Genomic DNA, 71,291 nt, shown 5'->3' with positions numbered 1-71,291 from the left:
GATTTGGAGCAGTTATCAACTATGAGCGACAGCTGGTGACTATACGAGACCCAAGTGGGGGAGTTCTTACTGTGTACGGCGAGGGTACCCGACCCGATTCAGCGTTTTGTTCGGCTGCTAGAGCGAGGAAAAGTCTACAGCAGGGCTGTAGTGGTTTTGTAGCGTATGTGACGGATATGAGGGTTGGTGTAGGGAGACCGAGTGCGGTTGAGGAGGTCCCGATAGTGTGTGAATTCCCGGATGTTTTCCCTGAGGAGTTATCGGGTGTGCCTCCCGAGAGGCAGGTGGAGTTTCGCATTGATTTGATTCCGGGGGCAGCACCTATCGCCAAGGCGCCCTATCGCCTTGCACCTCCAGAGATGCAGGAGTTATCCTCGTAGCTTCAGGAGCTGTTGGGGAAAGGGTTTATACGGCCGAGCAGCTCGCCGTGGGGAGCATCAATCCTGTTTGTGAAGAAAAAGGATGGTTCGCACCGAATGTGCATAGATTATCGAGAGCTGAATAAGTTAACGATCAAGAACCGTTATCCTTTGCCGAGGATCGATGACTTGTTCGATCAGCTACAGGGAGCATTTTGGTTTTCCAAGATTGATCTGAGATCTGAATATCATTAGATGTGGGTGCACGAGGAGGATATCCAGAAGACTGTGTTCAGAACTCGTTATGGGTATTACGAGTTTGTGGTGAAACCATTCGGGCTCACCAATGCGCCTGCAGCATTCATGGATCTTATGAACAGGGTATGCAGACCGATGCTGGATCGATCAGTGATTGTGTTCATTGACGAAATTTTGGTGTATTCAAAGTCCAGGGAGCAGCATGAGGAGCATTTGCGGGAGATCCTCAGCGTGCTGAGATCGGAGAGGCTTTACGCCAAATTCTCCAAGTGCGATTTTTGGTTACGAGAGGTACAATCCTTGGTCACCTCGTTAACCAAGAGGGGATTTTGGTCGATTCGGCCAAGATCGAGGCAGTAATGAATTGGGAGGTGCCGAAATCTCCTTCTGAGATCAGGAGTTTTCTAGGGTTGGCCGGCTATTATCGGAGGTTCATCAGGGATTTCTCCAAGATTGCTGTTCCTTTCACCAGGTTGACCCGGAAGGGTGTGGTGTTCATCTGGGGCCTAGAGCAGTAGGCCTCGTTTGAGACTCTTCGCCAGAGATTATTCAAAGCCCCGGTGTTGACTCTTCCAGAGGGGTTGGAGGACTTTGTGGTGTATTGTGACATATCGATATTTGGGTTGGGCGCGGTGTTGATGCAGAGGGGGCATGTGATCGTATACGCATCGAGGCAGCTGAAGCCCCATGAGGCAAGATATCCCACCCACGATATAGAGTTGGGGGATGTGGTGTTCGCCCTCAAGATTTGGCGCCATTACCTGTATGGGGTTCGGTGTACGATGTACACGGATCACAAGAGTTTGAAGTATTTGATGGATCAGCAGAATCTGAACATGCGTCAGAGGAGATGGTTGGACGTAGTAAAGGATTATGATTGCGAGATCCTATACCACCCGGGCAAGGCTAATGTGGTGGCCGAAGCCCTGAGTTGTAGAGCAGAGAGCGCACCGATTCGGGATATATGTATGAGATTGAAAGTGATGACTCCGGTATTGGACACCATCAGAGGGGCTCAAGTTAAGGCAGTGAGACCGGAGAACCGAAAGAGAGAACGAGTTATCGGGCAGGTGACAGAGTTCGTGACCGATAGCAGAGGGCTTATGACCTTCCAGGGTCAGATTTGGGTACTGTTTGTTGGAGGAACGCGTACCATCTTGATGGAGGAGGCACATAAATCGAGATTCTCGATCCATCCCGGAGCCACTAAGATGTATTTAGATATGAAGAGAGAGTATTGGTAGCCTTGTATGAAGAGAGATGTCGCGTGGTTTGTTGAGAGGTGCTTGACCTGTCGTAGGGTTAAGGCCGAGCACCAGAGGCCGCATGGTAAGTTGCAGCGATTGGAGGTTCCCGAATGGAAATGGGAACAGATTACCATGGATTTTATCACCAAATTGCCAAGGATTGCTAGGGGAGTCGATGCAATTTGGGTGATTGTGGACAGGTTGACAAAGAGCGCCCACTTCCTTGCTATCAGCGAGAACTCTTCCGCAGAGAAGTTGGCCGAGGTGTACGTGAAGGAGGCGGTATCGCAACATGGGGTGCCGATCTCGATTATCTCAGATCGAGATGTGCATTTCACTTCCAGATTCTGGAAGAAATTTCATGAGGAATTGGGTACTAGGCTGCATTTTAGTACCGCATACCACCCCAGACTGACGGACAGAGTGAGCAGATGATTCAGACGCTCGAGGATATGCTCTGGGCATGTGTGTTAGATTTCGGTGGGAGTTGGGACACGTATTTGCCCTTGGCAGAGTTTTCTTACAACAACAGCCATCATTCGAGCATTGGCATGCCGCCCTTTGAGCTGTTGTATGGGAGGAGGTGTCGGACCCCTATCTATTGGGGAGAAGTAGGGCAACGTGTGATGGGTAGTACTGAGATCGTGCTTCAGACGACAGAGCAGATCCAGCAGGTCAGACAGAGGTTGTTGAATGCTCAGAGTTGTCAGAAGAGTTATGCGGACAGACGCCGGTCCGAGCTTGAGTTTCAGGTCGGCGACGTTGTGCTCCTGAAGGTCTCTCCTTGGAAAGGAGTGATTCGATTCAGGAAGAGGGGCAAGTTGGGGCCCCGATATATTGGTCCCTTCAGGGTGGTCGCGAAGGTAGGCATGGTAGCCTATTGTTTGGAGTTGCTAGCAGAGTTGGGTCAGATTCACGACACTTTCCACGTGTCGCAATTGCGGAAGTGCGTAGCCGACGAGTCAGCAGTAGTGCCACTAGAGGATATTCAGGTGGATGCGAGTCTGAATTATGCTGAGAGACCAGTGGCGATCAGAGATCGAAAGATTAAGGTCCTGAGGAATAAAGAGGTGCCACTGGTGCAAGTCCAGTGGCAACATCGGAAAGGGTCAGAGTTAACTTGGGAGCCGTAGCGTGAGATGCATGAGCAGCATCCGGAGTTATTTGCGGAGTGAGACTTCGAGGGCGAAGTCTAATTCTAGTGGGGGAGAATTGTAAAACCCAAAATTCCCAGGTATTATTTCTATTCTTTTATTTTTGGGTGATTGTGAGGAGACTCGGCGAGTTGGAGTCTAAACTCGCCGACTAGGATCACGGTTTTGTAAGCAGGTTCGCGTCTGGACTCGGCGAGTCCAAAAGTGGACTCGGCGAGTCCATGCTGTTGAAGAAACCCTAATTTCCAGGGTTTGAGACCTATTTAAAGGGGCTTATGGCCGTCATTTGCGGCCACCAACCCTAGAGAGAAACCCTAAAGAGCTTTTGAGCGTTTTGGGAGAGAGAAAAGGCCATTGTTGACTTTTGAAGCTTTGTTTGGCAAGGCAAAGGAGATTCTAGCTAAGAGGAGGCAAGGGAGGTGGACATCCTTCGATTTTGGAGCTTAGAGCATCATTTTGGAGGTATATTTTGGCTCCCTTTTCTGTTGTTATGATGAACATGGGGGTTTAGGGTTTCTTGACCCCTTTGTTGGTTAGATTTGATGTCCATTTCGTCCCTATTTGTGATGACGCTTGAGATGGGATCCATAGAGGTCGAGAGAAGCTTTATCCTTAAGCTTTATGAGGATTCATGGGAATTTTGACCTAGAGTTATGAGATATTGTCACACCCCCAAACCAAGGATGGCGGAAACGTCCGGGGGTGGAGGACTTCATGTATAGTATCGTAACCACAATTTCAATAGTAATTTAAGCAAACACAACCAACATATATATATATATATATATATATATATATATATATATATATATAATTGAAAAAGTTACATCACTTGTATGAATTACATGTTTCAAAATCAATTACAATATGTTGACAAAATATGAAAAGTTTGATGCCTTAACGTCCCATCCTCAAAAGCACTTGATTACCTGTTTAGTGTTTTCCTGAGAATACAAGTTGTTTGAAAAGTGTCAACACAAAGGTTGGTGAGTTCATAAGCTTTTATTAATAAACTTAGTAGAAGTCTTCCACATGTAAATGTCGCGTTTGTTTCAGAAAAATCCGATATTTTCCTTGAAATCCGAAAAATGTAGCCTTATAACCAAAGACTAAAATGTATAAGAAATCATCATTACTTAGTAGAAATGTCGTGAGTTTAAAATGATATGGAAAGTAAATTTCTTTATCAACCTAAAACCTACTTCGGTTTTATGAAACCCCGTAAACTTTATGAATTGTTATCTCCCTAGGTGAGTCGCTATAATCATACTGTGACTATGTGAACCTGCCACAACGTTTCTCAGGCGTCGCGAAAATGAAATGACATTTGTCACCCGTAGACCTGCAGGTCCCACTGTAGCTAGCAGCAAGGTGTGGGGTGTCAAACCCAATATAGATCTATATACAAGTATCACGTTCTCCCTCAAGGAGATTCTGATTATAACTACCAGGAATTATAACCCGCACTCGGACGTACGGGGAGAGAGAGAGTCTCACAACATAGGTTAACAAGTTTACGTGAAATGTGTGTGGATATAAATCTTTCTTGTATGAATGTACCCTTTTTGTACGAGTGTGTTGAGTGATGTATCATAAACTATACCTATTATAGTTTATCTAAAATGTATATATTATGTATGAATTCTTTTATGGAAATGTATTAGTGTCGTGAATTTATCGAACTATACTTTTTATAGTTACATAATACGTGTTCTAAATGAATGAATAATATTGAATATGAATGACTTAGTTTCAGTTCATAATAATAAACTAACAAGGAAACACATTCAAAAATTAGAACTTATGATTATACACTTTGCTCAACATAATACAAAGTGTTATGATATTTACATGCTGTTGGCTAACTTTAGCAATTCTGCCCTGTTTTGGAAAAATTATAGAAAAATCATACGAAGTCGAAAACTAGATCCGTAAATTCTGAGAGTTCACAAAATGTGTCTAGTTTACTCATAATTTTTATCACGATTTTTAATGACCTCCAACTTGGGTGAAAAAGTCCATAATCACAGACTGGTCCGGATTGTTGTTTGAAATGATAGGCAGTTTTGTAAAAATCACCATAAATTGTGGAAAAATCGTATGGAGATGTGCAAGGAGTCATTTTAAAGCTACAAACTTGAACTATTTGCACCTTGTACAGTTTTGAAAACAAAAATGTTTAAGATACCCAAAACAGTCCGTGAATGGAGTTGAACTTTTCTGATGAAGGCTGTTAGAAATATTTAGTTATGTTCTTGATGTTTTAACTTGTATCCCCCCCCTGAAAACTTGAGAAAACATGAAAATGTAGGGTTATGAACTCACCTTAAGTGATTTCAGTAGATGATTGTTGAAGAAATGGAAGTGTTTAATTCAAGAACACTTGGAGATGCCTTGAAGGTTTTCGAGAATCTAACATTATAGTTATGGAGTTTGTGTAAGCAATCAAAGATTTGGGTAGAATGAAGTGAAATAATAATAGGGAGGATGAATTTTTACTTACTAAGTGTCGAAGAACACTTGAAATCAGCCTTGAATCTCGAAAATTTGTGTAGAAAAGTTTGAGAGAAAAGTGGTGTTTGTTACTTAGTGGAATGAGAGAAATGAGAGAAAATGAGGAGTGTGGTTGTTTGTTCCAGCTCAAAAACGTGGGATTGAGTGAAATTTGAGTGTAAGGGAACATTGAAGTGACATAGGTAAGGTGGGGAGGTATGGCTGGTCATAGAGTGGGTGTGGGGTGGTTGCTTGTGTCATAAGTTAAGGCAAAGTCAACACTCCACCTTAAATAAATCCCCCATTAGATCTTTATTATTTAGATAATGATTTTCATAAAAATATGTTTAAATTATGAATATTTAGAGTTTATTATGTTAAAATATAATTTATGGAGAAAATCCCGCTTTAAAATCACGAAAAACGGGCTTAAAATGTTAAAAATATCAAAAATGGGCTAAAAGTGACAATTTCCCGAAGTCTGGCCGAGGTTCGGCCTTCTGGTGCTGAACCGAGAGAGAGGGAGGCAGAAACCGAGAGGGGAGAAGAGAGAGAGAGAGAAGGAACCGAGAGGGGGAAGGAGAGAACAGAGGGCGCGAAGAGACAGAGGGGCGGAGTAGAGACCGAGCGAGAAGAGATAGAGCGGCGGGTAGAGACCGAGCGAGAAGTGACAGAGCGGCGGGTAGAGACCGAGAGGAGCAGAGCGACCAGAAGAGAGACCGAGAGAGGTAGAGACCGAGGCTCGGTCTCGCATGCCTCAGCCACCAGAGGCTCGGTTCTGGTCCTAAGAGGCCTCTCATTCCGGTTTCGGTTCCTAAAGCCTATTTTTCTCGTTTTCGCCCCGTTTTAAGCCGTTTTTGACCCGGTTAAGGTCCGGAATGACCCGAATGATTCTAAGGTCAGCGAATCTTGGCTATAGATCGTCACATCAGTTGTGAGATCAGAGTAGCAGTGGACCGTTGAGGTTCGGGTATGTTAAGTGCTACCGTCAGTCAGGGAGCCATCATGTTATTAGTCATAGAATGGATGATGTCAGGATGTGAAGTATGGACCCGATCGGTTGGATCGGAAGGCTGTTAGAGCCACAGTGACAGGATAACTAGTGGAAACTAGTCCTTGAGGAAGATTTCATTCGGAAGTCGTGGAAGCGACTAAGGGAGGAGTCCTTTGACTCCACAGTTGGATTTGAGTTTAGTGTTTCAGGCAGCTCAGTGTTTCAGCCAGTTTAGTGTCTCAGGCAGCTCAGTGATTCAGGCAGATCAGCGTTTCAGGCAGTTTAGTGTTTCAGGCGGGTTCGGTATTGCAGACAATTCAGTGTTTGAAAGGTTTCGGAGTTTTGGGATCAGTTGAGCCTTCGGCCGAGTATAAGTGACATGTAAAGATAGCTAGGCAAGTAGCTTTTCTTCGGGATGAAAGACTCGAGTTAGTAGGAGTTGAGAAATCAGATGGGATATAAGCAAGCTATTCCCAGCAAAATCGTTTCAGTATGAGCGGAAGAATAGATAGAACAGTTATAGATAGTCAAAGTATTTTCAGGAGTTGCGGGAAGCGACTAGGAGATTGCGAAGGGGTGTAGTAACCGGTAGGGTTCGGTAACCCAAATATGGAGGCGTCAGTAAGGACCGGGGGTGCTCAACACCAAGTTATGTCAGATAGGGGCGTCGGTGGTTGTTGGCGGTATTGACGCGTACTGGAATTGGCGGGGGTGATGGAGTTGGTGAAGTATAGGACCTTCACAGTTACAGAGAAATAGTTGGTTATAGAACCTTGCCTTGGGAGGGCAAGGGGTTTGCGCAAGGACAGGAAGGGGCGAACCCCTATAGGATTGCCGGTTGAGTAAGTTGGGTCTCCAGGATGTTCAGGGTCAGGGTTGACCGGAGATGTTATATGCAGGGATTAAGGTTAGTCGGAAGGATCGAGCTAAAGCCAGCAAGGGTAGGCAGCTGGTGTTGGAATAGTTGGTTGGGTTTAGAGGCAGCTCGCAGGCAGTGGGCCATAGCAGACTTCGAGGACGAAGTTTAGTTTAAGTGGGGGAGAGTTGTAACACCCAAGGTTTCGAAGACCAAGAAAGGAAAGAAAACCCTAAGTTTAGGGGTCGACTCGGCGAGTCTAAGGAGGGACTCGGCGAGTCCGAGCGGGATCCGGGTCGGGGAGTAAGTGACCGACTCGACGAGTCAACCAGGGTGACTCGGCGAGTCTGGTCTGTGCGTGGAAAACCCTAAATTCGGGACTTGGGGCCTATATAAATGTCTTAATCTTCTTCCCAGGGTTCCTTACTGCCTCTTTAGCCCTGGATATCAAACCCTAGCCGTCATATCTCCTAGTTGAGCCTTGGAAGGTGCTTTAAAGCTTGGAAAAGGAAGAAGGAACTTAGAGGAGCAAGAAGGAGCTATAGATCTGGGATTGTGAGTTCATTTTGAGCACTTGGAGGTAATAAACTAGTTCCTGGACCCTTTTTGCACCTAGATCTATGTGTGGTTGTTGGGGCTCTTTTGCCATAATGTTATTATTTTGGGTTAGAAGCCGGATCTGGAGTTGCTACTTCAGATTCAAGTGTTTTAGGGCCTGGAGAAGCATAAAGTATCAGTCATTGTGTTGATTTTGAAGTCCCTTGGCCTTACACCCTAGTTAATGGCGTATCTTGCCTAGATCTCCTTCTCTACACGTAAAGTTTGCAACTTTACGTAAGGAATAGACCTTAAAAGAGTGGATCTACAGTTTGGAGTCCATGCATGACTCAAAGGTCCTCTGCATGTATGTAGAACCATATGGACTCGGCGAGTAGCTTGAAGATGAGGAGGAACTCGACGAGTAGGATGAACAACTCGTCGAGTCGGATGAAGTTAGGCATGGACTCGGCGAGTTGGATGAGCAACTCGGCGAGTTGGTTGAAGATTGTCTAGGACTCGGCGAGTCTGTTCTTGGACTCGGCGAGTCAGATTGCGAAAACCCTGAACCCTTCGAGTCGAGGCCCGAATCAGTGAGTCGGGTGGTGACTTAGCGAGTTGGACAGGACAGGACTTGGAACTGGTTGGACTCGGCGAGTCATGGACTGACTCGGCGAGTCGGGTCGCGAATAAGAAAGACCCTGAGCTTATGAACTCGGCGAGTCTTTAGGAAGACTCGGCGAGTAGGGTTGACCTGGAAGGTTGACTTTGACCAGAGTTGACTTAGTTGACTGTCAGACTAAGTGTTATATGTATATTGATAGCTCGGAGAGCTGGAGGAGCAGCGGATCAGGGGATTGTCGAGTAGCAGCCAGAGATTTATCAGTAGGGCTCAGCAGTTCAGGTGAGTTACCTTCCAGTAGTGGTGGGCCTAAGGCCACAATGTCGGCCCACCAGTAGGGGACGTATGATAGATGATTGTCTTTGTGATATCATCTAGGTTTGCTATTACCTGTTATGTTATATGCTCTCATGATACGTTATATGCAATAGTAGTAGAGTTCGGTTGTTAGGACCGCAGGGTGGTCAGACACCCCAGAAACATCTGACTGTATGTGATGGTATGCTTGTATGTTGGCCTGTTATGTTATGCGATAGAGGTAGCGGGAGGGGACCAGTCCCCGAGGATCGGTTGTTAGGACCGATGGGTAGTCAGCACCCCAGAATGGCTTGACATGGGTAGTCAGCACCCCAGAATGGCTTGACATGGGTAGTCAGCACCCCAGAATGGCTTGACACGGGTAGGACGGCACCCCAGAATGGCCGTATGGGTAGGTCGGCACCCCAGAATGGCCGTACCGGGTAGTCAGGCACCCCAGAATAGCCTGGCAGTATTTATGTTATGTGTTTGTATGGTATATGGTACGTTGGGGGAACTCACTAAGCTTTGTGCTTACGTTTACAGTTTTGTTTTCAGGTACCTCTGCACCGAAGAGGAAGGAGCCGGCACGGTAGCGGCACGTCATGCACACACTCTGTCTTCCGCATTTACGAGAGTCTCTGGGATTGTACTCTGATATTTTGATGGGATGTATGGTTTGACCTTTTAAAACATGGTAGCGATGTGTTATGGTGTGATCAACAATGTTTTTATTTATTAATGTTTTCTAAAGTAATATTTTAAAATGAAATTTTCGGACGTAAAAATTGGGTCGTTACAAGTTGGTATCAGAGCCCTGGTTTGAGGGATTCGGACACGCCTTCGGGGGTGTCCGAACTCAAATCGAGGGATTGAAAGATTTTTTGAAAGAAAATGTTCTCTAAAACTTGGAAAAGAGTCATAATAAAGAGCGAAGTGTGTGACGTGCGCGACCGGCCGAGCTCAAGTAAGTACTCCCAATTTACCCATACAAGTTATGTGATTATTTTCAATATCAGTTTCCGTATCAGTTTCAGTTCAGTTTCAGTTCCAGCTTCAGTAGAACAGCATGCTAGAATAGGACTAAGGATCTAGGATGATGCCTTATGTGCTTGCTTTATGTGTTCCAGCTTGATGAGTATTGCATGCTAGTAATGAGTAGACAGTAGTAGGATAGCCTGTGTAGGCTATGCCTGAAAGTATAAGCTTAGCTTTATATGCTAGTGCAGTTTCTTGTTATGAGAATTGTTTTGCCTGAGTATGTTTCCCTTATCCGAATGCTGCTTGCTTTGTGCTTTGTGGGACTCTGAGTGATGAGAGTTAGCCATTAGGTGAATACGTTTCATCACATGTGATTAGGGTTGAATAATCTCAGAGTGCTGGATTTGGCCCTACTGCGCAGCTCTCGTTTGAGTCCAACCGTTGTAGGGACGGGTCCTTTACTTGAAGGATTATCTGAGCCTCGTCACATGTGATGGTATTCAGGTGGTGACTAATTGGAATTACAAGGAGGCCTTCAGCAGCTGAGGATTGTTTGGGTAGAGTTAGAGGTTCCTTAGGGCAAGCCTAGGATGAGATTCAGGAGCAGCAGCCGTTAGCTTCCCGAGCCACACACTCAGCAGCCAGCTTACGAGGTGAGTTTCCTTCCAGTAGGGACGGGTCTAAGGCCACAATGCCGGCCCGTTCGGTTAGCAGAAGTTTCCGGACTTCGGTCCGATGCAGTAGTTAGTATGTTTGATGCCTTCGTGGCTCAGACAGGATTTATGTGCCGTGTGTTATGTGTTATGTGTTATGTGTTCCGGGCTACGGCCTGATGTAGTATGTAGTATATGTGTTCATGCTAGTTGATATGTTATGCTATGCTATGATTCAGTCAGTTCCGGACTTTGGTCCGATGCAGTTAGTTCCGGACTTCGGTCTGATGCAGGGGACAAGGTCCCAGTTAGTTCCGGACTTTGGTCCGATGCAGTTAGTTCCGGACTTCGGTCCGATGCAGGGGACAAGATCCCAGTCAGTTCCGGACTTCGGTCCGATGCAGTTTCCGGACTTCGGTCCGATGCAGGGGACAAGGTCCCAGTCAGTCCCGGACTTCGGTCCGATGCAGTTTCCGGGCTTCGGCCCGATGCAGTGGGCTTCGGCCCAATATGTGTTTATATGTTATTGTATGGTATGTGGTAGTTTGGGGGAGCTCACTAAGCTTCGTGCTTACAGTTTCAGTTTTGATTTCAGGTACTTCCGCAAGCAAAGGGAAGAGCTCGGGGTGATAGCATCGCACACACCACAGCTTAGCTTTTGTCCTGGGGATGGTTTTAGTTGTTTTGGATTTGATATAGTATGATACAGTTTTCCGCACAGTATTTTATTATGATTTGGGATACATCGCGTATGTTTTCTTCGTGTTATGATACTCATATTATGGTTTTGATTATATTGAAAAACGAAATTTTTGGGTCGTTTCAAGTTGGTATCAGAGCCCTGGTTTGAGGGATTCGGATACACTTCCGGGTGTGTCTGAACTCAAACTAAGGGAAATAAAAGATTTTAGTAAAATAAAAAAAAATGTTTTACCAAAAAGAATTTTGAAAGCACTTAGAAAGAAAGAATTGTTTTTAACAAGATAGAGGTGTGTGCATGCGGTCAGCCGAGCTCAAGTAAGTACTCCCAAATTACCCATACAAGTTAACTGTTCAGTTTCAGTTTCAGTAGAACAGCATGCTAGTATAGGACTAAGGATCTAGGAGAATGCCTTATGTGCCTGCTTATGTGTTACAACTTTATGAGTATTGCATGCTAGTACTGAGTAGACAGCAGTAGGATAGCCTGATTAGGTTATGCCTGTTAGTGGAAGCTTAGCATCCTATGCTAGTGCAGTTTCTTGTTATGAGAATAGTTTGGCCTGAGTCTGTTTCCCTTGTCCGAATGCTGCTTGCTTCGTGCTTGGTGGGGTTCTGAGTAGTGGGAGTTAGCCATTAGGTGAACACGTCACACCACATGTGATCAGGTTTGAATAATCCCAGAGTGCTGGAACTGGCCCTATTGCGCAACTCTTGTTTGAGTCCAACCGTTGTAGGGACGGATCTTTTACTTGAAGGATTATCTGATCCTCATCATATGTGATGGTGTTTAGGTGGTGGCTAACTGGCGTTATGAGGAAACCTACAGCAGCTGAGGACCAGTCGTGTTAAGCTTGAGGTTTCCCTAGGGCAAGCCTAGGATGAGAGTAGCAGAGAATAGCAGTAGTAGAAGTGACTTGGTGGAGTCAAGGCAGTTTTTGAGGAAAGTACGGATAGATGTGGAAGGTAGTATGGGCCCGTACTACTGAAAGCAGAGGATCCGTACTCGAATCAAGGAAGGCCAAGACAAGACTAGGAAGCTAGTAGCAGTGTCATGATCCCTTGAGATATTTCAGTGTTCTGATGTTGTTATGATATGTTTCAGAATGGTAGTTTTGCGTCCGAGACCAGCAGTCGGCAGCTCAGATGCCGGAGGGGGATCAGGATCGGGATCAGGCCCGGAGGTCGGGCAGATGGATGAGCAGACTAGAGAGTTCCTTTCTTCTGAGGTTATCCGCATCATACTGGAGCAGACTCCTGTGATCTTCGGTTCGATCAAGGAGGGTATTTTAGAGCTGATGGATGAGAGATTGAGTACTTTCCGTGCTGAGATGGCGGCCGTGATGGGGACACGCACACTTACATTCAGGGAGTTTAGGGCATGCGGGGCTCCAGACTATCATGGGGCGCGGGACCCCATAGCGAGTACTAGATGGTTGGCGGATGTGGCCAACGCTTTCCGCACTAGCAGGTCTCCCGAGGGGGACAAGGTCAGATTGGCGTCCTGTCTTCTGAAGGACAGGGCACGGGATTGGTGGGAGGAGGTCGGACATGCCATCGGGGATGATGCGGCATTGGATGCCATGACCTGGGCTGATTTCTCTACCAGGTTCAGGGCGGAGTTTGCACCGGTCATTGAGGTGCAGCAGTTAGCTAGGGAGTTTCAGGACCTTACCCAGACTACAGAGACAGTGGCGGAGATCACCGCCAAGTTCAGGGAGAGGGCCCTTCTTGTTCCTCAGTATGCAGCCGATGAGGAGATGAAGAAGGCCCGTTATCATGAGATGTTGCGGAGTGACATCCGCATGTTTGTGAGCCGGTCCAGTTGTAAAACGCTGGACGACATGATTGCCAGAGCTAGAGAGAGGGAGATTGATCTCGAGATGGAGAAGAAGAGGAAACCGGAGGCGGTTTCGGGTTCAGGCAGTGTGGGCAAAAAGCCCAAGGTTTCAGATCACAGGTCTAGGAGTCAGCAGAGCCACGGTCGGTGTGGCAAGTGTGGGAGATTGCACGAGGGGGCGTGCAAGGCAGGGAGTTCCGGCTGCTACAAGTGCGGTCGGACTGGGCATTTGAGTAGGGATTGTACGGCCCCTGCTACTACGGTTACAGCATCAGATCTGATTTGCTTTCAGTGCAATTAGAGGGGACATAAAAGGTCCCAGTGTTCCAGTTTAGCTGCAGCAGGGAAGGTGGTTGCACCTGCCCCTGCCACCTTGAGGATTACGGATGGCCGGCAGGGCCGATCTGATGCGCCAGTGGCGAAGAGCACGGCATTTCAGATGACAGCAGAGGAGGCGCGAGCTCCTGATGTGGTGACGGGGTCATTCTCGGTGAACGGCATCCCTGCTTTGGTATTGTTCGATTCGGGGGCTACCTGATCATTTGTATCGCTTGCGCTTAGCAAGAGATTTAGCAGAGCTCCAGGGGAGCTGGATCGTCCATTAGAGGTTGAGATAGCAGATGATAGGACCGTGAGGGTCGACAGAGTACATAGAGGGTGTTCCCTTCAGATATTTGATGAGCAGTTTTCAGTGGACCTGGTTCCTATTCCCCTGCGTGGGAATAAAGTTATTGTGGGCACGGATTGGCTCAGCCCCAATAGGGCGGTGATTGATTGTGAGCTTCAGCTAGTGAGGGTTCGCACTCCCAGTGGGGGAGAGATAGTGATTCAGGGCGAGAGGCCCCAGCGAGGACCAACCTTTTGTTCCGCCGCAAGGGCGAGGCGCTACGTTCAGCAGGGTTGTGCCGGTTTTGTAGCTTACGTCTTGGATGCCCGGGAGAAGGGCAAGACGATGATTGATGATGTTCCTATTGTTCGTGACTACCCGGATGTGTTTCCCGAGGATTGGCCGGGGATACCTCCAGAGAGGCAGGTTGAGTTCAGGATCGACCTAGTTCCTGGTGCGGCTCCGATAGCCAAAGCACCGTATCGACTTGCTCCCCCTGAGATGCAGGAGTTGTCTACACAGCTTCAGGAGCTGTTAGACAAGGGTTTCATTCGGCCGAGCAGTTCGCCTTGGGGAGCGCCGATCTTATTTGTGAGGAAGAAGGATGGGTCGCATCGCATGTGCATTGATTATCGGGAGTTGAACAAAGTAACGGTGAAGAACCGTTACCCACTTCCGAGGATAGATGACTTGTTTGATCAGCTTCAGGGAGCGTCTTGGTTCTCCAAGATCGATCTACGCTCCGGTTATCATCAGATGAGGGTTAGAGATGAGGATGTACAGAAGACTGCTTTTAGGACCCGGTATGGTCATTATGAGTTCGTGGTGATGCCATTTGGGCTCACCAATGCCCCAGCCGCGTTCATGGATCTCATGAACCGCGTGTGCAGACCGATGCTGGATCGGTCGGTGATAGTATTCATAGATGATATCTTGGTATATTCCAAGACACAGGGGCAGCACGAGGAGCACCTGCGGGAGGTGTTGGAGACTTTGAGGAGGGAGAGACTTTTCGCAAAGTTCTCCAAGTGTGAGTTCTGGTTGCGCGAGGTGCAGTTTCTTGGTCATCTCGTTAACCAGAAGGGTATTTTGGTAGATCCGGCCAAGATTGAGGCCGTGATGCAGTGGGAGGTCCCGAGGTCTCCATCTGAGATTCGGAGCTTCCTAGGGCTGGCAGGGTATTATTGGAGATTTATTCAGGACTTCTCCAAGATAGCAGTGCCGCTCACCCGACTAACCAAGAAGTCGGTGGTTTTTCGTTGGGGGCCTGAGCAGCAGGCGGCGTTCGATACTCTCAGACAGAGATTGTGCGAGGCTCCGATCCTTACCTTGCCAGAGGGAGTAGAGGACTTCGTAGTCTATTGTGATGCTTCGATCACAGGTATGGGAGCAGTATTGATGCAGCGAGGACACGTAGTAGCTTATGCCTCGAGACAGTTGAAGCCTCACGAGGCTAATTATCCTACCCACGACTTGGAGTTGGGGGCAGTTGTATTTGCCCTCAAGATTTGGAGACATTACCTTTATGGGGTCCGCTGTACTATTTACACGGATCACAAGAGTTTGTGATATCTTATGGATCAGCCGAGTTTGAACATGAGGCAGAGGAGATGGTTGGACGTGCTGAAGGACTATGACTGTGAGATCCTTTATCATCCAGGAAAGGCCAATGTGGTGGCTGACGCCCTGAGCCGCAAGGTGTCGACGGCCCCTATCAGAGATCTGTGTATGAGGATGACAGTGATCACTCCGTTGTTGGAGCGGATCAAGGAGGCTCAGATGGAGGGCCTCAAGGAGGAGAGACAGAAGTGTGAGAGGATAGTGGGCCGGGTAGCTTCATTTGATTACGACAGTCGGGGTTTGTTGACGCTTCATGGTAGGGTGTGGGTACCGTACTGGGGTGGGGTACGACAAGTATTGATGGACGAAGCTCATAAGTCTCGATTTTCTATCCACCCAGGAGCGACGAAGATGTATCGAGATCTTCGACCTGATTATTGGTGGCCCTGCATGAAGCGGGACGTCGCTTGGTATGTTGAGAGATGTTTGACCTGCCGGAAGGTCAAGGCGGAGCACCAGAGACCTCACGGCAAGATGCAGCCGTTAGACATTCTCGTGTGGAAATGGGAGGATATCACCATGGATTTTGTCACCAAACTCCCCAGGACCGCACGTGGAGTGGACTCGATATAGGTAGTAGTGGATCGGTTGACGAAGAGTGCTCATTTTATTCCGATTCAAGAGAGTATATCGGCGGAAAAGTTAGCCGATATCTATGTGCGGGAGATTGTGGCACGTCATGGAGTGCCGGTATCGGTGGTGTCGGACCGAGATGTGCGTTTCACGTCTAGATTCTGGAAGTGGTTCCACGACGAGATGGGTACTCGTCTCCATTTCAGCACCGCTTTCCACCCTCATACTGACGGGCAGAGCGAGAGGACGATTCAGACTCTTGAGGACATGCTTAGGGCATGTGTTCTAGATTTTGGGGGCAGTTGGGATACGTATCTTCCGTTAGCGGAATTCTCGTATAACAACAGTTATCATGCGAGCATTGATCGACCTCCTTTTGAGATGTTATATGGCAGGAAGTGCAGGACCCCGATTTGTTGGGGCGAGGTCGGTCAGCGAGTCATAGGGAGCACCGAAGTGGTGCTCAAGACGACTGAGTTGATCCAGCAGGTCCGTAGTAGGCTGCAGACTGCGCAGAGTCGGCAGAAGAGCTACGCCGACAGGAGGCATTCGGACTTGGAGTTCCAGGTGGGAGATATGGTTCTTCTGAAAGTCTCACCGTGGAAAGGTGTCATTCGATTCAGGAAGCGGGGCAAGTTGGGCCCAAGATTCATCGGGTCGTTCAGGGTTGTAGCCCGGGTGGGCAAGGTGGCGTATAGGCTGGATCTGCCAGCCGAGCTCAGTCAGATCCACAACACTTTCCATGTTTCGCAGCTGCGGAAGTGCCTGGTGGACGATTCAGCGGTAGTACCGTTGGAGGATATTCAGGTTGATGACAGCTTGAATTACATTGAGCGCCCAGTCACAATACTTGACAGGAAGTCAAAGGCTTTGAGAAACAAGAGGGTAGAACTAGTAAAGGTGTAATGGCAGCACCGCAAGGGTTCGGAATGGACTTGGGAACCGATGGACGAGATGATGGAGCATTACCCCGAGCTGTTTCAGGATCGAGCAGCAGACTTCGAGGACGAAGTCTAAAATAAGTGGGGGAGATTTGTAGCACCTGGTTTCCGGTATGTGAATTTTATTTGAGCATTTCCCTATTTTAGCCTTGGACTCGGCGAGTCATAAGGTCCGACTTGCCGAGTAGGGACGAGACTCAGGACACGTTTAAGTTGGCGACTCGGCGAGTCCATATCCCGGACTCGGCGAGTCACCGCTGTTGGATGAAACCCTAAATTTCAAGGGTTTGCACCCTATTTAAACCCTCATTCCGCCCAACCTCGTCCCCATTCACCCCCCAGAACTCCCAACCTCGCTTTTCCCTTATTTCCTTGAGAGATTGAAGTGTTTTTGGAGTGTTCTTGAAGATTTTGAGGAGAAAGAAGAGTAGATCAAGAAGAGGAGAAGGAGACCAGGCATCTTTGTGTCATCCCAACGTTTTCCTTGAGGTATAGCTCGTTTCCCCCCTGTTTTCAAGCTTGTAATCTCTTTTAGCTTCATAGGAGTCCTTCTTGGGCTCTTCCCCAAGCTTGTTTGTGCTTTGTGGGTTGTAATAAGTTGTTAGCCTTTAGATCTAGGCATGATTTAGTCCCTGGAACTTGGATCTAATGCCTTTATGAGGTTATATTGCATGAAAGCCCTAGATCTACTTCTTTTGGTGCACTTTGAGCCTTAAAATCCATATTGGTGAATATCTACACGTAAAGTTGGAAACTTTACGTGTGATTTGTGTCCTAGAAGCCCAGATCTGTGAATGGCATGGACTGGAATTGAGTAAATCGGCGTATTTGATGGATGCATGGCTGCGACTCGGCGAGTCGTATATGTGACTCGACGAGTCTGGTCGCGAGTCACTGGACTGGTCCCTTCATGATGTGTCGAGTTGAGCCGTGAGCCACAGGGGGTGACTCGGTGAGTTGGGAGCTAAATTCACCCATGTTAGGACTCGGCGAGTCCAAGGCAATCTTCTTAAAGATCAAGAACAACTCGTCGAGTTTGTTCATACGGCTCGACGAGTCGGATGAAGATTGTCTGAGTTCTTGGATCAAGAGGGTACTCGTCGAGTCGATGCCGCACTCGATGAGTAGCAGTGTGCAGAACTGAGAAGTGAGAGTAGGACTCGGCGAGTTGGGCGGCCCAACTCGGCGAGTCAGCCCAAAAGAGAGTTGACTTTGACCAAGGGTAAAAGAGTCATTTTACCCCAAGCGCAGTGTTTAGTATTTGATTGAGTGTGTTTATGGACTTGTAGCCGAGGAGATTCAGGAGCAGCAGCCGTTAGCTTCCCGAGCCACACACTCAGCAGCCAGCTTACGAGGTGAGTTTCCTTCCAGTAGGGACGGGTCTAAGGCCACAATGCCGGCCCGTTCGGTTAGCAGAAGTTTCCAGACTTCGGTCCGATGCAGTAGTTAGTATGTTTGATGCCTTCGTGGCTCAGACAGGATTTATGTGCCGTGTGTTATGTGTTATGTGTTATGTGTTCCGGGCTACGGCCCGATGTAGTATGCAGTATATGTGTTCATGCTAGTTGATATGTTATGCTATGCTATGATTCAGTCAGTTCCGGACTTTGGTCCGATGCAGTTAGTCCCGGACTATGGTCCGATGCAGGGGACAAGGTCCCAGTCAGTTCTGGACTTTGGTCCGATGCAGTTAGTTCCGGACTTCGGTCCGATGCAGGGGACAAGGTCCCAGTCAGTTCCGGACTTCGGTCCGATGCAGTTTCCGGACTTCGGTCCGATGCAGGGGACAAGGTCCCAGTCAGTCCCGGACATCGGTCCGATGCAGTTTCCGGGCTTCGGCCCGATGCAGTGGGCGAGGCCCAATATGTGTTTATATGTTATTGTATGGTATGTGGTAGTTTGGGGGAGCTCACTAAGCTTCGTGCTTACAGTTTCAGTTTTGGTTTCAGGTACTTCTGCAAGCAAAGGGAAGAGCTCGGGGTGATAGCATCGCACACACCACAGCTTAGCTTTTGTCCTGGGGATGGTTTTAGTTGTTTTGGATTTGATATAGTATGATACAGTTTTCCGCACAGTATTTTATTATGATTTGGGATACATCGCGTATGTTTTCTTCGTGTTATGATACTCATATTATGGTTTTGATTATATTGAAAAACGAAATTTTTGGGTCGTTTCAATATTTGAGAGAGATTTCAAGTGTGGCATTTGTGGGTGTTTGGCTCCGCAATGCAAGTTTCTTGAGCCCCGTTAAGTCATGATTAAGGATCCCACACCCTCCCAATGAGTATGCAACATGGTTTTCATCAGTTTAGTTCATTGATTAGCACTAGGGCTTAGGAAATTTTTAACACAAGACTTTTCTCAAGTGATGTTTTCCCATTAATATAGCAAGTTATACAGTATGAACATAACACAAACCCTAATACACAAGGTTTAATAGAGTTGACCGGCTTGACTTGATGACTTGACTTGACTCAAGATTGACGATTGTCACAGATATGGGGCTAAAACATCATTTAGGAGAAAATAGTTGTTGTTTGAGCACCAAGGTTTGGACTTTACGTGATTATCATGCTTGGGGAGGCCAGATCTAAGATTGTATGGAACAGATCTGACCTCAGAAGTGAGTTTGAATTTATGCATGGCATGGACTCGCGCGAGTCTGAAGAACAGACTCGTCGAGTAGCATGAAGTTTGCCCGTAACCACTCAGCGAGTGGTCTTGTCGAGTTGAGGGGTCGACTCAGTGAGTCAGGGAGAGTCAGGGGGGACTGAGTCAAGCCGGAACTCGCCGAGTTGTTCTTGAGACTCGGCGAGTTGAGTCGTGGTGGCCCCACGATTTATACCAGGTGAAACTCGTCGAGTTAGAGAAGTACTCGGCGTGTCAAGAGAGGATCCAAGGGAGTCAGCGGACACATATAGACTCACCGAGTCCGGTCAAAGTTGACCGTTGACCTTGTTGACCTTTAGGGTTGAGTTCAGTTGTATTTATGAGTGTATTACTTTGTGTGATTAGGCGGAGGCTAGATCACATTTATTCCGAGACAGATATTTACCGAGATACGCGAGGTGAGTCTTCTCACTATACTTTACCTTGAGTAGGTAAATAGAGTTATGTGATACAGTGTTTTATATATATTGTTTGTTGCACTGCATTTTTCTATGTGATTTATGTTGTGAATGCTTGTCGAGTTAGAACCTGAGGGTTTACAGAGTTTGGGTGCACGGACCCACAAAGTTATAGCCTTGAGTGGCTAATATGTGTTATATGTGGTATTTTGGGGAGCTCACTAAGCTTTGTGCTTACAGTGTTTTGTGTTATGTGTTTCAGGTACTAGTAAGAATCGCGGGAAGGCGCCAGCTTGATCAGTACACACACGGGATTTTTATACTATGAGATCTTGGGAATTTTTATATGTTATAAATTGAGTTTCAAACAATGATGTTTTTATGATTTACATATGAATTATGTTTTTATAAATGTGAAATTTGTTTTGGAAATTTACGATGTTACAATGGACCATGCTACTCTTGGGTCGAATACATACCAATAACAGTTATGGGGTTAGACATCTAATCCAACAACACCGACTCTCTTTCCAAGTCACAACTATTACAAATATTAGATGGTACCTGTATACCCCAATCCTTTAATGAGGAGTACACCGGAATCCTGCCTTGAATCGCCCTCCATACAAAACACGATATGTTTAGCGGAACTGTTTTCCACCAGATCATGCTAACTTTATTTGGGATAGTGAGTCTTGCATCCATAAAACATCTCATAGAATCAACCGAATAATGTTAACCACCATCAATTTTAAAAATGAGTTTGTATGGAGTCGAATTAAACCTCATAGATCCAAGAAGAAGAGATAATTGACTAAGTTCTGTTATCGCTGCCTGGTTAAGATCCTTCAACTTCCACCTCCAGGAATAACCTGTATTTGACAGACTCTTTGAAACCCTGCAACATTTTTTTTGATTCACGGGAGTATAAAGCAGGAAACCTTGTTTGTAACTTGAAATTTCCCAGCCATTCATCTTTCCAGAACAAGATTTCATTACTAGACTCCAGTTTGAATCCAAACACCTTTGAAATATTAATTTTAAGTGCCCTTAGGTCATACGCAATTTTGATGATATTATGCCACACCCTTTACCAGTTTTATTGGACATACAGTTGAAAGGTTTGGTTGAGACTTTGTGGATGTATCCCACCACATCCTTCCATATCGTCTTTTCTCTGGATTTCATTTTCCACCACCATTTCAGTAGAAGAGCATTATTCTGAGCTTTTAAGGATCACACGCCTAACCCTCCATTTCTTTTACTTGCAAGTACATTTGCCCATGAGACCCAATGAATTTTGGAGGATGAATCGGTGCCACCCCACAAAAACCGCCTTCTAGTTTTTTCAAGATGATCTAAAATACAACTTGGGGCTTTAAATAACGAGAAGTAGTATGAAGGTAGACTACTAAGAATTGATTTGATCAGTGTGAGGCGACCTCCAAAGGAAAGTGTCTTTGATTTTCAATTCGAAAGCTTAGCTTGAAATCGATCGATAATTGGCTTCCAATGCTTCTTTAGAGCCATATTAGCTCCTACCGGGACCCCTAAATAAATGAAGGGGAGAGTTCCAATTGCACAACCAAGAAGATTAGCCCAAGTGTTAATTTCACTTTTAAGGCCCCCAATACCAAAGACCTTAGACTTTTGAAAGTTGACTTTGAGTCCCGATGAAACATTAAAACATTTCAAAATTCTAGTAAGATCTCGAATATTCTCATAACACCACTCACCAATGAACATGACATCGTCTGCATAGAAAAGATGTGAGATTGTTGGCCCCGACTTGGATATTTTGATTCCACGGAATAATTGATTGTTACAGGCACTTTTCATCACAACGTTTAGACCCTCCATTGCAATAATGAAGATGAAAGGGGACAATGGGTTGCCTTGGCGAACGCCCCTCAAGATTGGAAATTCGTCAGTGGGGGGAGCCATTAACAAGCACAGATGCACAAGCTGTTTTAAGGCATCTATTAATCCAACTTCTCCATTTAATCCCAAAACCCATTTGCTGCATAGTAGAATCGAGGAACCCCCAATTTACTGAATCAAATGCTTTTTCAAAATCTACCTTAAACATTAACAAAGCTCTTTTAGATCTCTTAGCCCATGAACAAAGTTCATTAATAATAAGAGGACCCTCCAGAATATTCCGCCTGTAAGCGGATTGAACATCACCTATTATAGACCCCATAACCGTTTTTATCCGCAACGCCAAAGCCTTAGAGATGATTTTACTCATACATCCAATGAGATTAATGGGTCTATAATCGCTAAGGGAGATGAGATCTTTACATTTTGGGATAAGGGTTATAAATGACGAATTACAACCTGTTACAATGGTTTCGTCTCTAAAAATTGACAGTTGAAGTGATTGTTTCACAACTTGTTGTATACTTTGGCAATATCGAAATTTCATGTTTTTTGTTTTTAAAAAACAACCGAAAATGATTAACAGATCCTTATCTTTATTAGTACCTTCTCGATATTAAGCATTAGCCGTTCCAAGTCGGACTATATTTGCCAACATTAAGTTTTGCTGATGAAAGTATACTCTTACAATAATAATAAAAAATACGAAGACTTTTAATTTGCTTCATTTACAACAATATTGGAATCAACGATTTGACTTTTTGATTACCAACACAAAGTATCTAAAAGAAATAATTATGAAATAAAAGAAGGCTAAACAATATTAAGTATAATATTATATATGTCTCTGTTCATATTTAATATAATAAAGATACAAAAATTACAAGAAAAAGAGAAAGTTGATAAAAATGTTAGATTTAATATATTACTAGGTGTGAGATCCATGTATTACATGGTTTAATTAAAAAAAACAAATATAAAATTTTAACAATTTGAAAAGTTTAAATTTATAAAAAAAAATGAAAAAAATTTGAATTATTAAAATTAATGATACTTTAATGTATTGAATACATTACATATATAAACTCTTTCTAAAAAATACTTTACATATATATATTACCTTACACATTAAATATGGAATTTTAATTTAATAAAATAATAAAAAATACAAGTGGAAAATATAAATTTTAAAAATTTTAGAAAATATCATATATCCAAATGAATGAGAAGAGGACATGTGAAAAAAAACGAGATAATAATAATATTTAGAGAAAATTACAATTTTGGTTCGTGTGGCTTGCTTCAGTATGTATTTTTAGTTAAATTTTTGAAAATTGTTATTCGGAGGTTTCTAAGGCTAATTTGTTACATCCCATATGTTAAATACATGTGAGCTGACTGATTTACCATTATTTTTGCTTTTATATTATTTTGTAATCGCTAACAAGTCTAGGGACCATTTGTGTAAAATATTAAAAGAAAGTATTGAGATGAGCGAACCTTTTTAAAGAGTTTAATATGTATTTTTAGTTTAATTTTTGAAAATTGAGAATCGGAGGTTTCTAAGGTTAATTTGTTATAATCCCATATGTTAAATACATGTGAGCTGTTATTTTTGCTTTTATATTATTTTGTAATCGCTAACAAGTCTAGGGACCATTTGTGTAAAATATTAAAAGAAAGTTTTGAGATGAGCGAACCTTTTTAAAGGGTTTAATAAAATTTAACTGTCACTAAACTTTGGCATGGGTTACTTACAATGAAAGTATGAGATGATCGACCTGATAAAAGGAATTTTATGTCAATATCACTTATTTATAAAGCTAATAATAAAAATATAATTAATAATATATAAATTTAAAAGGTATATTATGGCCATTTATATCCAACTTAACAGACCATAACTATTTGTCATTAGTTTTAAAGATCAAATCTACAATTAAAAATTCCCAAATACTCATTTATTACACTTAACCATCAACCAAATATTAAAGTGTCAAATCGTTTGTCGTTATTAAAAATTACATTGTTGTTTTGATATTAATTTTGAATATAAATAATAATATTACAATTTATTGCAATATCATAAAAGTTATATTTATAATACAAAACGTTTATATTTTTATAAAGAAGGAGAAAATAAAATTACACAATGAGATATATAGTCTTAGCCAATTTGTAATAACGGTTACATATCACATATGATATATTTGTAATAATGGTTGCATGTTACATGTGATACAGTTTGTTCAATGTCATTTCTTGTTATTTTGAGTTTATGGAAGATGTGGGATCACATTTGGGTTTGACTAAACGGTTAATCTCGAACCATCTTACCCCAGCCATTTGGGTTTTACTAACCACATCGATCATCCAGGACAAATTTTCAAGAATATGATCACAAGTGCAGAAATGTGCCAACTATAAGGACTAAAAGTGTAATTTACTTAAAAATGGCGAGTTTTCATGCCTTATTATTTATTTGCTTCATTTTTTTTTCTTTCATTTTTTTGTGACCCGGGAATATATGGCTAAAATGGTTTTTACATAAGTATGGTGGTGAGGTGGTCTAATTTAGACAATTAGACTTATATCTATTTATCTATTTATAAAATTTCTTGACTACACTCATAAAAAGTGTCAATTTCCTCCCATATAAAAACACAGAGAGAGGTAAAGAGCGAGATAGTTTTCTCCACTCCTGTACATCGAAGCGTCGTCTCTTGCTAGCTATGAAGACGACGAGATACGGAGGAGTATCGGCTTACGTGGCGACGGCGACGGCAACGGCGATTTTCCTGACGACCGTCGTAGCAGTTCTGATTATATCCTTCGGCGCTGTATTCTCTTGTTTCCTCAGCAGCACTGATTCGCAACCGGAGTTCGTCATTCCGATTGTTCAATTGCAAAGTCAGATGAACTTGACTCATCAGCATTCTGACGATTACAAATTCCGAGCCGTCATATCACCGGATCATTACCGATCATCAACGTCTTTTCCTCTCATTCTCAATCGTAATCGAACTTTCATCGTAAGCACCATTTTTTCTAAAAATCATTGTTATTGATATTAATTCTGATATGTAAAGCTCTACATTTACGATTTACAGGACAATCATGAAATTAAGCTGTTCATTTTACTTAATTGTATAATTGTGCATGCATTTCATGTGTGAGTGTGTTAAGTGTTTACCTTCTTCCGAAAGTTTTTCCGATTTTCACTGAATCTAGACGACTGAATTCCGATAGTCAAATCTGTTACATTACGATTTATATGTGTATAAATTGGAAATATACAATTAAAGTAGCATCGCCTTGAATTTGTTGATTGCGTGCGTTCATATGCATTTGAAGCTACAAACTGATCAAACGCAAATTTTGATATAGAGTAAAACACGATTGCTTCAAAATTGTATCGATCCCGATTTGTATCCAACTTACTCTTAGGGTGACGTTAATCAGGCAGAATTCAGGTGTGTATGTGTGTGTGAGAGTGACTGTGTGCATTGATCATGATTCTATGAAAAAATCACCTGATTTCGAATTCTATACTCGACGAATTCTGGTTCACCTAATTTTGATTTATATTCATCGTTTTTAGATTAACATTTGCGATTCGTGATGCGTTATCGTTGAAACATTGCAGGCAAGACGGCGGCGGCGGCGGCCGGAGATAGAACTTGCAAGAGCAAGAGCTGCGATCCGGCGAGCTGCTTCTGTTCATAACCTATCTCAAGTTCTTCGAAGCGGCGACGTTTTGTCCAGTGATATCTATCATAACCCAAGCGCGTTTTATCAGTAAGCTTCTTCGTCCCTCAGCTTACTCCATAGAATGCTTCTCAAAATTTCACTTTCAGTCCCTACTGAATTACGAAAGAACATTTTGAGTTTTGACGTGTGGAAAAAATTAACTAATTATTTATTTAATCATTAAACTTTACATAATTACAGATATGACATAATTCACATTTTCTTCTCAAAATCAAACCATGTTCCAAAAAAAATGATATTTTCAATGATAACATTAGCAATAGTCATAGATAAATGGTGTAGACGCTATTCCTCCATTAAAATAAGAAGAATAAACAAAAATGAAGATTATGTTATAGTAAAAAAAGCATAGAAACTTATAATTTAATCAAGGTTAAACATAGATAGATGATATAAGTGTATCTAGTTTATATTTCTAAAGATAATTTTGTATTATGTCTTTCAGTTCGTTTTTAGTAGTAAAAAACTAACAATAAACAAACGTCGATGAAATTAAGATGCAAAATTTCTATAGAAAGATTTAAAACTAATTATAAGCTAAATACAATTTATTTGGTTTATTAGTTTATTATAATTATAATTATAAATAAATAATAGGGAAAGCCTGGATTGCCTTTCAGAACTACTTTCCTTCTAAGTCACTACCAGAATGATAACCACAACATTCCATTCATCAAAAAAAGGGAATGTCGCTATTGTTTTTGGGTTATAATCATTAAAAGGAAATCAAAGGCCTTACTTCTAATAGACGCATTCAAGAAAATAAAAAATAAAAATCCAGTGGGTTTTTTCTTTTGTGGCAATGTCTTGTTAATTACTATCCTCTTTTTCTAGCAAAACAATTTTAGTGGAAAAGTTATAAGTATTTTGTAACTTTTCTTTATTTAGGCAACAAAACTAGCTATTACACACACATATATATATAGTGAAATCTTATATATAAGAAAATGATTAATTAAATTAAATAGGAGTTATATGGAGATGGAGAAGAGATTTAAAGTATATGTATATGAAGAGGGTGAGCTTCCAATGGTGCATGATGGACCATGCAAAAACATATACACAACAGAAGGAAGATTCATAATGGAGATGGAACGTGGAGGACAAAATTTCAGAACTAAACATGCGCACCAGGCGCATGTTTACTTCATGCCTTTCAGTGTGACGTGGATGGTCAAGTATCTGTACAAGCCTGACACGTATGACCTGACCCCACTTCGACATTTTGTATCTGATTACGTCAGACTCATCTCCACCAAACACCCTTTCTGGAATAGAACTCATGCTGCTGATCACTTCATGCTCTCTTGTCATGATTGGGTAATTACTTTTCTCCTTAAACTCTATTATCTTTAATCATATTATTATTATTATTATTATTATTATTATTCCAGCTTTACCCAAAATTAATTTACATCAACGGTCCCTGTGCTTTCAAAAATATACCACAAATGGTTCTCATGAACAATTTCAATCATCAATGCACACTTGTTATTACTCATGCCTACTAGCGTACCACCATACATTCTTTGTGGTCCTTATAATCATTTCAAATTTATCTAGTGCACAAAAATGTGACTAATATACGCATTAGTATTATTATTTCTTTTCCCATTTTCAAAACTAAGCACTTGGAATTTCTTTTGCACAAAAATATTATTATTTTATGGGCATCATACCAAAGTATTCTACCTTTTTACTTCACCATATTCTTTCTAATCATTACACGACTCTACAATAACGTGTATTTGTTATGGTCGACGTATATTTTCCAATTTTCTCAAATTAAATCATTTAAAATAAGTGACCATTCCACTAATTAAACAAGTAAATGTGAGTATAGAAGCAAAATAAACCAAATTTACTTAAGTAATTCAATTGAAGAATTATGCAACTCAAATGATAACTCTCTTTATAACCATGGCAATTTCCAATCATCTTATATATGTTCCAAAAAAAAACATTTCAGGGCCCACATGCCTCAAAAGCACACCCCAATCTTTACACAAATTCAATTCGAGTCCTATGCAACGCCAACTCATCCGAAGGATTCGACCCACAAAAAGACGTCAGTCTCCCTGAAATAAATCTCCACAGCGGAAACATCCCTTCAAAACTTGTCTTCCCTCCACCAGCCACCACCTTCAGACCCCACCTGGCATTTTTTGCAGGTGGAGTCCACGGTCCAATCAGACCCATCCTCCTTCACCATTGGATGGGTCGGGACCCAGATCTCCAAATCTTTGAGTACCTCCCAGAACACCTAGACTACTACTCTCTCATGTTAGCCTCCAAATACTGTCTTTGCCCTAGCGGCTACGAGGTCGCTAGTCCTAGGATTGTAGAATCCATTTACTCAGAGTGTGTGCCAGTGATAATATCTGAAAACTATGTTTTACCTTTTAGCGACGTGTTGAAATGGGATGCTTTTTCGGTTAATGTTAAGGTGTCGGAGGTTTCACGGTTGAAGGAGATTTTGATGGGGGTGAGGGAAGATGAGTACTTGAGGTTAAAGGAGAATTTGAGACAAGTTAGAAGACATTTTGTTTTGAATCAACCTTCCCAAAGATTTGATGTGTTTCATATGATATTGCATTCTGTTTGGCTTAGGAGATTGAACCTCAAACTAGAAGAATGAAATTTGTAGAGTTGTTATATATAGTCTATATTTTGGTTACGTATAACATACAAAAATTGTTATTGTATATTCTTAATTTATTAATACATAATTTATGATAATCGTTTTGGTATACAGGAGTGTTCAAATTTGGATGTATGAAAATCTTGAATGATGCCAAATTTTAATATTTAAATATTTATACCAACTTTAACCTATAACTCTATAGTTTGGGGACATAATCATCATCTGACACCAAAACATCAACAGTTCCTCTATTTCTCGTGTTTTCTTAGTTAGCAAGAGACGATTCTTTGTGTTGCTATGTAAATTTGTAACGCAAAATGATTTTTCTTTCCTTGAATTTCTATATAGTTTATAGGAGTTTGATTAAAATGGTAGAAAGGTTGGTTCTAACATCCAATTGGTTATTATGTGTTTTTTTTTTCACAAACGATTGTTATATTCCTTAATAACAGTTAAGTGAAAGCTGTGCGAAACGTAAAAAATGTGGGCCCTGAAAATTTAAATTTGAATGAGATAAGGAAGAATGAACCTTTCAATCTCATTTTTTAATGGATGGAAAGAACTATTTAACAAAAGAGAGGATCTAATGGAACGACGCAAAGAAACTAAGACCAAGTAATAATAAAACAAGTTTCGAACCCGGATGGAATAGAATACAACCACTAAATTTCGGGCCCTATTTTTTTGGGCCCTGTGCGGATGCACTTCTTGCTCCCTTAGGCCTCTCTGAAGCCTACATGTGTTCAGGTTAAAAAGGAGATACTTAAAATAAAATCAACGGTACATTTACATAAATCAACAAAAGATTTTTTTTTAAGTTACCAATATAACATTACCAAAATGTTAAATATATATGTTTCGTAAAGTCAAAATCATATACAATACATTTTTTTTGGTGAATTCGGTCCATGTGTGAGAAGAAATATAGAAATGCTACATGTGTTTCAAATATACAAAATGACATAAATGATCACCGGAGGAAAGAAAATTACAAAAGTGGTTCATGTGTGAGAAAAATCATAGAAATTGTTCCTATGTAAATTTTTTATAGAAATGGTCCCTCTATAAGATATACATGAAATTACAGAATTGACCATATGTAAGAGACACAGTAACAACAACAACAACAAATTCCATAAATCTCATTTTGAATGGAGCCGAGGAGATAAATGTAGTCGGTGAAATCTTCATATAATAAAAATGACATCCGACATGAACTGAAACGAGAACTTACAAAAGAGGAAATAACACTGACATATGTAAGAAAAAGTTACATAAATGATTCTTGTGTAACAAAGTTAAAGAAATGGTGTTTATTTAAGCCAAAATTAACAAAAAAAAAAAAATGGTATTTGTGTATAAGAAAAAAGTAATTAAAAATTTGGTCTCTATATTAAAAAAGATTATAAAAATAGTCAATATTGTTGCAACATGCCGGAAAATTATCATTCTTTATAATAAATGAAAGTTTTTTTTTTGCCGTTGTCATAATCTCATTTAATTTGCCAAATATCATTTTGTGGTTAATTGAAATAATTTTTTTTTTCTATATGTCATTTTATGAGTTTTTATTTTATTTTATTAAATTCCACATTATATTTTAATGTAATAATTGCAATAAATATAATAATAAATATATATCAATTTTATTCATAAACTTACCTTTTAATTTTAAAATTTTTAAAATTAAAGCTCATTAGTTTTTTTTTATTTATTTAAATGTAAAAGATAAAAAACCTTTTTATTATAACAATTCATTATTTTTCTTATTTTCTTATAAATTCCAATTTTTAAATATTTTGATATATATATATATATATATATATATATATATATATATATATATATATAAATTAACTCATATAATATATGAACCTCACAACTAGTTTAACATATATAATTAAACATACGTATTATCTATTTGGGCTAATTAACGATTTGTGTGATAGCCTTGCATATTATCTTAATTTATGCATATTATGGTGTTTTATGCAAAATATACAACAATTTTCCCTATTATTTTCAAAATGCATTCAATATCTACGTGCTACTCTTTTTCCTTGTATTATAAGTGGACAATTTATGTGTACAAAAGGTCCATCTTATCTTTTTTTTGAGCAACTGAATTTTATAAGCTATTAATAAGCTAGAAAAATGAAGAAACAAACAATTACAAAGTGACTAATAAAGAGTTTTTTAACCAAATGAGAGATCTCTAAAGCAATGCAAATGTTTCTCTTCACAGACCCAATATTAGTTTTGAGGTCTAATCTCACAATGGTTGTTTACATGGACTCATGCATGGTAGAAAATTATATGTGGTTAAATAAAAAGTTGTTTGATCTCCGATTGAATAAACTTTGTTAATAATCCAACCACATTGTTGAACTGAAATTAGAAAAAACCCTTGAGAAGGGTGTTAAGGGTGTGGAAAATTAGGAATTTGAGGCTCTTTCAGTCCTTTTCTAAATGAATAAACATGCTCAAATGTAGACGATTCATGCTCAAATGTAGGCTCTTTCAGTCTTTCTCAATTCGATATTTCCGTGAAAAAATTGACTTAATATATAGCGTTTCTAATCCTATGGAATTTTTGTGGAATGGTTGGCTTCCCATCAAGGTAAACTCTTTTACTTTACACCTTTTACTAATGAAAAATTCTAGAGTTATAAAAAGAAGTAAACAAACAAAAAATAAATAAGAAAATCCTAATCAATGACCTACCCACCCCAACGGCCCAATCCCTTATAGTTTCATCAAGGGTAAATTGGTCACGTTAGACCAAAGGCCCACTAGTTTAAAAAAAAAAAAAAATGAACCACGATGATCCCTCATGCCAATTTTTTTGAAACTTGGGCTGAAATTGCCACGTTGTGTCAACAATATGGACGATCTTTGCAATTTAAAAAGTAATTATACTTAGAAACAGAAAATAATAAAATCCTGATCAATGGCCTATCCAAATACTTACGTGTAGGTCCCTAAGTAGCAAAAAACAGAAAATATTATGACCATTTTTATAATTTACAATAAATAATTTTCTTATTTTTTTAAATCGCAGGTTGTTAAATCAATGGAGAAATTCATTTCACAGTCTCTAACCCTAATCATTCCAAATGATCCAAGAAAGCACGAACTCAAAGAACTTGAGACAAAAAAGGGCTTTATCGATCAAAAGGCCATATCGAAGGTTCGTGGTGAACTTTATTGTGGGTTGGGCTATAAAATTGGCCTGATGTGCTATATAAAATTGGGCCTAGCATGGGTCTTATTGGAATCATTAACACACTAACAAGTAACATCCATGCCGTTGTCCGAAATAAATTGGACCATGAAATAAAAATAATAAAAACCTTTTGGTAAATATATGGGCATAAAACAAATTTGAAAACCCAAAATTGAGAATAAAGTTTGATAGGATTAATCTATTAATCATTATAGAACAATGTTATAAAAAAAAAAGATGCTATGATTGTTATCTACATCAACATTGTCAATGTTACGTTACAAGTGTACATGATATAGGAGTATTATTGTGAACTGAAAAAAAGTAGAATTGATATATTTTTTTCTTTTTATTTTCAATATTTCATGGCTCCAAAAATCACAAAATCAATTTTCCATGAAAATCCCGACCTCTATTTTTCACTCAAACAAAAAGGTGGCGGGGTGCCAATCGCTATATTTCCTCCGATTCTACGGTGAATAATCCTTCCACCCTCTTCAACTTCCTAAAATTCTCATAATATTTGATTAACATCGCGTTATGTTGTTAATCAATGTAATCAACATCCAATTTTGATTGTGATTGCATTTAGGTTGTCCAAAAATTTCATCATTTTCCCTTCTTGTTTCTGATTGCGTTATGTTAATTTGAAATCAACGATAGCATTGGAATTCATTGCGTATGAACCCGTAGAAGATCTTGCTATCGATGCATCATCACTAATTTCACGTTTCTTATAATTGATTAATCAATCATGCTTTCTCAAATTGATCTGATTATGTGTATTGCTGGATTTTGATAGTTTTACTTTCTGATTCATGATCGAAGAAGAGATTATAAATTTGTTCATTTTCGCTCTGGAAATTATTTGTTCATGATCTTAATTGGATTTCTGTTGGCTGTCTGTTTTGAATTGACAGTAGTACTTGTGGTAGGAGATGTCCGGTGGGTTTGGGGAAGAGGCAAGCAGGCCAACAACCCAAAGCTCATCGTTCTCAAACAACAATGGCGATGGTGGAAACTTCGAGTGCAGCATATGCTTGGATTTAGCTCAAGATCCGGTGGTTACTTTATGTGGTCATCTCTTTTGCTGGCCTTGCATCTACAAATGGCTTCACATGCCTTCTCGTTCACAAGAATGCCCGATGTGTAAGGCCTCCATTGAAGAACAGAAATTGGTCCCTTTATACGGAAGAGGGAAGAATCCAGACGCGAGGTCTGAATCTGAATCAGTTCCAAATCGTCCCGCCGGTCAACGGCCGGAGACTTCCCGTCAACGAAATCGGAATGCGTATCATCATCATGTGCAACATCAACATGGATCTGGAATAATCGGTGGTTTTGGACCTGCGTTTACTGCGACTTATGGGAATTTTACGTTTTCATTTGGGGGTTTTATTCCGTCGATTTTCAGTCTTCATATGCATGCATTCAATGGGCCGCATATGTACGGAAATGGAGCTCATGAACTCCGGCACCACAGAGATCATCATCATGAAGTATCGCCACTTATTGTAATTGGTCTCCTGTTTCTATTTGCTCTACTTTGGGAACCCAATATCTGATTTTACATTTTTGTCCTTGAAAATATCTTCGATTGTCACTAGCTCAGCTACAAGGGTATATATGTAACTTCACTCTCGTAGCTGTGTTCCCTTTGATCATTCAAGAATTGTTTATATATATATATATAGGAAAACATCAAATTGCTTTTCTTCCTCTTAATTATGAACCTTCTCTTCTCACTTCTGATTTATCTTTTGGGTTTTTACATATTCAAATCTTGTGTGTTACAGCTGAAAAGCTAGGATACCGCTCTTTTGACTATTTTATTATGGTTAACAGAATCAGTCCTTGCAGTTTCCGATTTAGCTCCTAAGTCCTTGTAACAACCAAAGTTACACCCCACTACTTCAACTATTAGTAACGTTATACATTCTTCCTTTTCTACTTATTCTTTACAAATTAACCATGTTTCGACAAAAATTGACAAACTACCTGTTTAGGTTGCAATTATGTGGACAATAACTTTTGACATCTGAAAATCAAGCAGCTACCCGATAAAAAAACATTTGGTAAAAAAAATTAATATTTTTACATCTTTAATTATAGAATTGATAAATAAATTATTAATAACTTTACCAATTATTAGATTTTAGTTTGATTAATATTTAAAGTATATAAACATCGATCGTTAAATAATTAACTATCTTTGTATAATTATCTTATTATCAGTTTCTAATTCTACAAAAATATTTGAAATTTAATTGAATTTTACGAACATGATTAATATGAGATGTTGACTTAATTAGAGAGAACGGCGGGTTTGGCCGTTGGGGAATGAATGTGAGGAATGAGTTTTTTTTTTTTTTTTTTTTTTTTTTAAATAGATAATGAAGTGTACATTTTGATTTTTTTTTTTTTTCTTAACTTGTTGGGACGCTAGTTTGAGTATCTAAAAAAAACTATTTTATAAGTTATATTTCACTTGTCATGACAACTTAAAAAAAACTTGGGTCATAAACTAACCACAATTTATCAATTTATCAAGCATAACTAAGCATAAAGTTTTTTTATTCGTGCTAATTACAAAATGTGTTTCCAAATAAAATATGAACTCCATAAAGTTGACACATTTTTACACTAAGAACTTTTTGCTTGGACTGCGATCTCCCACGGCTATATTCTATTCTTGTCGAGGGAAATTGGTAAAAGAAGAGAAGAGATAAATATGTTAAGTTTGTTTCCATCAAACAAGAGATTCTCGATGTGGATGATATGTTCAATAAGGTTTAAATTTTATTTACTCCAAACCAATATATAAATTGAAACAATTTTTCAAACACCTGAAGTATGTTCTTCATTATAGTGATCGAACATTTCATTCCGTTTTTGGAACTGTAATTGTCGTTATCATTTCATCAACGATTCTCTTGAATCCGATTGTTTTGAATATTTAGTACACTATCTTATAAAAAATTTCAAACACTCTTTACTACGATCCTCTTGGGACCAACACATTTGATGTTTCTTGAACATGTGTTAACAAGCTCAAGTTTGTTGAAAGAATACATTTTTTGCATGACATTTTGAGGGTCAAGCAAGTTTAGGAAAGCCATTGACAAGATGCTAGTATTTTCGTTTTTTAGGAATTAATGAATAGTACAATACATGTTCCAAAAGTTTCTATGAAATCTTTTGACATCTAAGGTACATCTCAATTAACATTAGTGGTGGACATCTCCCAAGAACGTTAGTACCAACACACCTCCAAATGTGTGTTTTTGATGTTTTACTTCTATTATTAAAGATTTTTTTTATGTGAGAAGTACCTAAGCTACATTATCAAATCAAATTTGTGACTTTGACCTCTTTTGTTTGTTATAGCTCTTTCATCCGTGATACTTTGAAGAATGTACAAAGTACATTGGTTGCTATCTATGCTGGTTTCATGGAAGTGATTATATACTATGTGTAGTGTTTGTTTGTTTGTGAAAGTAATTCACAATTTTCCATCAAAGGGATAAGTATAATGTTTTTTTTTATTTCTTATTTTTGGAAATTATCATCCTACCTTAATCTAATGAGAGGCTGGATTATTGTGAATGTGTTGGGCAAAACTAGTTGTAGTTGTAGTCGGTAGAGTAGCTTTTATATATATGTAAGCCATCAACAAAAGAATTGAAGTTTTTTAAAGGTGGAAAATAACATAAAATATACAAGCTTCTAAAATTTCTCAAAAGCTATTTAAAGTAGTTTTTTTTTAATCTTTTTGTTTAAACTAAAAGATTAAGCTCGTACACCCAAAGAAACTTTTTGTTTAATTCGATTTTATTTTCTTCAAAGCTAAAGATAAAAGTTTCTATAAGCTCTCAAAAGTTATTTGACAAATAATTGATGGTATTTGCATGTTAGTCTTCATCTTAATGGCCATTTCTTTGTGTAGATTCTTGTGGCATTTGGACACATTATGATGCATTTGTCTTTGTTCCCTTTCAGGTACACAATCATCCCAGAGACTGTTCATGTTCATGTTCATGTTTCCTGAACCCATAACCTTTAATTTGTTTACAAAATCGATGCAAAGTTGGCTAAGGTAAAGAGTTCCCTGATGATTAGTAACTATTTGAATACAAGTTGAACTTGAAGGGTTTACCACTTTACCTTATCATATGTACCCCACCCCACACTTCACCCCTCGACTTTTTATAATTTGGGCACTGCCACATGGGGATAGTGCTGATGATATCTGGCTGTCCAAGAGTAATCCAAGCTTGTGTTGTCTTTATTTCCCATCAATAAAGTGTTCTCAAGTGGAAGAATGAATACAAATTTATGAGAAAATGACTACATACCTAATAGAAATATAAAATAAAGTGTTAATCATAAAAATGATAAAAAAAAAATAGAAAACTTAATCTCAATACAATCACAATTCTACTATTTTCATTAAATAACCATTTATTTCATGTAGTCGTATGCACCACCGTATTATTCGTGAAAAAGACATTGTTTTGTGAAATTTATATTTTCGGTATTTTTTTTTTTTTTTTTTGCAAATCATAGAATTTGTGAAATTGGGTAAAATTAGTAGTTTTATAGAGCCATGAGAATGGTCCTTACTTACGTACCTTGCGTAAGGATGATGTGGCCGTGCCATGTAGTAATAGGCGTTAATGTTGGTATGGAGTGAAGCCACTTAACAAAGCTTCACGGAAGCATTTTTTTCTCTCTTTTTCTTATATTTTTTTTTCCTATATTAATAGTTTTATAAATAATGTTTCACTGTTCATTACTTGAATAACAAGCAAATTAATGAGTTTTTGAGATTTACACTCTATGTAGTTATTACGTCCTGTGCTACTACGAGAACAAATGTTGATTTAACCTATAGGTTGCCCTCTTGTAAACTACACACAACACATGCATGCACATAAGCGACTGTTGTAATTTTTTTTTACTATAAATCTCGTTCTTTTATTAAGTGTTTGAAGCATATAATATTTATCACATATTAATTATATGTGGTTTTTAGTTGTTGCATTAACAATGTATCTTATATTGGTAGGTGAAGAACTTTTGGACGTTCAAATCTCATTCAAAATATTTGAAAGTAATTTTAAGGGAACTAAAAGATAGCTAGACTAGTGTACTTTTTTGGCAATTATTATATAGTTAAAGTACTATATACGAGTATTAATTATCAAAGACTAGCACATACAAATCCTTAAATTTTGGTCCTCACATTTCTTTGAACCATTGCACCATTTCATAAAGGTTGCAAATGTTGAGATTTAGTGTTATAAATACCAACCATTGCACCAATTTATGATAGGTTGCAACTAATACTTTTCAATATATGATGTTGGTGATTTTAGTATCACTAGGATATTTTGCGTAGTTGGAAGAAGAATATTGTTATGTTTGTTCTAGGCATCATTTATTTTTTTTTAAGTTTTTAGGGTTTTGCACTGGGACTCAACGAGTTGGGGAGCCCAACTCGACGAGTAGAGATCATATTGGACGTGGGACTCAAGGTCTACTCGACGAGTTTGAAGACCCCGACTTGACGAGTAGACACTGTAAAGGAAAACCCTAATGTTCCGGGTTTAGTACAATATATATTTAAAGAAATTAACCATTAAGGCTGGCCTCCTTACTCAGAGAAACCCTAGAACCACCTCCCCTTCTTGTTCATTGAAGTTTTGAGTATTGTGGTGTATTTTTGAAGGAACTCTTGAAGAGAGAAGTAGCAATCTTGGAGGAGTGATCTTGGATCCAGAAACTCTATATCAAGGGTTAAATTTTGAAGTTATAAAGCCATAACCTTGACATGTAGTGTTTTAGATCTCATCTTTTGGTAGTTTAAGGCTTGTTTTGGAACTTTGAGTTGGATGTCTCAAGATAAGAGGTTTCCAAAGGTTAGGAACGTAGATCTGGCCTCTATAAAATCTCTAGAGGATTAAAGTTGCAAACTTTAATAGCCTCCATGTCCTATTCATGCATTATGCCCATAATGAAGGCTAAAATGGACATTGGAGAGTATTTCACGCATGTATGGACATAAAGTTAAAGACTTTATGCGATTTGTCCACCCTTGGACATCAGATGTGTTTTGGGTCGATGGGATGTGAGTTTAAAGGCTTAACGCGTCAAGACCTTCCTCAAAGGAGCTAGGTTTTGAGTCTAAGGCATATTAGATAGTCTTTGGGTGTAAAGTTGGAAACTTGCCCCTTCTAGACGTATCTATGGTTAAGGATCTATTGTATGGAGCTTTGGATTCGACTGAAAGGACCGATCATGTTAAGACAAGGGAAAACTCGACAAGTTGCCCTGGTAACTCGGCGAGTTGGAGCAGGTTTTCTCGTTTTCGGTCTGTAAAGTAAACTCGGCGAGTTGATAAGATAACTCGACAAGATGGATCGGGTTTTTCCCGTTTTTGGTTTGACGAGTAACTCGGCGAGTTGGTTAGGTTTTCCCCGGTTTTTTGAAAACTGAAGGGACTCGACGAGTTGCTAGATGCACTCGACGAGTTGGGTCAACATTGACTGTTGACCTTGAATTTGACCATGGTTGACCAAGTTTGACCTTGAGGTTATTTTTGGTATTTTGGAATTTTGACCAAACTAGTCACATGATGATTTTAGGCAGTTGAGTTGCATCTGCGTGTTGGGACTTATCCGATCTTATATTATCTTATCGTACCAGTTCAACATTCTTGAGAGGCGAGTCTCCTTACCATACCAATGGATCGAAGGCACTAATGCCGACCCATTTAGTTAGTTGTAGTGTTTACGGTGGATTCACTACTGTTATGTCTGGTATGCATGTATATGAGAATGTGCTAGTACTTATTCACTACTGTTATGTCTGCTATACATACATGATCCTCGAAAGCCCCATCTTCACACTCTCAAACAGATTCTACGTTATGTTTGAGGCACTCTTGACCATGGGCTCCAACGACAGAAAAGTGCGGCGTTACCAACACCATCGTTGAAATCTCTTGGCTTTGGAACCTTCTTCTTGAGCTTCGTTGTCCTACGCCAAAAGCAACCATTGTATATTGTGACAATGTCAGTGCGGTCTACAAGTCAACCAACCCAATTCAACACCAAAAAACAAAACATATCGAAATCAACATTCACTTTGTTCGAGACAAAGTTGCTCTCGGCCATATATGTGTTCTTCATATTCCATCCGCCTCTCAGTATGTTGATATCTTCACCAAAGGTCAACCCACCAACTTATTATCAGATTTTCGCTCCGGTTTAATCGTCTGTCATTTATCTCTCGATCAAACTGTTGGGAGATGTTAGTGTATATTGTATACACGTGTATATTAGCCTAATATTAGAATTATTGTAATCGGCCCAACAACCTTGTAGATTGATTGCTATGCAATAATACACCCAAGTCCCAAGTTTACGATATTCTTATAATTATTTCCCTTTTTCTACGGTACCACAATATAGGCCTGACAATTGTGTCGTGTTCGAGTTGGAGAATCGCGGGTTTGCAGATTGATGGGTTAAAATATATCAACCCGAACATGACCCATTTAACTATATATTTCATGAGTTAGCGGGTCACAGGTTGGCGAGTTTGGAGCACAAACTCATATATGACCCGTCAACCCACTTATTTATACGGGTTTACAGGTTGGCGGGTTCGTGGGTTAGATTTAGGTTTATGGGCCTGATTTGGGTTCCTACGTTCGTAGGTTAGATCGCAGAAAATCAATTGCCTACTGCGTTGTGCATTTGTATCACATCCAGACGTCGACGTCATTCAATAATGATTCAATCATTCACGTCGCCATTCTTCATGAGTTCATTCTATTGTTCATCACAGAGGGGAGAGCGATAGAGGGATTATTCGATTTTGTTTGTGAGATACTGAGATTGTGATTAAATGACTTTCTTACCCTTTGGAACACAAACAATGATTTTTTTTTATTAATTAAAAAAACCCCCTCAAGTGTGGCACCACTCCTTGGGTTCCTATGTTCATAGGTTAGATCGCAGAAAATCAATTGCCTATTGCGTTGTGCATTTGTCTCACTTCCAGGCGTCGACGTCATTCAATAATGATTTAATCATTCATGTCGCCGTTCTTCGTGAGTTCGTTCTATTGTTCATCACAGAAGGGAGAGCGATAGAGGGCTTATTCGATTTTGTTTGTGAGATACTGAGATTATTCAGGGCAAATGTCAAATGTCAAATGGTCATTGGTATCGGGTATCCCATCCTAATATAAAATATAAAATGTATAGTGTATAATACTTAATACATTTGAAAATATATAATTTTTTTAATAAAATTTTAAACGGGCTGTATATTTTTTGGGAAACTCATATATGAGATGTTTAATAAACGAGTTGATGGGTTGATGGATTAACGGGTTAAAAAGCTCAACCCAAACTCGTTTATTTCGTGTCGTGTCATAGGTCGTATCGATAATTATTAGACCTACCACAAAAGAGAGAATGATGTTCCCTGTGACATCGCCAATATCTCCCCATAAATCCCTCAACATGTTGCCCACTCCCTCAGTACTAATTGTATGAATCAAACTCAGCTTAAATCTAATAAACCTTACAATAAAATATTTTTCATAACATTTCTAGTTTCTAATATAATGGGATTCATGATATTTAGGTTTTTTGTCTTTAGTTATTAATAAAAAATAATTTCATTGGATATTCATATTTTCTTATGATTGGATATTTAATCTCTTATTTCTTTATATATATATGGATTTTCTAGTATGTGCCCTAAGAGCACATATAAGAAGTATTAATTATGAAAAATATTACCATAATTAAATTCGAAATACATTTATTATGGAAATTATTAATGCACTCCACATGTAATTATGGTAATATTTCTTATTATTAATGTATTTTATAATTAATTATGATAATATATATCTTCAATTAATGCTTATTATATGTGCCCTTAGGACACATATTAGAAAATCCCATATATATATATATATATATATATATATATATATATATATATATATATATATATATATATATATATATATATATATATATATATATATATATATATATATATATATATATATATATATATAAGGTTAGGTTCATTTGAGACCACCTATATTTTGTGAGACCGTGAGACACATTTTTTTATTTTTTTTATTTCTTTTTTTATTTATTTTTTATTTTTTTTAGTTAATTCATGTTCCGAAAATAATATTTAAAAAAAGAATTTTTTGATTTTTCCATTTATTTTGCATTTTAAAATTATTTTTAGAATATGTACAGTGTAATTTCTATTTAGAATATTTCACATATTTTTCAAAAAAAAAAAGAATTATTTTTTATTTTTTTTAGTTAATTCAAGTTCCGAAAATAATATTTAAAAAAAGAATTTTTAGATTTTTCCATTTATTTTGTATTTTAAAATTATTTTTTAGAATATGTCAGTGTAATATTCTATTTAGAATATTTCACGTATTTTTAAAAAAAAAACGCAATTTTTTTATTTTTTTTATATTTTTTTTAATTAATTCAAGTTCTGAAAATAATATTTAAAAACAGAATTTTTGGATTTTTTCATTTATTTTGCATTTTAAAATTATTTTTAGATTTGGTCTCACGGTCTCACAAAATTAAAATGTTCTCAAATAAACCTGAACCTCTATATATATATATATATATATATATATATATATATATATATATATATATATATATATATATATATATATATATATATATATAAAAACCGTAAGACAAAATAGCCATAGTAGAGTTATGGGTATCGAAATAGGCGGCCATATCCCTACTTTTATGGTACATGTTTTAATGGCGATACATTCATTATTAAGGATCGTCAATTTGAGCAAATACATTGGCAAAGCATGGGCAAACACCACCACATTAATATAACATGTTATCTTGGAACATTTTGTGAAATTTGTAATTCAATGGTTATAATTGTAAATTTACACCATTATCTTTCAGAAAAGTTGAAAAATCATATAAAAAGGGTAAATCTTGTGCGACCACTTTTTGATAAGGCTGTGCATGGATCGTTTTGGGTCGGTTTTGACCTAAAACCGAACCCAAACCGAAAATGATCGGTTTCTAAAAATCCAAACCCAAACCGAGACCCAAACCAATGGGTTCAGTTTATCGGTTTTCGGTTTTAAACTTCGGTTTCATGGTTCGGTTTCGGTTTTATAATTTAAACCAAATCTCAAACTTATTTCTAAATCCCAACTCAACCATAAACTATATAATGGAGAGGCCAAGTGATATTTAGATATCACAAGCGATGTGGGACTCAATCAGATAATAGAAAGAAAGAGGTTGGAAAGCTTATATAGAAGAGAATATTGGCTGAGTTTAGTAATTGGGGCGATGTGGGATGAACTTAACTCATTGCCAAAATAAATCGAGAAAAACAACACTAGAAAGATTCAAACCTGCAACGTTTCAAACAATTGCCGAACGCGTTAACCAGTGGAGCAATGCTTCAGCTTGTGTTTATAACCCAAAAACTACATATATATACATATATAACTCACAGAATACATATAATATATGATATTCGGTTCGGTTCGGTTTCTTTCGGTTTTTTCCAAACCCAAAAACCGAACCCAACCTGAAAATTTCGGTTTTTGAAAATTCTAAACCCAAACCGTCGGTTTATGCTTCGGTTTCGGTTTTTTGGTTTCGGTTTTATCGGTTTTTTTCGGTTTTTCGGTTTTCGGGTTCGGTTTTGCTCACCCCTACTTTTTGATATATCCTTTTTATATTGAACATAGTTAAAAACACAATGAGACTCCTCAAACAACACTTAGTAAATCTTAGTCAATTTGACAAAATTAGTTTAGGAATAGATTAAAATATGTATGGATCGTCATTCTAAAATAAATAAATAAATTATCAATACATATTAAAAGTTTATTTCATGGAAAAAAACGTTTTATCATAAACTAGAGTAAATTATACGAATTGTCCCTATGGTTTGGAGTAATTTGCATATTTGTTCCATAACTCATTTTTTAACCCAGAAGGTCCGTATATTTTGTTTTTATTACACGTTTGGTCAATCTCTTATTTAAAAGACTATTTTGCCCTTAATGTTCTTTAATTTATTTAAATAAAGTGGTATAAGTAAGGTAAAGTAAGGTGAGGTGGAAGTGGGGTTGAAGTTTGTTTATTTAAATAAAATACGAAATCATGGTAAAAATAGTCTTTTTAAGTAAGACATAAAACAATCGTGCAATAAAAACAAACAATATAGACTTTCAGAATTAAAAAAATAAGTTAGAAACCAAACATGCAAATTATCCGAACCACAAGGACCATTCGTGTAATTTACTCCATAAAATATTCTCATTCTATTCTATGTAACGGGCCAAGTCATAAAACTAATGACGTGAAATTTTGCAACGTTTCATGCCATTTGATCCGACTACGTATACATGTGAAACACGTTTAGGGAATTTTTTTAATGGATTCTAATAAGTTGAATTTAATAAATTTCCAAATATTAAACAATTTGTAAGTGTTTGTTGCCATCGCACATATTTAGAAGTTGAAGTGTTGCTTTTGCTTAGAGTGGTATACGCTCTCGTGTCAGCGTGTGGTCGCTCATGTACCCCTTTCACCAAATGTTGCATCTCAACATTCGACCATGATAGTCAACAACACACAAATGTCTTAAAATGACACTTTTACCCACCCTTGTCTTTAATCTCTCCATATTATTTTCTGAAAGTTAATATTCTTATTCAAAAAATTTATATGTTAAGGTTATAAGTAGATAAAAATTCCATCCATATTAAAAATATGATGCTGAAAGCAATAATGTGTTTTATACCTTTGAATAATTGAAAATCTCTTTTTTTTTAATGATAGAGTTAGTGTTTGTCTGTTATCTCATGTTAGAAACTTTAGTTAGACATATTGTTAGCTAAGTGAGTTAATTCTAATTTATAGAAAACCTCTTTGTTATTAATTATTTTAATATGATGAAATTTGCAATTTATTTCGATAATATTTCATTGTGTTTTGTTCTAAATCTTTTTTTACCCGTTTATATTTGACATCTAGATATTTTTTTTACCAAACCATATGTTAATTAATCAAATAGCTTATGGGTTATTAACAAATATTATTGACCAACTATATTATAACACAAAAGTTAGTTTTTAAGCTAATATGCTTAACAAACCTTAAAATATAGATAAAAATAGTATATAAAATATAAAAAATGACACCTTTAATTTTAAATAGAGTTGTTATACAATATAGATTATATTGTATTTTCTAATTAACTCTATATATATCAAAATCCAAGACTCGGTTCAAACCGGCCGGCAGCTTATAGCTGCTTGTAGAGCAAGACCGGTGAAAGAAAACAATTGCTTCAACCCCAATTCACGATTCCTTTCTTGCTTTTAAATACCATAACACCTCCTCCGACATTACAGAAACACCTCCGGCCATGATTAAATTCATTCCTCTCTCCCTCCTCCTCCTCCTCCTCCTCCTCCTCCTTCTCCTCCCTTCCTCCGCCGCACCCACACCCACCCTCTCCATCTCACAACAATTCAAAGAAGCCCCACAATTCTACAATTCGCCGGAATGCCCTTCAACTGACCACACCGACGATGGTTCAACAGTACATGTCGCCATGACTCTTGACGCCACATACATCCGTGGATCAATGGCCGCCATACTCTCCGTCCTTCAGCACTCCTCCTGCCCGGAAAATATAATCTTCCACTTTGTCACCTCCGCTTCTTCCAACACGTTTCTCCTACACGACACCATTGCTAACTCTTTTCCTTATCTAAGATTCAACGTCTACCCTTTTGAGGATTCACTGGTGGCCGGACTCATCTCCACCTCCATACGCGCCGCCCTTGACTGCCCACTCAACTACGCCCGGAGCTACCTCGCTGACATACTCCCTACCCATGTCCGTAAAGTGGTGTACCTGGACTCTGACCTTGTGCTCGTCGACGACATAGCAAAGCTTGCTGCAACTCCACTCAGAGACTCCATTCTTGCCGCGCCGGAATACTGCAACGCTAACTTCACCTTCTACTTTACACCTACTTTCTGGTCAAACCCATCGCTCTCTTCAACTTTTGATGACCGGAAACCTTGCTACTTCAATACCGGAGTGATGGTTATGGACTTAGACAGGTGGCGTGACAGCGGATACACGACAAAGATAGAAGAATGGATGGAGTTGCAGAAACGTATGAGGATTTATGAACTAGGTTCTTTGCCTCCATTCTTGCTTGTTTTTGCCGGAAAGATAGCTCCGGTGGATCATCGGTGGAACCAGCATGGTCTCGGCGGGGACAATTTTCGTGGGCTTTGTAGAGATTTACATCCCGGACCGGTGAGTTTATTGCATTGGAGTGGTAAAAGTAAGCCATGGGTGAGACTTGATGCGGAGAGACCATGTCCATTGGATGCTCTTTGGGCACCTTATGATCTTTTGAAGCCTCCATTTTCGTTTGATTCTTGAACAATTGAAGTTGATATTTGTTTATCAATTATCATGTACAACATGATCAAAGAATGTACATAAACATATATACAAATGGTTCTTCGAGTAAACGTAATTATTACGACTGGCTGGTGGCTAGTAAGATGAACATTTTTGTTCAAATACTCGAAGAATGATTTGTAAATTCGTGATTTTGTAACTAGGAAAAGAAATGGTTCCATAGTGTTTGTTAAATGTGTAATAAGAACATGGATTTTTCGTTTCAAATTTGAACTTTCGTATATTAATAAATCTACTTTTTGATATCCTATCATATTTACATTTTACCTTCTTCTTCTTTGCCATTGATCCCACCCACTTTTGCCGCTCAAATACTTGATATGGACAGGCTAAAAAATCCAATGATTTAAGTAGAGTGTAATGAATAGCCATCAACATTCCATTTTTCCTACAATTATTAATGAACTAAACTTAGGAATCCATAATGTAATAATATAGATTTTAATGTATTCTCACCTTATTGTTTTACTTTTCGCACTTTTTTTTTCAGAAAAATAATCCAAAATAATAATCAATAACATAAAATTTACCTATTAGGTTACTAAAGTTTTAATTGCACTAAATAAACAAACAAACTTTCAACTTTATATTTAAAATACCATTTTGTCTCCATTTTGACCAGTTATACCCGATTACTTAGCCACGTGTCATCCACATCTAAAATTAAATTTGAATAAAAAAAGACCTTCAAACGACCTAATAGATAAGTTGTATTATTTGTTGTATTTTTGGATCATTTTTCCTTTATGAAAGCTTTAATAATTTTATTTTTTAGTTTTTTATTTTTCTTTAAGATAAATTAAGTAATATATATATTTTTTATTTAAACAACTTAATATAATTAATAATATTTTTTATTTTCATTTAAATTATTTAACATGATACGTTTATTTTTATTTGATAGTTTTTTACGTTTTGTTTAAATACAATTTATTTAAAATAGTATGTTATATATTTGTAACGTCCCAAAAATTAATATTAAAAATTTCGATTTTTAATTTAATAAAATCATTATCCAAAACAATGTCATAGAAACCATGGTTCAAAGTGTATCAATAAACATTCGAGTATATCAGAGTAATATAAAATGCGGAACGATGTGGTGTGTGCACTGCTCATCCCGAGCTCTTTCCATTCATACCAGAAGTACCTGAAACATAATCTGAAAACCGTAAGTGCATAGCTTAGCAAGTTCCCAAAAATACCACATACCATACATATCAAACATATAATGAGCCTCGCCCGACATCGAGCCCCTATCAGAACAAATCTATCAGTCATCAGGCCCCACCTGGCATCGGTCCTCGCCCGGTATACAAACAACATATAAAATCATGCATAAAAATCACAAAGATAAATAGCATACAATATAATTCATTAAGCCCCGTCGGCATCGGGCCTCGCCCGATAATCATATATTCACATAACACATGCAAGAGTCACGCAGAAAACTAGCATCCTAAACATAACAAACCATGGTGCGACATTGGTGCCTTCGACCCGTTAAGCACAATGAAACTCACCTCTAGCTGCTGAATCTCTCAAATAAAATATCGGTATACTAATCCGAAAAATCTCTACGCTATCATCATCAAATAATATCCAATCAATAATTGGATCTCGACCCATAATCAATAATCTAGATTACTTATCTAATGTCTAGTTTAAAAGACAATGCATGTTCCATTTTCTTACGTGGCCCAAAACCAAGGCCCATGCCAAAAGCTCAAAAAGTCCAATTTCCTAAATGGCATCCCACAACCTAATATAGCTCAACTTCCTAATTGGGCCCAAAAACTATCATGGACCTAATCCCAAGAAAGTCCATAGTCTATCCATGACCTAAATTCAGAAAGTCCAATGGCTCAACTAGGCCCAAACCTTAAAAACCCAAAATATAGCCCAAACCCAAGGAAGTCAACCCAAAAGTCAAACATATAAGAGCCCAAAATTTCCAATAAAATTTTTCATTTTTAAATTAAATAAATCATTCTGAAAAGACATAGTGTTTCAACCACATTGTTTATAAAAAATCTATAACATTAAATAAATTATCCGAAAACATCAGAGTGTCCCAACAAAAACACTGGAGAGTGCACATCGCGCCATCTCACCGGGCCCTTGCCCTTAGGCTCCGAAGTACTTGAAACAACCAACAAATTGTAAGCTAATGCTTAGTGAGTTTCCCAGAGCATACCCCACACAATACACATAATCATATAATTCATATCAGCTATATCAACTACACAACCCACATTAGCCATGCATATAAACAAATAAGGATGCGCTAAAAACCCTCTAGGGTCTTACTCCAGGTGCCATGGGAACCCCCACATAGTCTTAACTTAATGTCCCGGGAACCCCCGAGGTCTTTAACTAAGAATGCAATGGAAACCCTCCAAGGTCTTACACCTCAGTGCCTCGGGAACCCCCCGAGGTCTTTACCTACGATGTCGTGGAAACCCTCCAAGGTCTTACACCTAAGTGCCTCAGGACCCCCCCCCCCCCCCCCGAGGTCTTTCATGCAAGTATCATAAATATAAGTAGCATACCACATACACACATAATCAACTAGCATATCACATAGAAAATAATGGGCTGGCCTTGGTACCTTCGACCCATTAGTATGGTGAGGTGACTCACTTTTCAAGAAATGTGAACCGATAAAATAAGTCCTAATTTGCAGCTCCAACTCAACTGCCTACAACCACCATGTGACTAACTTTGTTAAAATCCTAAAATACCAAAAATACCCTTATATTCAAACTTGGTCAACCATGGTCAAAGTCAAGGTCAATAGTCCACGTTGACCGCAACTCGTCGAGTGTATCTAGCCACTCGTCGAGTTCCTTCAGAGTCCTGAAAACTGAAAACTCGAGTCAACTCGCTGAGTTACCTGAGTAACTCGTCGATTTCTTTAGTGTCCAGTAGACCGAAAACCCTAATTAACTCGCCAAGTCATCTCACCCACTCGCCGAGTTCACTCAGAATCCAGAAGGCGGGTAAACCCTGCCCAACTTGTCGAGTTAGCTATGCAACTTGTCGAGTTTCTTTAGCCTTTTTCTCATTCAGACGCTTTAAGTGAAACCAATGCTCCAAACTGTATATCTAGCCTCCTAGAGTGTGGTTACCACGTAAAGTTGCCAACTTTACATGCATGCAAGGCTTCAAGAGACTAAAATGCTAAAACCAAGCTTGATAATAGATTTATGTTAGAAATTCGGGGTAATGAAGACACTTGGATATTCTAAGAATTTTGATTCCACATTCAAATCAAAGTATTTGGGTGTTACTCCCTAATCTTTGATTGGATAAGACTCAGAAGAGAAAAAGAATAGAGAATGAAATGTATGAATTTCGTGAGTACCAGAAAACTGATCAAAAATTGGTTAAAAACCTTCTTTGTCTGAAAACTATCAAAACAATCATAAAAACGTTTTCTCAACAGCCAAAACTATCATAAATCTGTGTTTTCAATAATGATTAATGTAAAGCCAAAAACGGGTCAAATAATCAAATATTCGACCCCATCTAGGGGCTCTGCCCCTTGGACCCCGCCAGGAGCTGCCGCCCCTTGGACCCCACTCCCAGGGACGTTCCCCCCGGACCCTCGTTCATTTAGAGGCTTCACCCCTAAATGGCAGTCTACTTTTAATCTTGAATATACTTAAACAAGTATGCACTCCGCACCTTCGCTCGAACACAAATGTAGGCTAAGTAAATCACTGGGCAGTCTTGGTCCTATTGAAAATGCTAGTGAAAGTAAAGATCTGAATAGAAATGATACAGATAAAAACATTCAGGGTTGGGGTGGTCATGACAATTACAATAATGTTGATCTTTTGTTTGGCGTCAAGGACATTTGGAATTTTTTCTGATGATACTTTTTTCGTGAAAGATAGTAATGGGGATAGTTATTATGTATATTTTGATATTGAAAATCATATTTTTTATACTTGTTTAATATTCATCAAGATTGATTTTTGGTCAACAAGTCAACCCATTACACTTAAATACAATTAGTGAATCAAATCACCAACAATTTAGGGTATGGAGAAGGGCCAAAGCTTGATAAAGTTGATAACTTTATGACTATAGGGGTCCTTGAGGAGTCCAGATATGAAGTTACAACTTCAAATCTTGCCCAACGTCCAAAAATGGGCACACAGTGGGCTAAAAGGAACCCTAAACTCTTGAATGGATAGATCTAGTAAGAGAATGATCAAGGTAACAACTTTTTACCTTCAAATGGTTGCTACAACTGAGTAAATGATGGATCTATAAGCTCCTTCTCACTCCAAGCTCTTTAATCTTCAAGTTCTCCAAGAAGTACACAAAACACACACACACTTAGGATCATACACACTCAATATGGAAGGTTAGCTCGGTTAGGGTTTGCTTCCGGACTGTAAAGACAATGAGAGAGGCCACAATGAGCCATAAGTTCTTTATATAGGGTGGAAATTGTAAAAAAAATTAGGGTTTTCCTTTCCAATGCCTACTCATCGAGTTGGGGCCTTCCAACTCGTAGAGTAGACCCGTTATCCCGCAATCAAAATGGTCCTTACTCGACGAGTTGTAGCTCCCCAACTCGTCAAGTCCCAGTCTAAAACCCTAAAATGTTAGAGGAATAAGTGATACCTGGAACAAGTGTTACAAAATAGTTAAGTACGATGGGCGTACTAAGGTTTACATTTGGCGTACTCCTTCTAGGGCCAGTACGCTCAGCATACGAGCTGAGTACGCCCCGCGTACTCGGAAAACAGTCAACCTAACTCATTAAGCACTTATTTGGTTAAGACATGCCAAACTCTCAGATCCGATTCTAGAAGGTTACTTGACACGTAAAGTTGGCAACTTTCCACCATTGCATGACCTAATAAGACCCAAAACTCAAAAGGAAACATAACAAAGATCCTAACTCATGCATGGACCAAAATAATTCATAAAGGTTTCATTTTTATGGACAAGGGACCTCATTTGTGTTAAGTTCTAACTTCTGGAGTAGACCATAAACTCAAATTTAGCTCAAAAGACCCAAAAATGCATAAATAACACCCTAAGTTGGATATTGCATAAAGAATCATCAAGATGAGAGATTTTTACCTTACATGGCCTGCTAAGATGAAGATGACCCGGATAGACAAGCTCAAGCTACTCCTAAGCAACATCCAAGTGCTCTTTTTCTTCTACTTCACCAAAAACACCATCAAAATCAACTTTCAAGCTCAAAACTCACAAATGATACTTAGGGTTTTGTTTTTAGGGTATAGAGTGATGGAGGCTGATCAATAGAATGTCCAAGGGTGGTATAAGTTGCTTAAATAGGATGAAAACCCTAAAAATTAAAGCAAAAAATATGGCCCAAACCTTAGGAAGTGAACCCAAAAGTCAAACAACTTAGTACGATTGGCGTAATCAGGTTTATGCTTGGCGTACTCCTTCCATGGCCAGTACACTCAACGTACGAGCTGAGTACGCCCCGCGTACTTGGTAGACAAACAACTAAACTCATTAAGCACTTATTCGGTTAAGCCAACATGCCAAACTCTCAGATCTAGTTCTAGAAGGTGACTTAACATGTAAAGTTGGAAAGTTTACACCAATACATAACCTAATAAGACCCAAAACTCAAAATGAACCATAACAAAGAACCTAACTCATGCATGGACCAAAATAACTCATAAAGGTTACATTTATGGATAAAGGACCTCATTTGTGTTAAGATCTAACCCCTAAGGCTTCTAGGGTAGACCATAAACTTAACTTTAACTCAAAAGACCCAAAAATGCATAAATAACACCCTAAGTTGGATCTAGCATAAAGAATCATCAAGATGATAGATTTTTACCTCAAATGACATGCTAAGATGAAGATGAACCTAGATGCACAAACTCAAGCTACTCCCAAGCAACCTCTATGTGCTCATCTTCTTCCACTTCACAAAAACGCCACCAAAATCCACTTTCAAGCTCAAAACTCACAAATGATACTTAGGGTTTCATTTTTAGGGTATAGAGTGATAGAGGTTGATCAATAGAATGTCGAAGGGTGGTATAAGTTTCTTAAATATGGTGCAAACCCTAAACATTAGGGTTTACCCCTGCCTGACGTACCTCGTGCGTACTCCATGTATGCCTCGTGTATGTGGGTGAATCACACATCAAGAAAATAGCTAGTACACTAAGTGTACTCATAGAATACACCCCGCGTAATAGCTAGGGACCAAAAATATAAAGATTTTGCAATGAGGGGATAAAAGGGAAACATATCAAATTATGAATGTTACAATATTTTCTATTAATATATTATTAGAATTAATACTAAATCAATAACAATTTAAATAGAATAAGAAAACATAAAATGAATTTTACCATATTATTATTCATTTGGTTTTTATTTTAACACTATTTTAATAGAAAATATATAATGGATTTTGCCATATTTTTATATAAGATATGAATTTACAGTATAATCGTTTACGTATTAGCTTATAAAAGAAATAATATAACAATAATATAAAAATTGTATTCAAACAAACAAAACATTAAAAAAAAAAAATTAATTGCAACAACAATATTGTAAAATAAAAAGTAAAATAAATAAATAAATAATAAAAACATTGCATTTAAACAAAACATAAAAAAACAATTAAATAGAGACACAAATAATAAGATTATGTTAAATAATTTAAATAATAATAATAATAAGTTTATTATTTATCTTCTTAAACAAAGAATATATATATATATATATATATATATATATATATATATATATATATATATATATATATATATATATATATATATATATATATATATATATAACACCCGTAGATCCGGGCTAGTCAATTTAGAGATAATAGAGGTCGAAAATGACTTTCCAACTAAAGATTATTTAGAATAAATAATATAAACCAAGTGGTAGTATATGTCACAGGGTTTCCATACATATAAAGAACACTGAAATCCGAATTATAACGAATAAGTTATGACCCGTTGAAGTTTCGCGACGGAACCGGCACGATACTGGGAAGCGTAAATAGTGAATTTACGATAGAGCGAGATATAGCCTTAGCGATCTAAACAAAAATCGTAGAATATGTTAAGCCAAGAACATTGATAAAAAGAACGCCCAAATCGGACCTCGTATGAAGAAGTTATGACTTTTCGAAGTTTCAGATTAGCAGTGTACAGCCCGAAATTCCAATATTAGATCGAGCGATTTTTAGCTGACACGACCTAAACGAGAATCGAAGATCTCGTTAAAAGTAGCGTAACGAGAAAAAAGATGGGCGAAAACGGACGTCGGATGAAGAAGTTATGAGGATTTAATGGACCAATCCTGTCCCGGCCCGTTAATAATATACAATTTAAAATCAATTCAAAATTAGCCGACGGAGTCTAAACGAAAGTTGTAGATTACGTTCCCACCTTCGCGTGGATATAAAAAATGTTGAAAACGGAGGTCATACGCGAAAGTTACGAATTTTTGAAGTTGTAACTCGAATTTGCGAAGCTGGTGCAATGAGTGATGACGTGGCTCGATCAGGGCCGTAGCTTGCTGATCAAGGTCTGGTCTTCGGATTCAGACACGTAGCCCTCGCATATGCCCCGCATACACAGCTCGGAACGCCCATCATTCTTCTCCCTTGTGCGGTCCGAAGTATGTCCACATCGCCCCACCCAGAGTGAGACACCTGCCCCTACACGCAGCGTACCACCGAGGGTACGCCCAACGTTCCGAGGAGGCTCGCACCTATAAAAACCCTGCGAGGCCAACCGATTTCTCACACCATTTTCACTTCTTTTTCTCACTACTTTCTCTCTCTAAGTGCTATAAACCCCCTAAGCCCTAGATAAAACCCCTAGCACCCTATGGAAGCCCCGAGGCTCCCAGAGTCCCGAGAAAAAGGAGTCTTTCGGTTTCGAAACGCTGCTCCAAATAAAGTTCCGGTTTTTGATAAAATTCGCTGTAAGTGTGCTACGCTTATGCAACTTTTAATATAGCTTTCAAATAATTATAGGAATGTTATTAGGTCCTTAAAATAATTATCCGGGCTATTATTATGAATTATATTGAGTGTTATTTAACACTTATATGATAATAATAATAGTCAGACTATTAATTTGTCACAGTTATCGTTAGACTAAACCCTAGTGGTGTTGATACTAGGTTTTATCAAAGGAAATTGTTTTGAGAGTATCGAAGCGTTGTTCGAGTACTAACTCACCACCTTTCAGGTGAGTGCATAGTCCCTTTCATCTTAGACATAGATATGAAGTATTTTATATAAACTACGTGCTATGTGTGCATATTATATGAATACTTGTTGTCTATCTTGTATGAACGTTTTATACATGTTTTAAATGATTTAAACTGTATACGTATTTTATATATACGAATATGTTGGGTATGACATGGGTAGATGAATGATGAGAGATAAAAGATGATGTGAGTAAACATTGGCAGCTATAGACTTAGTGCCTAATAAACATCGGCAACTATGGACTTAGTGCCTATTGGACAAACACCGGTAGCTATGGATTTAGTACCTATTAGGAATTGGTAGCAATGGACTTAGTACCTATTAGATAAACACTGGTAGCTATGGATTTAGTACCCGATGAATAGACTATAGCAGCTATGGAATTAGTGCTTTATGAACGAACATTGGCAGTTAGGAATTTAGTGTCAGTCCTATAATCCTGGAAGTAAGGACTTCGAAATAAACAAATGCAGGATAGATGACTCTTAGGATAAATCCTTAAGAGTAAAGAAGATAACGGGGATGGGTAATTGGGTTGATTGTTTGATGTTTAAACATAATAATTATATTATTGTGGGTTGAAAACCCTATGTACTCACCAGGTTTCCCAACCTGACCCACTCAGTTTATTTATATCACAGGTGTTGATATGAAGTCACATCACACTGAGAGATTTAAAGAGATGTAGATCACTAGTGTAAATAAATGTAAGTTCTGTTTATGCTTATGTTTCTGTATTAATGATGACATCCCAAACGTTTTAAAATGAATAAAATACATTTCTTCGAAAATGTTTTAATAACGTATTTGATGAGAATTTTTATCGAGAATTTAGAAAAGAAAAGATAGATTTGAACGATTTAAGATGAAGAACACAGAGAGTAAATATTAATCAGATCTCATATTGATTAAGACTGATTACAAAGTTAAGCAGAAGTGAGTTCTAGCATCGTTCTACAACTTCTAGCCTAAGTCCCTATTTATAGGGAACGAACAAAAAATATATTAAGTCTATACATTTTAACTTCGCATAAAAGATGACTTAGTAAAATAACATAAAATGTGAAACTATACAAAACACTCTATTCGACTTTTACAATATACATCAACATTCTCCCCCTTTGTAAATAGTCGATACAATTCAACTCATAAGTTTTTGAATTGCAGAGTGAATTGCCTTTCGCACTTCTCCATACCAGGAGATCACCTTCTTCAAATCTTTCTTGTCTCCTTCGTTATTATTCTTGCAATTGTTCATACGTACAATGAAGTGCGTATATTGCGAAGAATTATATCTTTCAATCTCTGAGACTTTAAACAAAAATTTCTTCGGGTTGCCTTTTGTGTCTCTGCCAGAAAACACCATGCCAAAAGGTTTTAGGCAGATTTCTCCAACAACATACTTTGACAAAGCAGATTGTGTCAAAGTCTCCTCCCATGGAACTTTCACTTCCCTTCCCACAACATGTGCTAATTCGTCATCTGTAAGGGCTAGACAATCGAAGTAATTGTCTATGAAAGTCTTCACATGTGCGAAGCCTGCTTTGAACACATCTGTATCAGAGCCTTTGAGATTGTTTTCTTCCATATGCTTCAAGATCATTGCTACTTGAATTAAGTCATTGCAGTTCATCAAAGGAAAGTCAGCAACTGTGAAGTCATATTGTTTGTTGTCAGCTCTGATACCAATTGATGAGAATTGTTATCGAGAATTTAGAAAAGAAAAGATAGATTTGAACGATTTAAGATGAAGAACACAGAGAGTAAATATTAATCAGATCTCATATTGATTAAGACTGATTACAAAGTTAAGCAGAAGTGAGTTCTAGCATCGTTCTACAACTTCTAGCCTAAGTCCCTATTTATAGGGAACGAACAAAAAATATACTAAGTCTATACATTTTAACTTCGCATAAAAGATGACTTAGTAAAATAACATAAAATGCGAAACTATACAAAATACTCTATTCGACTTTTACAATATACATCAACAGTATTTATCGTATTTTTCTTGGAACAAATTCCGCAAAAATTTTATTAAAAAAAGTACTCTGATTTTTATAAAGCATAAACAAAAAAATCGGTCTTTTCTGACCGTGAAAATGGGGATGTCACTATATATATATATATATATATATATATATATATATATATATATATATATATATATATATATATATATATATATATATATATATATATATATATCATAAAATAAAATAAATAACATAGTTATTAAAGTTTTCATATATCTAAAGGGAAATGATTCAAAATGGCAACCAATAATATAAAATGTACATATTAGGTCATTAATTTTTTTTATAAAAGTTTTAGATATGGATGTCACATAAGTAATTAAGTAACCAGGTCTAACCTTGAAAACAATGATATTTTAAAACTAAAATTGAAAATTTGTTTTCTTATATACTTGGTGCAATTAAAGCTTCATTGACCTAAGAGTATCTCCTCTTTTTAGAAGTTGTTACTATTAATTTATTAAGGGGTTTTATAATACGTGCCCTAAAGGAAAACATAAGAAGTAATAACTATAAAAAATATTACCATAATTAAATCTGAAATATATTTATTATGAAAATTATTAATGCACTTCACATTTAATTATGATAATATTTTTTATTATTAATGTATTTTATAATTAATTATGGTAATATATATATATAATTAATTAATGCTTCTTATATGTACCGGTACATATTAAAAAATCTCATTTATTAATATTGACAACTTATTCTTATTGGAATACATGATTTTATTTATTTTTATTTATTGACCATTCAATATATATCAAGTTGTCAATATAGTTTATCCATTTGTATATTTTACGCTCTCATCTTATAGTTATATTTTAGTTTACCCTGAATTATATTTTAGTTTTCAATTTATTTATTTATTTACTAGTTTATTAATTCTATCAAATAACTATTATATAATATTTTTATATTTTTTTGTAACTATGATATATATATATATATATATATATATATATATATATATATATATATATATATATATATATATATATATATTTTTGGAATACATGATTTTATTTATTTTTATTTATTGACCATTCAATATATATCAAGTTGTCAATATAGTTTATCCATTTGTATATTTTACGCTCTCATCTTATAGTTATATTTTAGTTTACCCTGAATTATATTTTAGTTTTCAATTTATTTATTTATTTACTAGTTTATTAATTCTATCAAATAACTATTATATAATATTTTTATATTTTTTTGTAACTATGATATATATATATATATATATATATATATATATATATATATATATATATATATATATATATATATATATATATATATATATATATCGTATTTTACGTTTATAAAATAAAGACTCGGTAACATATTTTTTTTCCGAAAGATGTATTTTAACATATTATTTTTCATGTATGGTAATATATTCCTTTTACAAAAATGTATTCTTGCATTTATAGTTATGTAATTATTAACGTCTAATGATAATATTTATTAGAATAGTTTGTATTAAAATATGTTAGGTGTGTAAAAATGACCTTTATTTAAATAAAGGGTGTTATATAGAATATTTTAAATAGATAAAGATAGATTAATTAAATTTAAAGAAAAAACTATTATAAAATGTTAACCATCGAAGAAATTATTTAATTAGATGTTAAAGTTCACATAATGATGAGATGATAATAACTATATAATAGACTAACAATTGAAGATGCTCTAATATATACATTTTATATTATTGGTTGTCATTTTGGATTTCGAATATTTTTTTTCTTGCACTGCATGGAGCTCTAAAATGTTAATAAAAAATATTAAAATTCTTTTTGTTACAACCTTAATATATAATATGGATTAAAAAGTTTACTTTTCCTATATACGGATTGTAGGATCCAACGGTCCAATGGTCCTAGCTATGAAAAACAAGCTGGATCGTATACGGATTTTACTTATGGTAGGATCGTAGGTATGATCGTAGAATCGGGATTCGGTCCTGCCTTCCCTTATTTTATTTATTTATTTATTTATTTTGAGAAAAATAAATTTACTACTTTATTTCTTTTATCCTTTATCAATTTACCATTTATCATTTTATGTTATGAGTTGTGACTAATGTTTTGAAGTTTTTATAGTTTTTTAACAAAAAACTGAATAGTTATGTCTTATTTTGTCGGATCTTAGGATCCCGATTTCGATCTTGCAAACCCAAACACGATTCTACATAGGATCCCGATCTTGATAACCTTGATTGAAATCCAAGATATTATTTCATTATTATGACTGAGCTTAATTTATTAAATGCAAACCATGTATTACACATTATTTAATTATTTTATTAAATTATGCATTATAGATGTTCTCAATAAAATAGATCTCTCAATTGAAAGGTCATTGATTTAGGTTTTTTGGAGACATAGATTGTAATATATATATATATATATATATATATATATATATATATATATATATATATATATATATATATATATATATATAAAGATGTATATTAGTTTGTCAGTAAAAAAAAATATATCTTATCCATTAAACATTTAATAACCGTTAAAATACAAATCCATTGAATACCATCTTTTAACATCTTATGATAGCTAAGTTAAATTGGCTACATGGACATTCTACCACATCCAACGATTCCATTAACAATACAACGCAAATGCTCTAGATAAATATTGACGATCAATATATTAATATATGTGTAGTTTTTGATTTATTTTTCATAAGAGCTGATATGAAGCATAAAATACCCCATCATATATAGAAATACGTAGGACCATGTTGTATCGATGTGTGATAAAATAATATATATATATATATATATATATATATATATATATATATATATATATATATATATATATATATATATATATATATATATATAGGGTTATTTGGAAAACAAAAAACCCTAAAAATCATAAAAATGCATAAAAAAAACTTAGAGAATAAAAATCTTTTTTGACTTTATATATACAAAATTCACAACTTTAAAAAAAAACGCTGAAAAAAAATTAAAATGTTGATTTTTTTTTTCTTCAAAAAGATTTTCAGCAAATTTGTTAATAAAGCTGCGATTTTTGTATATATATATTCAAAAAAAGATTTGTGATCTCTAAGTATTTTATTATGCATTTTTATGATTTTTAGGGGTTCTTGTTTTCTCTCTCTCTCTCTCTATATATATATATATATATATATATATATATATATATATATATATATATATATATATATATATATATAGAGAGAGAGAGAGAGAGAGAGAGAGGGTTGTGTTAGGCCATATATAGAGCTAGTAATGGATCAACCTGGGTTAGATTTGGGTTCAACCTATTTATTAATTGGGTTGAATATTTTAACCCAATCCAACCTTTTTATTTAAATGGGTGAATATTTCGAGTCAAACCCAACCTTTCAGATAAATGGGTTCTCAGTGGGTTGATCCGTTTATGTAATTCCCAACCCAACTTATTAAATAAATAGGTTAAACCTGGAACCCACTTAAAATAAAAAAGTAAATAAATTAACTTAAGATTACACCACTTAAAATAGTTCCAAACTTAAATAAACTTTGAAACTATAATAAAAGGACAATCTCAATTCACAAATACAAAGAAATTGTTCAAATAATATAAAAGATACGTAATTTCGAAATATTTTTGAAGAGTGACTAATGTTATTAGTGCAAAGAAAAAAGATAAGAATTAAGATTGCATTTAAAAAAATTACAATAGAACATTGTAATTTATAAATTAATACTTAGATTAATATATGGTAATATTTAAATAATTATTAAATTAAGTATATATTAAAGTTAAATAGGTTGGTGGGTTGAAAAATGATTGATAATTTTTACCCAATCCATCCTATTTAATTAAATGGGTTAGACAGATTAACCCATTTAACCTAAATGGGTTGAAAATCTCAACCAACATGCTAATTTTGGATTGAGTTTGGGTTGAGTTGTTGGATAGATTCTATTTTTGTCATCTCTAGTCATATGGATGCAGGGTCGGTTCTGAAAAATAAAATATTCTTAAAGGCTCAGGACGAACAAGAAAAAAATGACCCTTATCTTTATTATAATTCTGTATTTTTAAAGAAAAATATATGATAAAAAAATTAGGCTCAGTGCGGCTGCCCACTTTACCCCCTCTAAACCCCAATGTATGGATGCTTGACGTCATTTCCGGTATCATGCAAATATATGAGCAGCACTTGATGCCTTTTTGGTCTTACATTAAGAAAGAATATATTTTCTCTATGTTGTGAATAGTAACAAAGAAATCTGGAGATTTTCTTTTGTATATTATGTTCAAGCTAATAATCTTTCAAGGCTGTACATTTGTGCACTTCTATCTAGTGATTTGCATTAAAAAAAATCCTATCAATGTTGTTTAAAAAATTCTACAAGTGAAAGATTCGAACGATTATTATATATGATTTAAAACATGCAAATTCTTACACATAAAGCATGTAAACCACATAGAATTCTTTCAAGAAAACTATATCATATTAATATTTATTCAATATTCATCCTAATTTGTATTTGCAATGAATTTTCTCTTCACACCCAAATCTTTTAATTGAAAAAAGAGAAACAATATGATCCTTTCACTTGCGTATGTGATGATTGTGGCACCTTTCACATCTCTATGACAAACCTTCGACAAAAGCATCATAAAAAAGCTGAAATTGCAACCACCAACAACAACAAATGAAAGAAAAAAAGAATGCGTGATTTTATTATTATAAAGACAAAATCTACACGTGGAAAAAAAAAATGCAATTTCAATAGTGGTATACATTCTCTAATCACAAAGAAACAAAAAAAAAATGATCGAAATTTAGAAAGGAAAAGTCCCTGTCAATCGAATATGTTCCAAGGTTCTTGGAAGTCCGTACTTAATTACTGCCTGATTCCCGGCTCTAAAACCATTCCCATAAACCGGTGACATGTCAGATTCAATCTGATGCTTAAAAAACTCAGCAAGCTTTTTGTCAAATGGAGACCTTTTCCCTCCTTGCCTTGATGACGTGGCAGATGATGATGATGATGATGATGATGGCGTGGTCCCACTTGATATCAAAGCTATTTGGGATCTTAACCACATGTGAGCCAACACTTGACATATTCCTTCTTCAACATCTTGACTAAGTGTTCGATACCCTTTAAAGGAAAACAAAAAATAAATAATTTATTTGTCAAAAAAAAAAATAGTTTCAATGAAGAGTGCAAAAAAAAACCTTGAAGTCGAAGCCACGCGTGCATCATTTCATGAGCTAAGATTGATCCAGTCAGCAACCTATTCACAAATTATGTCAAACTCAAATCTTATAAGGTAGCTAAATTTGACAATTTTATAAAATTAAAAAAGAAAATAAAAAATACCTTGGAAGGCCATATAAAATGAGAATGGCTGTAACCTCACAGCGACGTGTCAATTTATACGGTTCGGTTTTCATATCCGGGACCCGGTTTCCCATCCCCATCCTTGGTCTTCTCAAAACCTGCCACATGTCAAATTATGAATAAACTAATAAATTTTTTAAAAGGGTATTTAAGGAAATACATAATTACTAAAAACAAATACATACTGTGCTGACGGTTTGCTCCTCGGAGAGGCATAGTCCACGCGTCTCAGGCATGTGGTAATGACCCTGAAATGAAAAAGATGAGGAGGGTATTTTCGTCTTTTTTTTTTTTAATTCATAGGCGAGAGATTGTGAGTGTCTACGCCGTTCTAGGCGGGATTAAAAAGGTTACTTTTGTCTCAATAGTCTGAGTCTCGGTACAATGCATATCTGAGAGACTACTGACAACAGTGTCAGATTGACAGACAGACTGATAACAGACAGTACAACCTGTTTTGTTTTGTTGTGTGTAAGATTGAATAATGGAAAGAAATGTTGACTTACATTTCTCTCTCCATCCATGGCTTCATTAAGAGCTTGTCTCTCAACCAAAAGTAAAGGAATTTTTTGTTCCACTTTCATATTTATACTTTCATAAAACATTTGAATATCAAGATAAAGTGGTTGACATTCGCTTGTATCCATCACTGAAGAGTCAAGACACTCAAGGCATAGTTTCCTCCCATCATTAAGACCAGCATAGCTTGTTTCACATGGCTAAATCAAAATTTAAATATTTAATTAAAAATAATAATAATCAAAGTAATTGTATTCAACTATTCATTATAAGTTTATAACACACCTCCATTCGCTCACAACTACAACATCTAGGAGTTCCATCATGCTCATGAAATGGGCAATACTTTTGGGCCCAAAATGGATGGGCCCTATACTCGATAAGTCCAGCAGCATTTGTTGGAATCTGTAAAAGATTTAAATTTTTTTAAAGAAAAATGGTAGTTTTAGTTTATAGTTTATTAATACTACTTACAAAGTGTTGGCAAACATCACATTTTGGATGATAGTGCTCCTTGTAGCAAGATTTGTGATAAGGATAATTTCCTGACATTGAAAACTGTAGAGAAAAAAAGTAGGATAAATTATAAATAAACAAAAGTAAATAATTACTATTTCATGAAAATATGTGTGTTGAAATGAATACCTCATAATCAGCAATTGGTTGGTTACATGCATGGCATCTAAAACACTCTGGATGCCAAACTGCACCCATGCAACTTAAAAATCTTCCATGCCCAATTTCGTAATTACAACCAGCACATATCCTACAACAAAATGATAATCACATTTTTTAATAATTGGAATTGCAATAAAGAAATAAACAAACTTACCTAAATCCTGTTGAATATGGGAATGGTATAGGTTGATAAATATTTCCATTTCCATTTCCATTTCCATTTACATGTCTATTTCTGGGTGGTGACTCAACTTTAAGACTTTCCTGTAATGCCCTTGCAAGTTGTTCATCTTCTTTCAGTTGAGAATCATCACCTACCCAATGAATTCAAGAAACATATATTTGAATCTATAGTTTTAAGAATTGAAAAAGACAATATAATTACATCACTTACTAATTACATGTTTCCCTCTCCCTTCTTCTTCTGCAAGTGATATTGCAATTGCACGATCAATATCTTCTATCTCAGACTGTGGATCCTGAAAAAGTTTTATTCATGTAAGAAAGTAAGGTTAAATTTGGACAAGGGTTTTAACTATGTGTATAAAACAAGAAAGATACTTGAAAAAAGGTCAAACATTGCATGTACAATTTGAAAAGAGGAATGAATACCCTTCAAATTACAATATTAAAGATTGCATACATTATTATGTCTCAAAAAGGGAGTGAAAATATGGATTTTACCCAAGATGTAGAAGGGTGATTTCCTGCTGATGTTGTATTCTCTTCATATCTCCAGTTATATTCCCCTTCTGAAACTTCATGGTTGGAGCCTTTAAAAATTCTGCTAAGCCAACCCATGGATAGTAACTACCAGCTGTACAGGTCCAAATAATACTCTACCTGAAGAAAGAAAAAAAAAGCATAAAGAATAGGTAAGATCATGATATTCAATTGGGGATTTCTCATAAATAATAGAAAAATGTGGCTTGACTCCTTAATGATAACAGGTATTATAATGGCTCTTCAGTTACGATAATGAGAAATTGAGATTAATGAGGACAAGCAACATCAATGGATTGAAATGTTCAAATGGGACGAATACTCAGTTACCAATGCGGTTCATAATGAACTTACTAATGTTCTCTACTGATTATTATAGAGTAATAGATTCGGATAGCCACAGCTGGAAAGCCAGAGTATAGCTTGATTATAAGTTTAATAACCTTAAGGTTTCAAACAAATCGGATAGTAGAAGGATTGGAAGAATCCAGAGCTACCGTATTAGAACAATCAAGCTCATATAAAACGAACACACAGAGGCATAAATAAGATAAAACGAATTTAATTAGATTAATTACTCATACGTGATAAAACCACATAAAAGACAACATTGTTTCTGCAATTCCGAATTCACAAACATCCGGACTCACCAAAAACTTCTGGTTTATGCATCAACAGTGATGATCATTACGAAAATCAAGAACAATTATAACAACTAAAACACAGTAAAGTAAAGGCAGTCGTGTGTTCTTACGATTATAATCAAGTCTTGAAGCAAAATCGTTAATCCTCCACCAAAATCGAAAGCGAAAGAGGGTGTACGATTACAAGACGAAGCTTTAACAGGATCACGGGAGTGAGAGAGAAATCGAAGATGTGTGAAGGGTTTAGGTTCGTGATTCTGGGAAATTGTTTTGACCTTGAAGAATTTGAGAATCACGAACCCAACACGGCATTAGCTTTCGCTTTAGGAAGATGTTAAGAATTCTACCAGGAAAAGTCAAAATTAAAATAAATACGCGTTCCTTAAATATTAAATAGAAGGATATTATGTGTTTTATGATCTTATTTATTAGGTAATTTATACCTAGATATAACTCAATAATACATAAGGATATTATGTGTCTTATTTATTAGGTAATTTATACCTAGATATAGCTCAATAAAGCATGTTATCATTTATGGACTGATTTAATTTTAAACAAATTTCTAATAAGTATGAAACTATATAAATAATAAAAATACATAAAAAGTATTATAACAAACACTGAGAACTCATATTAACTCAAGTATATAATAATATAAAAAATTGAAATTATTTTCTTAATAATCAAATGTGTGTGCTCTAGAACAAAGTCGACCAAGTCAATAGGTTTAAAACTAAACAAAAAAATGCATTTGACTTTTGTTTCAAATAATGAGAAATAAAAATAATATATTATGATATTAAAAGATATTATTGATTTCTTAATGTGATAAATAAATGTAGGTTTTGTTAACATGAGAAAGCAAAATCCATATTGAGATCTTAGAATTTCTGTTTAGATGTAAAATCTTATCTTAGTCTATTATTTTACTTTATTCTTTATTTTATACTCAAGTTTTCAAATCTTAGAAAATTTGCTAGATATGCTAAAAAAAATCTAATGTATTACATCAAAGAATATGCACGTTCATGTAACAACTCAAATTTTACAAAGAAGTTTTTCATTTTTAATTAATAAACACACTTGCATAAACCATGAAATTCCAACATAGTTGTTTTCAAGTCCACATTCATTATAGCTTTGTTTAAAACATCCGATTGTCCCAAAACATATTAGTGAAAAAATAAAGATAGAGTGCACGCCGCGCCATAAGACATACAAATACACAAACGCTAACTTTGAAAGCTTAGTGAGTTCCCCAGAGCATACTCACACACAAACATGTACAACATATCATGCTAGCTATCAGTTATACAAACACATAAGACATACAAAAAACACATAAGGAAGCCCTGGAAACCCTCCAGGGTCTTACTCCGGGTGCTATGGGAACCCCCACATGGTCTTATCCCAATGCCTCCGGAACCCCCCGAGGTCTTTGACTTAGGATGCTAAGGAAACCCTCCAATGTCTTACACCTAAGCGCTTCGGGAACCCCCCGAGGTGTTTGACCTAGGATGCCAAGGAAACCCTCCAAGGTATTACACCTAAGTGCCTCGGGAACCCCCGAGGTCTTCCATGCACACTACACAGAAACAACTAGCACATTACATATCAATTAATCCAAGTAGCATATACATAACAATTAATGGGTCGGCCTTGGTGCCTTCGACCCATTGGTATGGTGAGGAGACTCACCTCTGTCTGCTGAATACCAAAGTTGCTCTCCTAACAGTCCGAATCTCCCGTGCTGAATAATAATATTAATTAATGTTAGGACCTTAGGTTAGTCAAAGGAAAAACCCAAACTCCAAACCCATCCATGAGGCCTAATTATCCTTCCCTTGTTGATGGGCCCAAAATCCAAGACCAAAAATTATTAATGGGCCTCTTGGCCCAATAAGGCCCAACCAAAGTATCCATGGCCCATAACAGATGAAATAGCCCATAATTCACAAAATGCAATCAATCCAATAACCAAAATGAAGCCCAAAAGCTCAAAGACCCAAAACAGATCCGACCCAAACTGTAGAGCATACGCTCGGCGTACCATTCTGGTACTCGCATCGTACTGGGGTCTTAAGGATTACACGCGACGTACATTGGGTTACCCCCAAACATATAACCAGTTTGAGCACTTTCCACATTAAGTGCTTAATACTCGTTTCCTTTACGTCCAAAAGCTAAATCTAAGTCTGTAAAGATGTCCTAAGACATAAAGTTGGCAACTTTATGCCTTTGCATGTCTCATACACACCCAATCTCTCTATTAAGACCTTTCCAAGGTCTTTAACCGATGCATGAGGCCAAAACTCCCATCAAGCTCCCATTTTTAGGACACTAAAGGACCAAGGGACCTCAAATTTGTCTTTCCCATCTTCTGGAGTTGCTTAACTCATAATGGAGGTCCAAAATCAACCAAAAAGGGAGAGGGTAGAAAACCCTAGCTAAATCTAGAGAATTAAGATGAAAGATCCAAGCTTTTTACCTCCAGAAGCTTTGCAAGATGACTATGATGTAGGATCTTGAAGCACCAACTCGTTCCAAGCTTGTATAACCACCTACTCTTCTTGGAATGAACACTAAAAGAGTCACAATACACTTATCCAAGCTCAAATTGGTCTCACACAAGTTCTGTGGAGTATAAGGGCGTTCTAAGGCAGTGGAGGCTCTCTAGGGCTAAGTCCAAGGGACTTAAGGTCACTTAAATAGGTCTCATATCCGAAAATAAGGGTTTTGAACCCCTGGCACGTACGCTCGGCGTACGGCTTGGTACACCCAGCGTACCTCTAGTTCTTCTACGACCAACCAATTGTAGTACGCTAAGCATACACTTAAGTACGCCCAGTGTACTTAAGGGACCACTTATGCTAAAATGTAATTCTTGAGGGTTTCAAGACATACCAGATTTAGGGTATTATTGTTGGGTTTTGAGCATTCTAACACTCCTAAGTGTACATGAAACCCTATATACCTTGGATATATGTTTTCTCTATTATACATGCAAATATGAACATCCAAGGTATTATCCTAATCTAGCATACAAAACAATGAATATAACAAGATAGAATACATACCTCTTTGATGTAGAATGTTCTCAAGAAGCATGAGTGCCTAGTGCCCCAAGTGTGACACCTCAAATGGTTCACACAACATCAATTGCTTTTGGAATAACCTTGAGAGAAATGTAGAACACTTGAAATCAGCTAGCCCCTTCTCTATCTTCCATGGTGTCGATTTTGCCAAAGAATATGATCTTATATAGTTGTTACAATTAGGGTAAACCCTAATTGTCATGGCTTTTCATTTCCTTGGATCCATGGGTTCAAATACACCATGGAGCATCATATGGGTTTTAGTCCAACTTGATAATCCATAGAGCATTAGCCCACTATACAAGTATGAATGATTTACATAATCAACCCATATATTTAATTACTCTTCTTTTGATCACTTAATTAATTCTTGATCAATACTAATTAAATAATCTTATTAATATATATTATAACTTATAATATATTAACAAACCTTAAGTGTTATTTCTCTCATTATAGTCTATCCAAATGCATGATGCCATGCAACCCAAATGGACCATGCCGGGTCGGGTCAAGTCTTACCAATTATAGTTATGGACTTAGACATTAATCCAACAGTCTCCCACTTGGATAAGTCTAAAACTATTATTGTGTATGACTTCAAGAACCGACTGGCAATCGTAGCTCTCAAAAGCTTCCGTTGAACTCTGACCTTGTCGATGATCTCTGACCTTTGTCAATGACTTGTCCATTAGATAAGGGATCATATATTAATCCATTATAGATATCATATGGACTGAGACATGGATTATGAATCATTCTCTCTGTTCATTTGTTGTTTCCCGATTTCCGATTTATGACGACTGGCTGATTGAATAAATCAAATCAGTTCTGGCTTGGCCAAGCACTCACATGCGTCATCGTTAAATCATCGAGGGCCCCACATATATTGCTTTTATCCCAAAAGGTAAAAGGAATGGATAAACTTCGACTCATATGGCTTGTTCTGCTACTTGTTGAATCATATACAAAGGCACGTTTTATAACATCGAGTTACCAATGCGTTTTCATGCAATCAATGTACTATCAACTTATAGTAACAACTCATATCTCTATGTTTGAAGAATATAAGATATTATCGTCTCATGATCACTCGTGATAAAATCCATGAAGTGATTCAAATGAGCGCGGGTTGAATCCAATACTCAGAACTTATGAGCACTCATGAGTGTTGTAGCATAACTTTGTCGACCAACTTGGACCTCTACAAGCCAGCCCATGACAGTCTTGATTCATATCTACTTCCAACATATGACCGATTGTGGATGGTTTGAATAACTTAGTCATTCCGGAAGAATAACCTAGTTATTATGGAAGTTAAAACATGCAAAGTGAAACACAAGAATAAATGAATCTAATATGGTCTCAGAACTTATGAATATAAATAAAACACCTTTTATTTATCACCATATGATTGCACATTATTCATTGTATACTGTTTCAGCTATCAACTTTATTCTTGAATTTAAAACAATAGTTGTCCCATGCTCCAGGCATGTATACTATGTTTTCTAAACACTAGTCATGCCATACACCAAGTATGCACTATATGTTTATCTATGATCCTTACTTTGTGAAATAAACCAATTGACCAAACTTTCAATGATTCTAGTTTCACACTCCCAAATCGAAATCTTGTTAGGATTTAAACTTAAATGCACTACCCTCTTGCAATGAATGTGTACAAAGTCACAAAGACTTGTCAACAACCATTACAGGGTATTCCAATGAAGACCTACTCCATGGACACAAAGCCTTATATTCAAAGTATGTATTGCTTTGAACATGCTTCTTGCACTAAGTTCTTTCTAATCTTACACAGATTGCTTTTATCTATAGAGACAACTCTATATTCCCATTTTGACTACTACTTTTGAACAAGAGTTGCCTCTTTTCAGACAATGTCAATATGGCCCTTCCAACATTTGCACTATACTTTCAACTGTCCTTGAGCAACCAATCTTTGGTAAACCGTAGATTGTCCTCGACAATTGCTTAATCACTTTAGTCATATCCAATTATCGACATTTTCCTCCTTAATGCCCCAAGGCATTTGGAAAATTCAGAAAGAATAAATATTATAGCACAAGTAATCGATCTTGTACCCAAAGTAAATGGGATACGATTCATGATGTTTCACATGAAGACTTGGTTCTAGACCAGTCTTTTGCCATAATAATTTTTTGTTTGCCATATTCTCAAAAATTTACTATGAAAAGGGATGCAGTAATCATAATCGAATTTTGAGAACGCAATATATATAATTTTCTTAAGTTGAACCAATCCAACATGAAATTCATATATATATATATATATATATATATATATATATATATATATATATATATATATATATATATATATATAAAGGTGATTAAAATATCAATATAAGCTCTTTAGAATGATTATAAACTCAATCTAAGCTTTTCATAATTGAAATGAAGTATAATTTCCTCTCCCTTAATTATAGCAAAACAACTTTTTCAACCCCTGCAACCTCACAAATTGAAACTTTTGTTTTCTATAACTAACATTGCTAACTTGCAATACTTATCATAATTATCATGCTCCCACTAACATAATGATTATTAGCATAACACTTATGCTCCCACTAGCTTTGACATGTACTCAGAAATCAGCTATTGACTTTTTTTTTACCAAAGTTCAGATTTCTGATACTAGATTGCTTTGATAAGACTTTATCAAAAATCATACACCTTATCTTAGATAGCTCACAAGTATGTCTAAACAATTTCAGAACTATGAAAAAGGATGTCGTAATCATAGTCTTAATTGTTTAGACCTTTGCTATTTCTCATAAGTCCATGTTAGTGTGCCTACTAACAACTTTGAGAATGCAAAGATTACTATCTACTTACAAATCTACTTAGTGGAAGTGTTTCCTCACCATTATTTTCATGAATCGGAGAGAAACCTTATGACACTTAGATTTTTATGGTGTATGAGTTCCTACCCATATTAATTTGTCAAAACCTTAGTCACAAGAAACGGATAATGACAAATCCGAACACATATGGACTGAACTTATGCAATTTTAACTTCTTGCCACCTGGCAGTACAGGGCCTGCCATTGCTTCCAAGTTGTTATGAAACAAATTGAGAACTCTAAGAACTCATATGCAAAACCAACTTTAACTGGAATGGGCACAGAATATGTCAACACAATAGGTTATAAACCTCAAGTCGTGTGCTAGTGAAGAACCTCAGGTTTTATTCTTGATTAGTTCTTGAGACTTTCAAGACCTTTAAGACTCCCACTGTCCTCTTGACATATAAGACTCTCTTGTCACATATTCAAGGGATAGTGCGGATTCTTTATCAAGACAAACACTTCCCACAATTGGTCTAAGTTGGTCTTTGTTTTATCCAAAACATCACAACTTACCAACTTCAAATGTACAAGAGTAGGACACTTTTACTCTTACATTTGACACGTGTTTTTAAACCTTTCTTTAAGATATGTCACTCAAGTTATAGTCTTAGAGTATAACTCTAAGGATTGTTTTGGAACGAAGTATGACTCATCTTCTTGATTTAACCACTTTAATAATTCATAACTCCTCTTCTTAGCTATCAGAATGCACTTAGAGGATGAATTGTGATAAGGTCTCTTAATCATTAAGATGATCATATATCATAAAATACTCTCCCATCTTCTCAGATTTGAGAAACTTTTATCCTTCTGCCTAATTTGATTCTTCTCATTCGTTCTGCCATACATCGAGACTTTTCCAATGCTTTAGAATTATACTTAGACTTATAAGTATAACCATATTTACTAAACTTTAGTAAATCATGACGAATAGTCTTATCGACTATTTGTGGTGGGCTTGATCAGTGCACAAGACTGTGTACTCGATCCCTTAGCCCTTCACTTGACCCACACATCCATGTGAACAAGTAATTAGTCTTAATTTTCCAATGCTTGAAATTTCTCATTCATCATAGTATACAACTTGCATGATTCCAAGTTCCAGTCCAATTGAAACTTGGGTGATGAGAATCTTTCCTTATTTGGTAAATTTAGACATTACCACAAATGAAAGAATCAATTTCAAATTTCCAGTCTTGCTATTAATGGAATCTTATAAGCAACAAAAATTTTCACAGATGCCATTGTGTAACGCCCGTGTTTCTAGGCTTGCCATTTTTAGCAATGTAATAGTCTAGGTTAACCTTGTAACTCAACTTGAAATAATAAGAATGTATTATTTGTGAATTATTTGAATTATGTGATTTATGTGTGTATTTTCTTAATTTTATAATTTAATGAATTAAGAATAAAATAAGCGTCAAAATTTAAGTGTGAGATAAGCCCGACATCTTTGCATAAAGTTGTAGTGGTCGAAACAAGGATTCCGGAGATATAAGGAATGCCAAAATCCGAGTTATAACGAAGAAGTTATGACCTGTCGAAGTTTCGCGACAGAACCGGCACGACGCCGAGTGACGTAAAATATGAATTTAAGATAGAGCGATATTTAGCCTTAGTAAACTAAACGAAAGTCGTAGATTTCGTTAAACCGAGAGCGTGCATAAAAGGAACACCCAAATCTGACTTCGTATGAGGAAGTTATGATTTTATGAAGTTTCGACTTAGCAGTATACAACCCGAATACTCGATTTGAGATCGAGCGGTTTTTAGCCGAAACAATCTAAATGAGAATCGAAGATCTTGTTGTTAGTAGCGAAACGATGACAAGTTAGGCGAGGACGGACGTCAGACGAAGAAGTTATGAATTTATAACGAAGTTTTTCTGTCCCGGCCTTCTAAAAATAAATAATAAAAATAAAAGTCAAAATTAGCCGACGGAGTCTAAATGAAAGTTGTAGAGTATGGTCTGACCTTCGCGTGGATATAAAGAACGTCGAAAACGGAGCTCGTATGCGAAAGTTACGCAATTTAGAAGTTTGACAAGTCAATTACGCCCCGCGTAATTTGAGTACGCCCCGCGTACTCAGTCGGATGCAACTTGTCTGACCAATACT

At 36.8% G+C, this 71,291-nt stretch overlaps 3 protein-coding genes and 1 pseudogene across 5 annotated transcripts; 3 read left to right on the top strand and 1 right to left on the bottom strand.

The window, feature by feature from the left end:
- The first annotated feature begins 24,326 nt into the window (after window positions 1-24,326).
- Window positions 24,327-28,204, top strand: LOC145001246 (Exostosin family protein). The gene is made up of 4 exons (XM_078960607.1): window positions 24,327-24,715; window positions 25,330-25,481; window positions 26,423-26,774; window positions 27,424-28,204. Exons 1-4 carry the CDS (start codon window positions 24,416-24,418, stop codon window positions 28,090-28,092), a joined length of 1,473 nt encoding a protein of 490 aa, XP_078816733.1. The 5' UTR covers window positions 24,327-24,415; the 3' UTR covers window positions 28,093-28,204.
- Window positions 28,205-31,688: 3,484 nt separating this feature from the next.
- Window positions 31,689-33,041, top strand: LOC145001546 (uncharacterized). Of its 3 annotated transcripts, none has more exons than XM_078960918.1 (2): window positions 31,689-31,799; window positions 32,245-33,041. In XM_078960918.1, the coding sequence occupies exon 2, from the start codon at window positions 32,263-32,265 to the stop codon at window positions 32,887-32,889; it is 627 nt and encodes a 208-aa protein (XP_078817044.1). In that variant the 5' UTR covers window positions 31,689-31,799; window positions 32,245-32,262; the 3' UTR covers window positions 32,890-33,041. The 3 variants fall into 3 exon arrangements, with proteins under 3 accessions (XP_078817044.1, XP_078817043.1, XP_078817045.1); XM_078960917.1 differs by lacking the exon at window positions 31,689-31,799 and adding an exon at window positions 31,806-31,916; XM_078960919.1 differs by lacking the exon at window positions 31,689-31,799 and adding an exon at window positions 31,808-31,916 and having other exon boundaries at window positions 32,248-33,041.
- Window positions 33,042-43,667: 10,626 nt separating this feature from the next.
- Window positions 43,668-45,148, top strand: LOC145001106 (putative galacturonosyltransferase-like 1 pseudogene; annotated as a pseudogene).
- A 14,776-nt stretch (window positions 45,149-59,924) lies between these two features.
- Window positions 59,925-63,553, bottom strand: LOC145000906 (protein DA1-like). Its single transcript, XM_078960208.1, has 12 exons — window positions 63,294-63,553; window positions 62,501-62,659; window positions 62,211-62,295; window positions 61,971-62,130; window positions 61,784-61,904; window positions 61,613-61,696; window positions 61,424-61,543; window positions 61,126-61,338; window positions 60,805-60,867; window positions 60,599-60,717; window positions 60,454-60,512; window positions 59,925-60,376 (listed from the first exon to the last, which is right to left on the bottom strand). The coding sequence occupies exons 2-12, from the start codon at window positions 62,615-62,617 to the stop codon at window positions 60,054-60,056; spliced, it is 1,464 nt and encodes a 487-aa protein (XP_078816334.1). The 5' UTR covers window positions 62,618-62,659; window positions 63,294-63,553; the 3' UTR covers window positions 59,925-60,053.
- Window positions 63,554-71,291: the final 7,738 nt, after the last annotated feature.

This window comes from Lactuca saligna, chromosome 6, assembly GCF_052625555.1.
Source record: "Lactuca saligna cultivar CGN05327 chromosome 6, ASM5262555v1, whole genome shotgun sequence".
NCBI classification, from domain to species: domain Eukaryota; kingdom Viridiplantae; phylum Streptophyta; class Magnoliopsida; order Asterales; family Asteraceae; genus Lactuca; species Lactuca saligna.
The sequence above is the reverse complement of the archived record's forward strand: the minus strand, read 5'-3'. Positions and strand labels throughout refer to the sequence as shown.

What these genes read in the sequence shown, in the direction of transcription:
- LOC145001246 (XM_078960607.1), top strand. Translation starts at nt 24,416, where the DNA reads ATGAAGACGACGAGATACGGAGGAGTATCGGCTTACGTGGCGACGGCG. An exon ending in ATCGTAATCGAACTTTCATC is followed by an intron (nt 24,716 to 25,329) that starts GTAAGCACCATT and finishes GAAACATTGCAG; the next exon opens with GCAAGACGGCGGCGGCGGCG. An exon ending in TGCTCTCTTGTCATGATTGG is followed by an intron (nt 26,775 to 27,423) that starts GTAATTACTTTT and finishes AAAACATTTCAG; the next exon opens with GGCCCACATGCCTCAAAAGC.
- LOC145001546 (XM_078960918.1), top strand. Translation starts at nt 32,263, where the DNA reads ATGTCCGGTGGGTTTGGGGAAGAGGCAAGCAGGCCAACAACCCAAAGC.
- LOC145000906 (XM_078960208.1), bottom strand. Translation starts at nt 62,617, where the DNA reads ATGGGTTGGCTTAGCAGAATTTTTAAAGGCTCCAACCATGAAGTTTCA. An exon ending in AACCAATTGCTGATTATGAG is followed by an intron (nt 61,697 to 61,783) that starts GTATTCATTTCA and finishes TTTTCTCTACAG; the next exon opens with TTTTCAATGTCAGGAAATTA. An exon ending in CGCGTGGCTTCGACTTCAAG is followed by an intron (nt 60,377 to 60,453) that starts GTTTTTTTTTGC and finishes TTTCCTTTAAAG; the next exon opens with GGTATCGAACACTTAGTCAA.